General features: G+C 40.8%; 3 protein-coding genes, 1 long non-coding RNA gene and 1 other non-coding gene across 11 annotated transcripts; 3 read left to right on the top strand and 2 right to left on the bottom strand.

Annotated features, from left to right (window-relative positions):
- The first annotated feature begins 13845 nt into the window (after positions 1–13845).
- On the top strand, positions 13846–15835 carry LOC139435799 (uncharacterized). The gene is made up of 5 exons (XR_011644993.1): positions 13846–14314; positions 14563–14711; positions 14982–15074; positions 15274–15378; positions 15693–15835. It is a non-coding gene; the product is annotated as an uncharacterized lncRNA (long non-coding RNA).
- Positions 15836–24059: 8224 nt separating this feature from the next.
- Positions 24060–29185, top strand: LOC117464476 (uncharacterized). 3 transcript variants are annotated; one of them, XM_034106929.2, is made up of 3 exons: positions 24060–24644; positions 28468–28823; positions 28957–29185. In XM_034106929.2, exons 1-3 carry the CDS (start codon positions 24117–24119, stop codon positions 29027–29029), a joined length of 957 nt encoding a protein of 318 aa, XP_033962820.1. In that variant the 5' UTR covers positions 24060–24116; the 3' UTR covers positions 29030–29185. The 3 variants fall into 3 exon arrangements, with proteins under 3 accessions (XP_033962820.1, XP_033962817.1, XP_033962819.1); XM_034106926.2 differs by lacking the exon at positions 24060–24644 and adding an exon at positions 24991–25571; XM_034106928.2 differs by lacking the exon at positions 24060–24644 and adding an exon at positions 24994–25559.
- A 6982-nt stretch (positions 29186–36167) lies between these two features.
- On the bottom strand, positions 36168–60771 carry eef2k (eukaryotic elongation factor 2 kinase). 5 transcript variants are annotated; one of them, XM_034107887.2, is made up of 20 exons: positions 60520–60771; positions 53842–54131; positions 53233–53292; positions 51828–51928; positions 48142–48202; positions 48022–48059; positions 45759–45930; positions 44776–44925; positions 43675–43807; positions 43447–43574; positions 42541–42760; positions 42396–42460; positions 41461–41538; positions 40960–41016; positions 40703–40768; positions 39710–39841; positions 38726–38914; positions 38532–38656; positions 37329–37507; positions 36168–36781 (listed from the first exon to the last, which is right to left on the bottom strand). In XM_034107887.2, the coding sequence occupies exons 2-20, from the start codon at positions 54094–54096 to the stop codon at positions 36672–36674; spliced, it is 2319 nt and encodes a 772-aa protein (XP_033963778.1). In that variant the 5' UTR covers positions 54097–54131; positions 60520–60771; the 3' UTR covers positions 36168–36671. The 5 variants fall into 5 exon arrangements, with proteins under 5 accessions (XP_033963778.1, XP_033963777.1, XP_033963779.1 ...); XM_034107886.2 differs by having other exon boundaries at positions 53842–54107; XM_034107888.2 differs by having other exon boundaries at positions 42541–42757; positions 53842–54107.
- A 601-nt stretch (positions 60772–61372) lies between these two features.
- Positions 61373–61454, top strand: trnal-uag (transfer RNA leucine (anticodon UAG)). The gene has a single exon. It is a non-coding gene; the product is annotated as a tRNA-Leu (tRNA).
- Positions 61455–65346: 3892 nt separating this feature from the next.
- Positions 65347–68128, bottom strand: tha1 (threonine aldolase 1). Its single transcript, XM_034107521.1, has 7 exons — positions 67709–68128; positions 67319–67402; positions 67160–67248; positions 66889–67074; positions 66345–66482; positions 65929–66121; positions 65347–65846 (listed from the first exon to the last, which is right to left on the bottom strand). Exons 1-7 carry the CDS (start codon positions 68004–68006, stop codon positions 65539–65541), a joined length of 1296 nt encoding a protein of 431 aa, XP_033963412.1. The 5' UTR covers positions 68007–68128; the 3' UTR covers positions 65347–65538.
- Between the last annotated feature and the right edge of the window lie 3608 nt (positions 68129–71736).

The following is a 71736-nucleotide window of genomic DNA, read 5'->3' as shown; positions in this document are numbered from 1 at the left end:
GCTAACCGGAGATGAAGGATTTTCAGAATAAAAGCTTAACAACTGCGCACGAGAACTTCTGGTTTTTCAGTATAAAACAGCATTTAAACTGACGGTATGTTTAAGGTACTTTATGTCATCAAAAACATTGATTTTAATTTATAACACTGTGCGCATGTGCAGAGCTGCAGATCGGGTAGTCACATAGCCTACTGCAATCACATTCACCGCTTCACCGACAGATGTACCATAAAAATGTCCACGAACACAGATGAAGAACTCATTCCTAAAAAAGGTGCTACTTCAGTTGTATGGAAGTGGTTCGGGTACAAGCGGTCATACATAGAACAAACAACTGTTCTGTGTAAGGTCTGTAGAAAGACAACTTCCTAGAAAGTTAAAGGGATGTTATTTTTGTTTGAGGGTATTTTTTTATTATTCATTTCATTATCATTATTTATTATTTGTTGTATTTCATTTTACAAGTTTCTTCAGGGATGGCCTACAAGAGATTTTTTTTTCAGTTTGATTTAAAAAAAATCTTTGCACATTAATGACAGCCAAGTGCTGTTTTTATTTAATTTTTTTTATTCTTGAACAACTGATTTGTTCACATAGGCCTAGACTACTTGGTAATCTCATTTATTTTTATTGTGTTAAATTTTGCCTTGGAAAAAATCGAGGTTTAAATCGAAAATTGTCCATTAGTTAGGAAAAAAAAATCGAGATTTTATTTTTAGGCCAAATCGCCCAGCCCTATCTCGAGCACATGAACACAGTGTTGATCCAGATGTCGCCAGCCATGTTGAGTTTGAACCTGGAGCTTCTGTTGGAGCTTCTGTTTCACAGTCAGTTAATGTGGATTCTCCTGTGATGGTCACTACACACATCCCGATGGAGAAAAAGAAATTACTAGACATGTGCAGCTCAGTTATTGCTCAAGTCCAAGCATCAGGAGTTCCTGAAAGTACTGTGCAATGTTTAGTTGGTTCGATGGAGGAACTGGTTAAGGACATCCATGCCCATGCAAAAGAAGCTGTTGTTGAATGTTTGTCATCTGAAGCATCTAAAGAAACCCTAGAAAAAGTTGAGAATTGTTTTGATCAGCTTGGGAATCCTTTTTCATGTCTTAACACAGAATCTAAACGGATGAGGCATTTTGAGGAGAAATGGAAAATAGTTCAACCTGTCGAGTATATTCTTGGTGTGCGTTTTGATACACGCAGAGATAAAACAACAGGACTATACAGGCAAGTTCCTGTCAATGATAAGTTCATGTATGTACCCATCATGGGGTCTCTTTCATCCATGTTTAAGAACACGGAACTTTGTAACAGTTTTCAAAGAGCTAAACAACACCAGGAGGGCTTTTACAGAGATGTAAACGATGGCGCGTACTTCAGGAACCACTGTTTATTCTCACAACAAGAGCATGCTATGCAGATACAGCTCTACTATGATGATTTTGAGACCGCTAATCCATTAGGCTCAAAAAAGGGTGTGCACAAACTTGGCTGTGTTTATTTTATTTTGAGAAATTTCCCTCCAAAGCTTAATTCTGTGTTGATGAACATTCATCTTGTATCTCTCTTTCACTCAGAAGACTTAAAGAAATATGGGTTTGACGCTATTCTAAAGCCACTTCTCGACGATTTAAAGATTTTAGAAGTTGGAGGAATGCAGGTGCCTTTTTCAACCACACCTGTGAAAGGTTCAGTGTTTCAGGTTACAGGTGACAACTTGGCTATACATGGCCTTTTTGGTTTTGTTGAATCATTTAGTGCAAAGTACTGTTGTCGTTTTTGTTTAACTGAAAAGGGAGAGATGCAATCAGTTTTCAGTGAAGATCATCCAGGTTTAACTTTACGTTCTAAAGCCCTTCATTCAGAACACTGTGCTGCCATTCAACAAAATCCTGCTTTGGCCTCAACATTTGGTGTTAAAAAAACCTGTCCACTCAATTCCCTACGGCTGTTCCATACTACAGACAACTACGCAGTAGATATAATGCATGATTTACTGGAAGGAGTGGTGCAGTATGAGTTGAAGCTTGTGTTTCAGTACCTGATAAGGAACTTTATATCCAGAAGTTCATTGTCAGAGAGAATCACGAGCTTCAATTATGGATTTACACAGAGGAAAAACAGGCCAAGTGGGCTACAACTGGATGATGATGGCAACAATCTTGGCCTTAATGCTGTTCAGTCCTGGTGTCTTTTGCGCAATACCCCATTGATGTTTGGAGATTTAGTTAGCAGGAATGATAGCTGCTGGAACTTGCTGCTCCTCTTAGTACAGATTGTGAACATTGTCTTTTCACCCATTGTAACCCATGGTATGACCTGCTATCTGAAACATCTTATTTTTGATCATCATACACTTTTTAAATGTCTGTTTCCAGAACGAAATTTGATTCCCAAGCACCACCATATGATACATTACCCAAGCTGTATTAGGAAGATTGGGCCACTAATACACATGTGGTGCATGAGGTTTGAAGGCAAGCACACATTTTTCAAAACGTCTGTAAAGAACTTTAAAAATATCACAAAAACACTGGCAAAGAGACATCAGAATCAGTTGGCTTTTCATTCTGATAACTTTTATTTTAAAAGATTCCAATTTGGCCCCATTACTGAAGTCTTGGTCAGCAGTTTGGAGGGCAGTGAGGAGCTGCATGAAACTTGTGATATGTCTTGTATTGTTCCCACAACTTCCTGGGTCAAAAGCTATGGCACAGAGTACCAGCCTGGGATGTATGTATGTTCTGGTGTTGAAAATGAGATGCCTTTGTTCAACAGGATTGTCAGTGTGATTTTTAAAGAGGACAATGCTTATCTTCTAACTTGTAAAGTCTCAACAACATATTTTGATGATCACTTAAATGCATTTAGTATCGAGGAGAAAAGCGATGTATTCACACTGATCTGTGTAGATGACCTGCCATACTACAGACCATATGATAGGCAATTTTCAAATGACACTGATGGCCAAATGTTTATTGTCCCATACTGTAATTTTGTGTCACTCCATGATGAACTGTTGTAGGTTTATGAATGTAATTGTGGTGTACTTGCCTTGTAATACAAACTATTTTGTTAAATTTGTTGTCTTGTATTTTTTGTAAAGTGGGTTATGGGGTTTTGGCTGGGAGGGATTGGATCTTCACAACATTCTACACTCTCAAGTGTTACATTTTGTAACACCCAATAGTGTTACTAAATTGAGATCCAGTGTAGTCTGGTAGTGTTGATTCTTTAACACTGACACTAGTGTAGAGTAATATTAACACTACTGCGTGTTGGCCAGTGTTGATTTTCAACTTGTTTCAGTGTTCCATTAACTACAAGTGAGTGTTAAAATATTAACACTTTCGAAAGTGTTTATTTTACACTGACGAGTGGACGCATATACACACTTTTCTGGTGTTAAATTCAACACTGTGTTAATTTAACACTGGCATTTTTGCTGTGTAGCTTTGATTGGTTTACATTTCTGTCTGTTAAAGACACGTTCGTAATCAGCCAATAGATATTCGAGTTGAGGAGAGAATGGGCGGGCCTAGTTGTATAAATCCGAGGTAGGAGCCGATGAGCTGCACTGATGCCCCGCGGTGGATTTAGCAACATGTACTAGTTCATGTAATTCTCCATGTCCACTTGTTGCTGGTGGTTGTGGTAGAGGAGCTGTAGATTGTTCACTAACATCGGTAGCACGGTCGAGCTGTAGATGGTGTACTAACATCTGTAGAATGGTCAGTAGCGTAGCATTAGCAGTAGCACTGACAGTAGCTCTCGTGTAAACGGAGTCTCAGAGCTCACAGCTCCTCAGATATGTTCAGAAACTAGACAAAAGTGAAACAAGTACAAACCACAGACTTGTCAAAGCATTAATTCATGGTTTTTACTAACCGGTATCAGTATGTTGTTACGGGCCGGGACAAACCAAACTGCGCTACGTGCTGCACTGGAAAAGCGCCAACAGTGAATCCATGGAGGCAAACACACACCTTTTTAAATCGCGCTGTTCATATGTCATTGCAAATATAATATTCCTTGACCACTTTGTCTGCTCTAGGCTGCAGTGAAACTGACCGCATCACGTAGCGTCGCACATACTGTTGAGTATTTCTTTTGTTGAGCTGGAGCCATGAACACCCCCCTCTCCCGAAATAAAAAACTATTCAAATTGTTAAGAAGTGCGCCAGTGCCACTGCCATAGTTTCCATTATAAACGGCGAATGTTGTCGGAGTCGAGAACTTTGAAGTTTCAAAGCCTTAAAAAAATATATATTACATCTGATGTGTGGAACTTGCATGACACCGGGCTAAGTTTGCTAGCACGATAACGAGCTAGTTAGCCAGCTATTCTGTCGGCTAATGTTAGCTAACTTGGCCTTACATTTCTAATAACCAAATACTGACTTCAGCTGACAAGCTAATAGGAATGTAACAAGTTAACCAAGCACATAAACATACTCACATGACTCCACATCGATGAATATTCAAATGAAATGGTCGACCAAGCAGTCTTCAAGTTCCACTCAAATGTCAACCTTCTGAGTGGACTGTCCGTGCTTGACTGCGGGGACAATGTGCCCGGAAATACTCTCCCCTGACGTCACCCACAGTTAACTCGCATTTCCCCTGTACATTTCAATAGCTTTAACAGGTTGTACAGTAATACAATAATTTAGGTAATATTTACTTAGTGCTATTGTTAAAATTCACTTATGAAAATGAAGATTCAAAATTACTTAGAAACACAAGTAACACATTAAATAAAAGGAGACATTTTGAGTAAAATTACTGAAATAGTAATGTATTGTAGAATTTAAACATATAATCAAAGTAATATTTACAAAGCCAAAAAGTCCTTTTTTTCAGTGCAGTATGATTGTATGAACTATGAAAATATCTTAAAATCAATACAAATGTATTTATTATAAACGTGAGTCTTTAACACCTATCACGGTGTACATCACCATTCAAACATTTTTTAAAAGTTGAACAAACCCCACACAGCTCAGTGAAATGTTGACTTTATTTGATCATTTCAGTAAAAACTAACGTTCATATTTGTCTTTTTGATTATAATACTGATGAACGTTCAAAACAAAGCACTTTGGCAACTTACCACATACGTTTTAAAAAGCTTAATAAGCACCGTAACTTTCATGATATAATTTCTCCGTCATAATCGATTGTTTCCGTGAACGGCCGACTGTTGTGTGACGTCAAATGCTGCGGCTGCAAGGCATTGTGGGGCAGCATTTTCTCTCTCCTTTCGGTTAGGGAGGTCCAGTGGTTCCTACGCTAAAGGAGGTTATAAAGGAAGTTTGAAACCTCCTTTCCTATCATTCTAGAGAATTCGAACGGCACTTATCATGGCTGCCACTGAGGGACTTCAGGGTCATTTCACTCCGTTAGGAAGGTTCCTAAGCTAAATGGACTATTCGACTGCAGCCCTCCTCTCCTCTGAGCGGTCATTTTAAAGAGACGTCCATTAATGATGACAGGAGGCACAGCAGCCCTCTGTCTGATGGACAGATGTGTTCATGATGACTTATATATTTACTTTTAATTCATTGACAGTGCGGTATAATGCGACAATAACAGGCTACAGATGCGGTACATATACACAAACACATATATTTATATAAATAATATATACAATTTCAGAATCAAACAAGTATGAGAGCACTCTCATAATAACGTAACCCAATCAGAGACTGGATATACCCCCCCCCCCCCCCTCTCTCTGGTCGCTGAAATGGGGAATTGAAATGATACGGGCCAAAAGTTGTACAAGTATTAAAAGTAAGCATAGGACACCAAACCAACTGAGACCCGTCTGTCCGCCGCATCTACGCAATGTACAACACACACCTACACACTGTACCACACACACACACACACACCTACACTTGTTAACCTGTTAGATAAATGCATGCACGTTTTGTTCAGCCTGATAATATCCACATGTCTACCCTACTTTTATTATTTTCGAATCATAAATCTAATCGATAGATTTATGATCGATAGATTTATAATTAGCATAAGTTCGTTCATGATGGTTCACTTCAGTGATAGTGATGACATCGTTGCGAAATTATTAACCGAGTCATTTTCAAGATTGAGTTACAATGATAAACTGGAATGGCAAAGTATCAGCTGCATGACCCGCCATCAAGTGCTTCATCCAAAAGGACAGGAGGATGGACTTTGTGTTCAAGTGATTTGATCATCAAAGGTAGGCCTAAGTCATTTTCAATGTGGGCCGCCGTGCCGACTTAATTCATTTGTAATTGTTACTTGGCTGTGGGTGCCCTATCATGATAGGTGTTTATATAAATGGTGCTGTTTTGTGTGGTAGAGGGTCACTGCCATTGATGCGTTTTGCACCCCGGGCCGTGTTTTGATATTCCGCTGAAGTATATGCTGAGACGTAATAACTCTTCTTTTTTTTCGAGGGGGGGGGGTCAGAGGGCCTAGGTATAAAAGTCACGACTCGCCACTGGATCTGGTAGTAGTGAGTGTTGAAGACAGATATGTATTTAAAAAAAAAACACATAAACAAATATATAAGTAACTAAATACTAATTGATAGAAGGTCCGCCGTCTAGCTCACCCTTTAGAGCGGCGGTCCAGTAGGGTTAGATAGCTAGCAGAAGAGTTCCAAGATCCAGGTTCGAGCCCAGCCCTTTACTATGTCTCCCTCTAGTGGCGCTAAAGAAAAACCCATAAATGCATTAATAGTATAAATGCATTATTTTCACATCTAAACTTTAATGGAATGTTCTTGTGTTTTTTATACAGTGTTAGAATATATATTGGAGTGTAAAATATGAACACAAAATTGATAAACACCATTAGAATACAATAAACAACTCCAGGAGTTAAAGTATATACTTTACGAGGTCAATTTGAAATAAATAATATTAACATGAAAGCCTGTACATGTTCTACAAAGGATGTCTCTTAAACTCTTAACACTACCGTATACTTAAACAGCGTTAACATACATTCTCTATTTGTAATTGGATGAGTGGTGAAGTGTTTTTGTTGCATAAATTCATTTTCAGATTACTGTTATGCAGAGTAGCTTATTTTTTATAAGAAATGTGTGAATGTGTTTTTAAATTGACAAATGCTTATGACTGTTTGTTTGTATTGTAAAGTGAGGTCCAAAGCTCTCGTCCACGGGAGAGAAAGAACAGGAAAGAATAATGACAAGTGTTTAGTTTACCCATAAAAAGTGAACTTTATTCATCAGTTTGAAACTCCAATCTTTTTTATTTATTTACATGCATTATTGCATAACATTTGGGTCAAAATAAGTCAACCATTTTCTTTATTTTGACACTCCAGACCTTCTCTTTCATACAACCACATACATTTAGGCAATGAGAGATGGGAAATTGAAGAACACAGGATTCAGGAACACTCACAGGAACAGAAACATAAGACGTAACATAAGAAGCTTCTCAATACTCAAATTTCCCCTCCTCGACTCCTCGGTCCTCCGGTAGTGACCCGGAAATGAATTTCAGCGCGCCATGTTGAAGGACATCTCATTTCTCTAAATGCACACCGAGGATCAAGCGTCGAGGAGTATGGGCATAGATTATATCATAGATAGATCATAATTATTTGTGTGAACATAAAAATAATTTGTGTGTAAATATGTGATTTGTAAATGTAAAACAACATCCACAAATGCATTTAAAAGATTTTCAAACTCACAAATACATTTGCAAGTGTAAAACGGATCTGCAAATACGCTAAATATGTTCACAAATAAAAAAAAGATCAGTGAATATCTCTTTAACATTTACAACTTTCGATCAGGCATTTGTGAATCCATTTTGTATTTGTGGACCAAAAATGCGCTCGCGGATCTTAACTCTGTTCACGGATCTCAAATCTCTGTTCGCGGATCGTCTTTTTACACACACGGAATTTTGAGACATATTTTCCGCCGGTCTCGGCTAAAATCTACTCGTGTCACTCGGCTATTTTCGGAAACCACGTGATGGCCCGCCGATGACTACATTTCCGCATGATTTCAAAGTAAGAGCATCATGGTTTGTTTAATGCTCTGTTTTTGTATTATAATAAACAGCGGAACGTTAGATGCATTCTTCATCACCATCACCCTCATCATCATGTTATAGTGATACAGTTAGTTTGTGTTATTGGTTAAATATAGCATATCTCGAGCACCTTCGTTGATGTTGAAGTGCAGGCTATACGCCACTTCCGGGTCCCGGGGGAGCAGCTGGCAGCGAAGCAGCCCAGATAAAACTCTTTCTTCATTGTTTGTTGTGTATTCAGTCAAGCGGGTCAAAGTTACAAAGCACTTCACATCTTATTAATCGGCCTAATTTTACTTTACCAGTGCAGTAATAAAGTAATCTGTCGAAAAGCACCGTATTTAGGTCAGCCTTCATAGTAAGGCTACATTACATGTTATAATATTCATCGTGTCCTTTCTACTGATATATTCCTGTCTATTGCTTTCATTTGTATTTAATGTTATTGTGTTTATACTTGTTTCCACACATTTCACAATTTGGGATGAATGAAGTATCTATCTATATATGATATCCATCTATCTATAGGCTATCTGTCTGTCTATCTGATCTATTATTTTATTTTTCACATAGGCCTACACATTAATGCAACTATATAATCAAAAGTTTTAACACATACAGAGAACCTTTTAAAGCACAATGAGTACTTCAAATGTAAGTCCATTTGGCTAGTACTTACATACCTTTACTTAAGTAAGACTATAAAGGCAAGACTTTTACTTCAGTCAAGTATCTGAATACTTTGTCTGCTACTGGTAGTCCATGGATCCATTGCTCTTAATTTCCAGTCGTAAAGAGAACCTACTGTAATGTGTTCAAGTAGATGTCCTTTCCAAATGAATCTGATGGTAACATTGGGTCAATATTAGCATTAAGGTGTTCCATCTGTTGATCACTCAGAGGACTCCGGGTGACAGGAACAACTATTCCCAGTGTTCCTCACGCAGATGACCACTGGCCTCCCAGTCAATGGGGATCTGTAATCTCTGTCACAAAAAACAAAACCGTTTTTAAAAATATGTATACTTTTCTTCCGCTGTTATGTACCGTTATAATTGTATACAAAAGAAGAATAAAGAAGTATCACTACATTCCTATGCATTAATATAATTACTTATATTGACTGTGCGTGGGCCTGGCAGTGGGAGATTAATTTCAGGCAAAAGTGTGCACAATCAACGGTAGGGCATGTATTTTAATTGTTTTAATAATTTATATGGTTATAAAATATAACATTGAAACACTGACGCAAAGAACAAGTATGTGGAATGTGTTATTAAGTACGTTTGCTTGACTACAGTCCAGTTCTGTATCCTACATAATAAAATATGACAATCGTTAATTTCTTTGTCAATTACTTTTATCAAATGAATATCCCACATTTGTTTTAAGCACTTTAAATGTTAGAAACAAATATTATAGGATTGATATAATATGTACAATATTTAAGTCCTGTACTCTGCAGGTACAGATAGATATATATATATATAGATAGATAGATAGATATATGGATAGATGGATATCATATATAATAATAATAATAATAATACATTACATTTATAAAGCGCTTTTCCTGGTGCTCAAAGCGCTTACGAGCAAGTAAAACAAAATAACAACAAAAGTAGAAAGTGCTAAGCTCGGAGGAATAAGGGCAAGGGGTTATATAGATACTTCATTCATCCCAAATTGTGAAATGTGTGGAAACAAGTATAAACACAATAACATTAAATACAAATGAAAGCAATAGACAGGAATATATCAGTGGAAAGGACACGATGAATATTATAACATTTAATGTAGCCTTACTATGAAGGCTGTGTATGTTAAAAATAAAATAAACATTGATTGATGTGTCATTTCACTAATGTAAATGTTTATGGTTAATATTGACAAAACTTTTGTAGTGCTTTGTATACTGTTGGCTAGTTTAATATACACCAATGCATTATATTCTCATAAGTGGTTATCTACGTCTCTCAGAGAAACAGCCCTGTTTCCAGCATTGTGACTATGTATTTGAAAAGGATGATACAAGCAAAACAATCTAATCATAACATTAAATAAAGTTGTTGCATAAATGAAGTGGAGTAAAAAGTAAGAATAATTCCAGTCCTGTATCCTACATAATAAAATATGACAATCATGAATGTCTTTCTTTTTATGAAATCAGGATCCCACATTTGTTTTAAACACTTGCAAATGATATATGCTAGAAACCAATGGATTGATATAATATTTACAAAGTAAAGTCCTGTACTCTGCAGGTGCTGGTAAAGAGCAATACAATGACAAAACCTTTCCAACCAAAACAACTAGTTGGTAGGTAGGTACGTAGGTAGGTAGGCAGACAGATAGACGGATAGATAGACGGACAGATATAGATAGATGGATATCATATATAGATAGATACTTCATTCATCCCAAATTGTGAAATGTGTGGAAACAAGTATAAACACAATAACATTAAATACAAATGAAAGCAATAGACAGGAATATATCAGTAGAAAGGACACGATGAATATTATAACATGTAATGGAGCCTTACTATGAAGGCTGACCTAAATACGGTGCTTTTCTACAGATTACTTTATTACTGCACTGGTAAAGTAAAATTAGGCCGATTAATAAGATGTGAAGTGCTTTGTAACTTTGACCCGCTTGACTGAATACACAACAAACAATGAAGAAAGAGTTTTATCTGGGCTGCTTCGCTGCCAGCTGCTCCCCCGGGACCCGGAAGTGGCGTATAGCCTGCACTTCAACATCAACGAAGGTGCTCGAGATATGCTGCATTGAACCAATAACACAAACTAACTGTATCACTATAACATGATGATGAGGGTGATGGTGATGAAGAATGCATCTAACGTTCCGCTGTTCATTATAATACAAAAACAGAGCATTAAACAAACCATCATGCTCTTACTTTGAAATCATGCGGAAATGTAGTCATCAGCGGGCCATCACGTGGTTTCCGAAAATAACCGAGTGACACGAGTAGATTTTAGCCGAGACCGGCGGAAAATATGTCTCAAAATTCCGTGTGTGTAAAAAGACGATCCGCGAACAGAGATTTGAGATCCGTGAACAGAGAGTTAAGATCCGCGAGCGCATTTTTGGTCCACAAATACAAAATGGATTCACAAATGCCTGATCGAAAGTTGTAAATGTTAAAGAGATATTCACAGATCTTTTTTTTAATTTGTGAACATATTTAGCGTATTTGCAGATCCGTTTTACACTTGCAAATGTATTTGTGAGTTTGAAAATCTTTTAAATGCATTTGTAGATGTTGTTTTACATTTACAAATCACATATTTACACACAAATTATTTTTATGTTCACACAAATAATTATGAGACATATCTATGCCCATAAGGAGGCTCTCTGGAGGAGCTCTAACCGAGGATACACTGATGGTTCCTCCACGGCTCCTCCGCGGATGCATTTCCGGGAACGGTGGATGCGTGACGCACGGCCGGACTTATCTCAGCCAATGACAGCTCTGCATGCATCCCCTGGATATTATTTTAGAAACTGCTTTCATCAGAGGTTTCTCAATACTCAAATGTCCCCTCCTCGACTCCCCTCCTCGAGACTTGGTGCCGCCCACAGGAGATGCGAGCGGAGGACTGAGGAGGGGAACCGAGGAGAGAGGAGGGGAAGCAGCAGGCGGTGAGAGAAATGAGAACTCGGTTGCGTTCGGATAGTTTAAAAATCAGCTCCTAAGTTCTAACCCTATCTCCTATTCCTTGACCTTTGAGTGAAACGTCACGGGGTTAAGGGATAGTGGATAGGAGAATTCAAAAGGATTTAGGAGAAGAGACTGCGGTGCATTAGAGAATCCGACTGCACTTTCACTATTCAACGTGTTTATGATGCGCCAGCGGACGTCATTTTGTGCGTCTGCTGCTGTGGGGAAATATGGAAACTACAGTTTTCTATACAGCGGACTACAACATGGATGTTTAATAAGAACGAGGGACTACTGTAAACTCATCTAGAGACTCTGCACCGTGCTCTGATGCTGTTGTGTTATGCTTTATGAACGTGGACAACAGAGAAACATATTCTTCATGACCAAAGTTGGAATGGAAATAAAAAAGGAAAGTGAAACTCATGCTCGTCACCCTCTCCCTCCGGTCTACATTAATACAAAAAATGATCCCAGTATGATTGTATGAACTATGAAAATATCTTAAAATCAATACAAATGTATTTATTATAAACGTGAGTCTTTAACACCTATCACTGTGTACATCACCATTCAAACATCTTTTAAAAGTTGAACAAACCCCACACAGCTCAATGAAATGTTGACTTTATTTGATCATTTCAGTAAAAACTAACGTTCATATTTGTCTTTTTGATTATAATACTGATGAACGTTCAAAACAAAGCACTTTGGCAACTTACCACATACGTTTTAAAAAGCTTAATAAGCACCGTAACTTTCATGATATAATTTCTCCGTCATAATCGATTGTTTCCGTGAACGGCCGACTGTGTACACTCACATAAATGAATCATGGTAGAGTTTATTTTTAAGCATATAAATCTATTTGATTTTATTTAAATACTCATATTTTTTAAATGTATGTATTGAAATTAATTATAATCTGTATAATTCTGTCAATTCTAAAATATATTAAATGTAATTACTTAATACATATAAACAAACAAGATTATTTTATTTAAAATGTATGTGATTGGTTTACGTACAACTCGGGGGAAGTGAAATCAGGAAGCAGGAAATGACATCCTTATTTTCCGTTGGACTTCATGTGCTACCTCAGGCTTAATGGTGAGTAATCCGAGTCATCCTTTGTCTACTTACATCCATCTGTGTATTATTCGTGCAGTTTTTATCATATTACATTAATATCAATTCATTGATGATCAAATCTACGTAGTTTGTGATGATTGTAAGCAGTTTTATGATCTTTAGTCCTTCTACGTGTTGTGTACCGGCGCTCACTAGCTAACGCTAGCTAACGTTAGCTAACGTTAGCTAGCAATTCACTAAACGTTGTGCTCTATGCTGAGTAGGAAAATAATCAATGATTGACGAATTTAAATGCATTTCATTCAAAGCTTTTCGGGTAGGGGTGCATTTTTTTTTAAGACACTTTTTTAGATTTAGACAAAAAGTCTAAAGTTTTACATATCTGTGAATATCTCTGAAACGGTTTATTATAGAGAGATGTGTTTGTCCGTTTGTTTACATAGAAATGTTTGAATCTAACTTGTGTCAGTGCATCAATTTTCTATATATACATTTATTTTTTTGAACTTCTAGAATGCACTTTTTCAGTTTGTAAACCTCGTTGCATCAGTTCAAGTGGCCTTTTTTTTGGCGCTGAGAAGCGGAGCCATTTTCCTTTCGGCGCCCATGTTGACCGATTATGTCGTTCGTTAAATGTATTAAAGACATGGCGTTTAGGACAAAACCAAAATAGAGCCCATTGTGTTTAAATTGTGAAGCAATTTGTGATCCTGGTCCGTTAAAGGTGCTGATAAAATATAATTCTTCTCCTCAGCCGAGCTGGACACCCCGAGGTTGCCATCAACTCTCTGAAAAACAAGCGAAGTGGCCAGCAGCCAACATCAGGAAGCCCAGGAAGGGAGATGTACATTTCTGTCCAAACATCCCTAGTGGTGAAACAAGAGACGGGTTGGAGGTGGAAAGGGTGGCTCTACTGACTGAGGTATAATGTGAAATACATTGTATCTTACCTATCCATGATTACACTATGTTCATGGCATGACCAGTATGTACATGATCACAGCTTTTCACCTGTCATGTTTTCTGCATTATACTCCCTGTCCAGCTCAGCTCAAGCAGCCCAACAGTTCATTTTGCACAGCACTGGACACTTCAGCTGTTTTCTGGTTACTTTGCACAGTTCATTTTTCTTTATCTATTACACTCAGTTTGTATAATATTCTTACTCCCAAATCATATTGTCTAGCATCTAGCTTAGCGTTTCCCTTTCTATTATCTGTTTCTCAATTGTATTGTGTACCCTTGCGGAGAGTTTCTAACCAAATCTCGTTTTACAAGAATATGTATTGTATAATGACAATGAAGTTTCATTCCATTTCAGGTAAAAAAGAAGAAAAAGGACGAGGCCGTGATTAAGGAGAAGATGCAGCGTACCTTCTCGCTTAGGAGACAGGAGATTCTCCAGGAGCCAAAGGTTCCTAAACAAATGGCCAGCACTATTTGACGTCAATGAGGTAAGTGTGAATCTGAAGTTTAGTAACTCATGTATTCAATGTCACACATCGGGTAAATGTTCTACACTTAAATAGCGCTTTTGTGCACCCAACTGTGCAGTGTGCTAGCCTTGCTCAAGGACACTTTGACATGACAGTCAGAGCCGGGATTCGAACCACTGACCTTCGGTCTATGAATGACCCCTCTACCAACTGAGCTACAGCTGCCCCTGTTTAAGTCTGTATCCTGTCTGTGTTGTCTTTTACAGATCAACTTGGAGTTTATGCGGCTGTACCTCTGACCTCCAAATTCCTTGGAGAACTGGACCGCCTGACCGACGACCTGATTCGAGTTTTCCATACCAAAGGTGGAGCTGCAGGAAGAAAGACCAGAGCCGTGATGGCAAAGACGGATAATGTAAGTATTTTTTGGTCTAACCTAATACACATATGGTTTGTTTGACTCAGCCATATGGGAAAGCTCCTTTTGTTAACGGTTTGGAAAAGGATAGGCACTTTCAAAATTACTGTGTAGTGAACGGGCTCAGACCTGTGTGAGTTTTAACTGAGTGGGGTGAAACTAGGTGAGTTCAGGATGGTCAAGGAGGGAAATGTCAGTGGCTTGGCTGGCCTCAGCACATGCGTCTCTGACACTGACCAGCATGGAATCATGTAATGTTTGTTTCAGAGTGAAGACATCAACGTGAGGCGTGATTGTGTGCTGAGCTGTCTGAGCATCTACCTCAATGAAGACCTGGACACACTAGTCAAAGAATATGTGGTAAGTTTGTCATCCTTCTGTCCTTTGTGCCAGATGTAATTAATTTCCCTCCAGGTGTGCCTGATAACATGTGGCGTTCATGAGAATGGGATGGACATTAGGTCACATTGACCTTGAACACCAATAGTTCGTCATTGAGTCCAATGGGTTGTTTGTTTTGAGTAAGAAATTCCCTCAAGGCAATGGTGGTTACTTGTAGGAAGTAAATCCACATGGTCCGGAGGAGCTTGAGGTTAAGGGTCGGGTCCTGGCACCTAAGCGCCTCCAATATGCCAGTGATGACAATTCTGCCCCAAACAAGAAGGTGAGGACACAGAAACTTGATAGTTCTCATAAAGCAGCAGTTATGTAATTGACACCTGTTTTGGAAATGTTATTTAGTAAGAAAGGCCTTTCAGATTATGTCAGGTCGGTTTTGATTCTTGATTCTGATCAGCTTGATTCTCGTGTGTGTGTGTGTGTGTGTGTGTGTGTGTGTGTGTGTGTGTGTGTGTGTGTGTGTGTGTGTGTGTGTGTGTGTGTGTGTGTGTGTGTGTGTGTGTGTGTGTGTGTGTGTGTGTGTGTGTGTGTGTGTGTGTGTGTGTGTGTGTGTGTGTGTGTGTGTGTGTGTGAGACTAGGATGCATGTTGTGGACTATCTGTTTATGAACTCAAACGCCTTGAGAACATCAGAGAGAGGGAAGCCTTCTTGTCTTCCTTGAAGTTATTGCCAGTAAGTGGACATGTTGACTGGAACTCTAACCAACACAAGACTGATCAACTGGTCTCTCTCTCCCTCTCTATCCTATCACACTTTGTCTGTCTCACCCAACTCTCTCCTTTCTGTCTCTCTCCCTCCCTCTTTCTGTGTCTGGCCATCTCCCTCTTCTCTCTGTCTCTCCATCCTGCTTTTTCTCTCTTCCTCTAGATCTTCTCCCTCTCTGTCTGTCTGTGTCTCTCTCTTGCTCTCACACATATAGCTTTATTGTGTGTTACCTCCTACCACAGTGTAACTTCACTCATACATAAAGCATAAGATTTTAAAAGGTGTAAAAGTAGGGCTAAATGGGTTAATTCTCGATTTTTTTCGACAATGTAGTTTACAAAGATAATGCCATTCCTGTCTTCCTCCTTTAAGGAACCTCCTGTATACCTTGTAGTGTATTTAGGGTTGATATCCATGGAGAGAAATAATGGGATAATTATTGTTTTCTCTGTCAAAAGGCAGCTGAGGATCTGAGGCAGTCAGTAAAGCCAAAGCCGGATGTCAAGAGGTAAGTCATAAAACAGTGTAGTAGTAAGGATACTTTGTTTTGTTTTGGCTGTTGGGACTGATTCTATTTAGTAGAAGGGGGCATTTTCAAGGGTTGATGGGTTAGGGGAGAGAAGGTCAGGATAGGGAAAGGTTAGTTCCTTCTATTTCCTAACAGGAAACAGAATTAGGTTAGGAGAGAGGGAGGACAGCACAAGAGAGGTTTGGAGAGGGTTGGATAGGAGGGAGGAGTAAACCTTACCCTATGAGAGGAGATTAGGAGAGAGGAGGTGAGAAGAGATGGCGGAGGGTAGGAGTGAGGGAGCGGGGGGTGGACAGAAGAGGTTTGCCTCTTTCCTACTGTCCTTTCTCCCCTACATTGTATCAAAGAACAGTTTCTTATTTGGCTCTTTCAGATATTGATTACTGATGAGAATGTTTTCATTTACTTCACAGATCTCTGAATAAAATGGGTTCCTGGTGCTGTATTTTTTCTTTTTTTACATTTCAAGTTGGGATGTTTTGTTGACTCAATTGTTATTGTGGCAGGTCAAAGGCTTCATTGGATACAGTGCAGTCTCTTCTGTCTCCCCGGAAATCCTTACATCTTAAAGAAGCTCGGAACCTTACCCTCAGAGGAGGACTAACCTATGAACATGTAAGTTACTATCTTATGTTTCATGTGCACCATTACAAATTCACTAAATTAAAGGATTAAAAGTAGTACTTTTAAGCAATGAGACACAACATGCTGTTCTTTATGGCACGTACCCACAAACACGGTAAAAAATGGTATCGAGATTCTTTAATTCGACCCTCATTGTGATCAACAATGCTCAAACACCACTTTGTATCATATTTAAATAGTTGATGATCATTGAATGTACAATTCCATTTATACATAATGTAACTTTTTGACTTTTTGTTTTGTTTTCCAGGCTTTTAGGGAGTCAAAGATCTTGAGGTCATTGTGACCTTGAACTTGTGTCCATCTCATTTTCATGAACGCTATATCTACAGTGCCTTAAGGGAATTTCTTCAAATTAACACGCACTTGGCCTCAATGATAAGCTGCTCAGAATTTGGTGGTCAAGGTTAGTGACACAGCTCATTGTTCTCTGTTCCCTCCATCTTTCAGGACATCGAATGCCGTGAGGCCGAGGCAGACGTCGCAGGGACGACCATGGGAATCTACACTGTTCGAGCTGAGAGTGATGATCCTGATGGTCCTGGTGGACGCTTTGCAGATGTCGGTGTGGTCCTGGAAGGGGTCGAAGTTCTCCACAACCCCCAGAGTATCAACCGTGCATGCATGATGCTTTATAGGTTGATCTACGCACTTAATCTAAGCTATCCAAAAAGCTTGAAGAATACATTCGAAGTTTACCAGAAGATCCTGATGGACCTGGAATCGTCCAAGCTTTCCCCCAAAGTACAAGCACTGAAACTCAAATTGCTCAGGTGATTCACAGAAAGCTAGAAACGGCAGGTGCTCAGTCAACACTTTGTTTAACGTTCTTAACTTGCCTCTGTTCTATTAAAGTTATCCTTTTACATGTTCCATCTACAGCAGTAGATGACTTGGTTGAAGAGCTACACTACCTGCTGAGTACTGTGTCTGTGTGAAGAGAAGAGGTTTGCTTTAATGTTAATACATTTGTTGAATCACCAAGCTGGTCTGATTGTATGAATCATTGAGATATTGTTGAACGGAAAATAAAAAACTTAATTGGATATTAATCACAAAAATACATAAATCTAATGCATTTTGATTGAATTTAAGATTAATTGTTATTTATTTCAAACGCATACACATTATTCATCTTGAATAGGTAACCTAATTACTATGTAATTCAAAGAAATATACTTAATGTATTCTGAATACATAATCTGATTAATATGCATTTAAATGAGTAGGTTTTATTACACTGATGTATATGCATCATGTAAAGTTTATTAGTTAGGTTTATGTTCAAAATATTAAAAAAGTTAAATGGAACTTTGTCATGTAATTATTTTACATAAATCTTAAAAGTTAGGGTTAAATATTTCTGTGAGTGTACAACACACACACCTACACTTGTTAACCTGTTAGATAAATGCATGCACGTTTTGTTCAGCCTGATAATATCCACATGTCTACCCTACTTTTATTATTTTCGAATCATAAATCTAATCGATAGATTTATGATCGATAGATTTATAATTAGCATAAGTTCGTTCATGATGGTTCACTTCAGTGATAGTGATGACATCGTTGCGAAATTTTTAACCGAGTCATTTTCAAGATTGAGTTACAATGATAAACTGGAGTGGCAAAGTATCAGCTGCATGACCCGCCATCAAGTGCTTCATCCAAAAGGACAGGAGGATGGACTTTGTGTTCAAGTGATTTGATCATCAAAGGTAGGCCTAAGTCATTTTCAATGTGGGCCGCCGTGCCGACTTAATTCATGTGTAATTGTTACTTGGCTGTGGGTGCCCTATCATGATAGGTGTTTATATAAATTGTGCTGTTTTGTGTGGTAGAGGGTCACTGCCATTGATGAGTTTTGCACCCCGGGCCGTGTTTTGATATTCCGCTGAAGTATATGCTGAGACGTAATAACTCTTCTTTTTTTTCGAGGGGGGGGTCAGAGGGCCTAGGTATAAAAGTCACGGCTCGCCACTGGATCTGGTAGTAGTGAGTGTTGAAGACAGATATGTATTTAAAAAAAACCACATAAACAAATATATAAGTAACTAAATACTAATTGATAGAAGGTCCGCCGTCTAGCTCACCCCTTAGAGCGGCGGTCCAGTAGGTTTAGATAGCAAGCAGAAGAGTTCCAAGATCCAGGTTCGAGCCCAGCCCTTTACTATGTCTTCCTCTAGTGGCGCTAAAGAAAAACCCATAAATGCATTAATAGTATAAATGCATTATTTTCACATCTAAACTTTAATGGAATGTTCTTGTGTTTTTTATACAGTGTTAGAATATATATTGGAGTGTAAAATATGAACACAAAATTGATAAACACCATTAGAATACAATAAACAACTCCAGGAGTTAAAGTATATACTTTACGAGGTCAATTTGAAATAAATAATATTAACATGAAAGCATGTACATGTTCTACAAAGGATGTCTCTTAAACTCTTAACACTACCGTATACTTAAACAGCGTTAACATACATTCTCTATTTGTAATTGGATGAGTGGTGAAGTGTTTTTGTTGCATAAATTCATTTTCAGATTACTGTTATGCAGAGTAGCTTATTTTTTATAAGAAATGTGTGAATGTGTTTTTAAATTGACAAATGCTTATGACTGTTTGTTTGTATTGTAAAGTGAGGTCCAAAGCTCTCGTCCACGGGAGAGAAAGAACAGGAAAGAATAATGACAAGTGTTGAAACATATTCTTCATGACCAAAGTTGGAATTGAAATAAAAAAGGAAAGTGAAACTCATGCTCGTCAGTGTCACCCTCTCCCTCCGGTCTACATTAATACAAAAAATGATCCCAGTATGATTGTTTGAACTATGAAAATATCTTAAAATCAATACAAATGTATTTATTATAAACGTGAGTCTTTAACACCTATCACGGTGTACATCACCATTCAAACATCTTTTAAAAGTTGAACAAACCCCACACAGCTCAGTGAAATGTTGACTTTATTTGATCATTTCAGTAAAAACTAACGTTCATATTTGTCTTTTTGATTATAATACTGATGAACGTTCAAAACAAAGCACTTTGGCAACTTACCACATACGTTTTAAAAAGCTTAATAAGCACCGTAACTTTCATGATATAATTTTTCCGTCATAATCGATTGTTTCCGTGAACGGCCGACTGTTGTGTGACGTCAAATGCTGCGGCTGCAAGGCATTGTGGGGCACAGAGGCGGCGCTAGGGGGTGGCTACTTGGGCTCAAGCCCCGGATGTTTTCTGAAAAGCCCCGGATGTTTTTTTTTTTTAAATGTCTCGGGAGTAATGTGCAGTACCGGAGTCGACCAGAGAGGCAGCCGCTGCGGGACATTAGCCTGCGTACTGCGTAGCCTTCCCTGCCCTGAAGAAGAAGAAGTGATCCTTCCTAGTGCCTGACGAGTTTTAAGCCAATAGCCTATAAAGTTATGGATATTAGAAAGTTATTTTCATCGAAGCAGGCGCCACAAGCTGCAGCAGCAGCAGTATCAGCAGCTGACAACAATGTCATCACCAGCAGTGAAGAAATGGATGATGTTTCAGGTTTGTGAATCTAATGGTGATATCTGCATTCTGGCTGACTGAGTAAGAAGTGAAAAAAAGTGATGTACTGTAACGTTAATCTTATAGCTAGTAAACATGGAGTAACCAAGGCAAGGCAAGTTTATTTATATAGCACCTTTCAACACAAGGCAATTCAAGGTGCTTTACAAAAATGAAAGACATTCAAACAAAGGCATTTAAAAACAGTAAAAGATAATAAAAGAAACATTAAAAGAAAAAATACATGAATAAAAAGTTACAGTGCAGTTTAAGATATGAATAGTTCACACAGAAGTTCCACTTTACTGATGAACACAACAGCTCAGTTTAAATTAAAAGCAGCGACAAAAAGATAAACCACACTAAGTCAATACCATTATATGTTGGTATGTATACAGAACATGACTAAAAATTATTCTAAGATGTAACGTTAACCCTTCATACCTCAGTCTACTTTTAAGACACTAAAATAACGTATTCCAATTTTTATTTTGTTTTCGCTCGTGGAATTATACCGGCTCTCGTTTCAGTACACATAACAACGGAACCATAGCAACGGAACTGACAGGCAACGGAACTGACAGGCAACACTCTGAATCCGATTGGCTGTGACTGCATCCACTCAGAGTGCCCGATTTAGAAACGTGACTCTTACACTCTTTACGTCACAAACAAAGATGGTGGATGAGAATAGATCTATAAAACGATAAGCAATGCGCAGTGGATCGGAAGAGGACGGTGTGTCGGCGTTGTTCGATAGCAGTGCGGTATGCTAATGGAAACACACGCCAAACATGCTAAATCACATCAGAAGGCATCACCCAGATTTGCCAATCACCGGAGCCCGGGAAAGACAACAGCAGTTCAACAGCTGATCCCCGCTGTTTTTAAGAAGCCAATAGACATGAAAGCGGAGAGACCAACATAAATAACGGAAGCTTTTGGCATATTTTTTCAACGACTTTGCGTTCTTGAAACACTTTCTTATTATTTATGATGTAATATTTTCAAGACATTCTTTTTAGTTTTACAGCTTGATGAAACCTTTTTGTTTGACATCAGCCATTATAGATACTATGGCCATCTGAGTGTGTGGTGCTGTTTGTGGTTTGTTTTTAACTGTTTAATACAGTTAATTATTCAAAATGTCAGAGTTCCTTATTTTTAAACTGAAACTTGCACTACTGTTCAAAAGTAAATAACAACAAACCTGGAATTATGCATTTGGGACTTTTTTTTGCTTTTTCTTGTTGTACCGAACCGTGACCCCCAAACCGAGGTACGAACCGAACCGTGACTTCTGTGAACCGTTACACCCCTAGTCCCAGGGAACTCACCAAGTGTCAGAAAACACAACCCTCTCTCTTTTCCTCCATACCCAAATCTCTAAAAACGGGGCTGCAACGGATCTGATACAGACTGATCTTGAATTATTTTGTACGTCACAGAAGTGTTGCTCCGCTTATTGGTCAATTCTCCACCTATCAGGGGAATGTGGGGTTGGGCCACGGCCGGCCATTGCGCTGGAGACGCTGTAGTACATATGCCAGGCCTGTAAGTGGCGCTGTAGTCTGCCACAAAAGCAGCGAAGAAGACTTCCCGCGCATGGTTGCCCTTCTGTTTATACTCTGCTCTGGCTCTTTTTCTCCCTCCCCGAGGCAAGCGTTTGCTCCCGCTGCTGTAATTCAATGCAATCCCTCTCTCGCTGTAATTCTCTCCGGTAGTCCACCAGCTGATGACAAACACCCTCCTCTCCGGCTCTTCCAAGGAACGAGGGGACCGTGCTGCAGAGTTTCAGTTAGATTTTTATTTCGCCGGTCAACATGTCCGTTAAAGTTTAAATCTTCCGGACAAAATTAGAAAAGTGCCGGTCAGAGGTCTTCTTTGTTATTTATTGAGCTTTAAAACAAATGAATAACGACTCTATATAATAATATAAGAATAAAACACGGAGGACGGAGATTTCTTTTTCTCCCGCTCTTCTCCCCGCTGCAGCCCAGCAGCTGATCTCAGAGCACGCTCCCCTCTCCTGCAGGGGGCGTGGTCAGCTGCAGCTCACAGAATCAGCCCCCTGCAAAAACAGGGCTGGAAAGAGCAAATAGAGCGAAATGAGGCATGGCTAAAATGCAGGATCTGTTTGGTATTTTGAAAGAAAAACTATTTATATACTTTATATAGGTATGGCCCTACAATATATTGTTCAAATATAGCATGATATGTCCCCTTTAAGGTATTATTAAGGTAGGGTTAATGTTGCTCTCAAAGTGCACCAGATTGATGCTTTTAACTTCAATATTTAAAAAAAAAATCTTCCCGGGGGGAGCCTGCTCCCCCCCGGACCCCCCTAGAGGAGGCGACGACCCCCTTAAGGATGTTTGGTCCACCCCCTACTTGTAAAAAAAATAGCACTTTACCCCTGCACCCCCCCCCCCCCAACAACTCCTGGGCTAAGCCCCGGATCTCCTACAATCCTAAATCCGCCTCATTTTCTCTCTCCTTTCGGTTAGGGAGGTCCAGTGGTTCCTAAGCTAAAGGAGGTTATAAAGGAAGTTTGAAACCTCCTTTCCTATCATTCTAGAGAATTCGAACGGCACTTATCATGGCTGCCACTGAGGGACTTCCGGGTCATTTCACTCCGTTAGGAAGGTTCCTAAGCTAAATGGACTATTCGACTGCAGCCCTCCTCTCCTCTGAGCTGTCATTTTAAAGAGACGTCCATTAATGATGACAGGAGGCACAGCAGCCCTCTGTCTGATGGACAGATGTGTTCATGATTGTTACGTGCCGTAGTGTGTGTTTTCCTCTCTCTCCCTCTGATTGTCCCCAGGTGCAGCCTCTTCCCAGGTGCAGCCTCTTCCCAGGTGCTCCTACTTTGCAATCAAGGATTCCATATAGGAACGGAAGAGGACGGCAGTGAGGGCCCTTCTTTCTCTCCTTCTCGTCTGGCTGCATGTGTGCAGCCTGTCTCTGTGTACAACCCAGCCTAGTTGTGTTGTTTATTGTACCATTGTGTTGTAATGTGGCTGGTGAGCCGCCTTACGTATTGACGGATTAAAAACCTCACTTAAACTCCTTCAGCCTTCCGTTTCCTCTCCTTTTTCTCTCGTCCGGCTATCTGGTGTGTCGCTACTTCCCTTGGTATCCCTAGCTCTACAAGGGAACGTAACATGGGGGCTCGTCCAATCTTTGAGACAAAGAGTGAGTATGTGGTTGTTGGTTAGAGTTATTGTGTTTGGTGGTGAGCAGTAGTGTATATAGGTGTAGAATTGGCTGTGATATTATTTACTGTTGAACAGCTTCCTCAGTTTAGACAGGGGAGTGTCTAGCTGGACTGAATCAGTCCTTCCTTCGGATACTCATTTTTTATTTTGCCTTTTTTATTTTCGGGGTAATCCTGGGTGGGGATTTATTCCCTGTTGGGGGCAGGCGATTTAGGGTTTCGGCCGCTGATGTTTGCCTTTAAAGTCACCTCGAGCCCGGCACGCTCCAGAAGATAGTTAGGTAAAGTTTGGTAGGCAGGATCTGGGGAAGTTTGTAAATAAATATATAATAATATTTGTAAGTAGCCGTTGCTAAAGATGGCTTTTGTGTTGGAGCAGTTTGTGGCCAGTCCTACTGTGGGTCAGCTAGACGGGTGCAGGAAGGTTGATTTGCGGTTAGTTGCTGACCATTATCATGTTTCTGTCTCCTCGGCTCTGGTAAAAAGTGAACTCAAGGCTACTTTGATAACTGGACTAGTTGAACAGGGGGTTTTGAGGCGGCCTGTTTTAGTGGAATCTCCTGGCACGGTGGTTCAGAGTGCTACGAAACAGGCAAACATTTTCACCACACCTCAGTTTGACTCGTTTTCGGCAGGATCCTCACCTACGGGGTCTAAAGTAGATGCCAGGGTAAAAGTACGTATGGCTCGTCTCCAGTGTGAGAGGGAGGAGCGTGAGCGTGAGCGAGAGTTTCAGCTCAGGAGGGAGCTGGAGAGCAGGAAGCATGAGCTGGAGATCAGGAAGCTGGAGGCAGACACTGCTGTCCGGATGCGTCAGCTAGAGCTCCAAGCAGCTGTGGGGGGTGATTCTGCAGTTACACCTTCTGGTCCTGCTGCCTCCTTTGATGTGAGCAGGCATATTAATTTGGTCCCTGTGTTTCGGGAATCAGAGGTGGAAGTCTATTTTGGTGCCTTTGAGCGCATTGCTGCGGCCCTGCACTGGCCAGAAGACGTGTGGGCTATTCTATTACAGTGCAAGCTAGTCGGCAAGGCTCAAGCGGCTTGCTCTTCTCTTTCTGTCGAGAATAGTTTGGAGTATGACAAGGTGAAAGGTGCTATTCTCAGGGCATATGAGCTTGTGCCTGAGGCCTACAGGCAGCGTTTTCGCGGCATAAAGAAAGCTGCTGGCCAAACATACGTGGACTTCGCGAGGGAGAAGAAAGTCCTCTTTGACAGGTGGTGTAGAACGTGTAAAGCGGATGACATCGCTTCCGTATGTGAGCTGATGCTGTTGGAGGAGTTCAAAAACTGTGTACCGGAGCGTACGGTAGTCTACCTGAATGAGCAGAAAGTGACTACTCTTCAGCAGGCTGCCACTCTGGCAGACGAGTTTTCGCTGATACACAGGAGCGGTTTTTTTCAGCGGGATCCTCCTCAGCGGGACACTTATCGGAGAGCTCCTGATAATTATGTTCCCTGTGCCAGTGTTCCATTGTTAGGTCCCAGGATAGACAGAGCGTGCTATTTTTGTCTTGACCCAGGTCACATGATAGCAGATTGTGCAGCTTGGAAGCGAGAGCGAGCAGCAGGTGGCAAGCACCCAAAAGGGGTGGGCTTGATTAAAACAGTGTGTCCTAGTAGGCAGGTCACTGTTAAAATGGGCCCTGATGAGTGTTTTAAGCCATTCATCTCTACTGCTTTTGTCTCTCTGTCAGGGAAGGTGGAGGATCAGCGACAGGTTACTATGTTACGAGACAGTGGCGGCTCACAGTCGTTCATTCTTGCGAGTGCCCTGCCCTTGAGTAATGAGTCCGCCTGTGATGTAAGTGCCGTGGTAAGAGGTATTGAAATGGGTTTTGTGGCTGCACCGCTCCACAATGTCCATGTCCAGTCCAAACTGGCTTCTGGTTTCTTCACGGTTGCCGTACTCCCCAGGTTTCCAATCGACGGTGTGGATTTTATAATGGGAAACGATATAGCTGGAGGTAAAGTGTACCCTACTCCAGAGGTTGTTGACATTCCAGTTCCTGGTGCTGTAGATGATAACCTAGCTCTGACTCATCCGGAGGTATTTGCAGTTAGTGTTTTGACCAGAGCTCAGGCCTGTAAGCAGGCTCAGGATGTGGATTTGTCTGATTCTTGGCTTGTCTCTGCCCTATCTAACGACAGGTTGACCTCTGTTGATGGATTAGTGGAGGGCCCTCCAACGGTGTGTGATGGTGAAATAGAACCTGTCGCTATTGCTCCAGAGGTGGCTATGCCTTTGACCCGTGAGGCGCTCATCACGGCACAAAGGGATGATCCTACCTTGATCAAGTGTTTTAACGCTGCTGAGAACCCTAACGAAGGCAATAAGAAACAATTGTTTTGTGTGGATGACGGGGTGCTGATGCGCCGGTGGGCTGACCAATCAAGTGATGCAGATGTTGGTTCAGGTGGTGATTGGAACAGCGTTTATCAAGTAGTGGTTCCTGTGAGTTGTCGGCAGCAGGTTCTGGTGTTAGCCCATGAGCACCTGTGGTCTGGCCACTTAGGTGTGACTAAGACTTATGACCGGATCCTTCAACATTTTTTTTGGCCAGGATTGAAAGATGACGTAGTGTGTTTCTGTAGAACTTGTAGCACATGCCAGGTGGTGGGTAAACCAAATCAAGTAGTTCCTCCAGCGCCGCTGTGTCCTGTTCCGGCTATTGGTGAGCCTTTTGACCATATCATTGCTGACTGTGTCGGTCCGTTGCCGAAGACCAAGGCAGGTAACCAGTTTCTGTTGACTGTGATGTGTGTATCGACACGTTTCCCTGAGGCCATCCCTTTGCGTAAAATCACTGCACCCGCCATCATTAAAGCACTGACCAAGTTTTTTACCACCTTTGGGTTGCCGAAGGTTGTGCAGACTGATCAGGGAACTAATTTCCTTTCCAAGGTTTTTAGAAAAACCTTGCAGTCATTGGGTGTTTCCCATTCAGTGTCTAGTGCCTACCACCCAGAGTCACAAGGGGCACTTGAGCGTTGGCATCAGACATTGAAATCGATGCTTGGTAAATACTGCCATGACACAGGCAGGGACTGGGATGAGGGTGTTCCCTTCGTGTTATTTGCTATTCGTGACGCAAAGCAGGAGTCTACTGGGTTTAGCCCAGCTGAACTAGTGTTTGGGCACAATGTGCGTGGCCCATTAAAGATGCTGAAGGATAAATTGGTGTCTGAGTCCCTTCCGAAAACTGATGTGAAGAAGTTTGTGTCCCAGTGTCGTGAGCATTTACGACAGGCGACGAAGCTAGCAAGGGAAGCTCTTGCCTCTTCGCAGGAAAACATGAAGGGCAGGTACGATAGGAGAGCAGTTAAGCGGCAGTTTCAGCCTGGTGAGCAGGTGTTGGTGTTGCTGCCTACACCCGGATCTGCTCTCAACGCGCGTTTCTCAGGTCCGTATGTGGTTGTAAGGCAAGAGTCTGACACCAACTATATCATTGACACACCTGAGCGTAGGAGAAAAACAAGGTTGTGCCATGTTAACATGCTTAAGTCCTATCATGCCAGGGAAGCTTCCCAGGGAGACCAGCAAGGTACTGTGGTGACTGCTGTTCCCAGCGTGGCCACTTCCCTGGCCTGTGCAATGTCGGTGGTTGAGGATGACTTGATAGTGCCCTCTGGTGGTCAGCAGTGTGGTAGGTTATCGAACTCTGAGTTTATGCTGAGCTTAGAGTCTAACCTGGCGTATCTTCCAGAAAGCCAGCGAGGCGACGTAGTCGGTTTGGTTCATGCTCACCCGACCCTATTTGGTGATGTGCCATCGAGCACTAATGTGTTAAAGCATGACATTGATGTTGGAAATGCTCATCCAGTTAAGCAGCATGCGTATCGTTGCCACATAGAGAAGAGGGAGAACATGAAAAAGGAAGTGTGTTATCTGCTGGAAAATGGCTTAGCCAAGCCTAGCTGCAGCCCCTGTAGCAGTCCATGTTTGCTTGCTCCTAAATCTGACGGAACACCGCGTTTCTGCACCGATTTTCGCAAGGTGAACGCCCTAACTGTTCCAGACTCTTTTCCTTTACCCCGTATGGACGATTGCATCGATAGTATTGGTCCTAGTGTGTTTATCACGAAGTTGGATCTCCTTAAAGGATATTGGCAGGTCCCTCTCACTTCTAGGGCCTCAGACATCTCTGCATTCGTAACGCCGGACCACTTTATGCAATACACTGTGATGGCTTTTGGCATGAGGAATGCCCCAGCCACATTTCAGCGGTTAATGCAATTAGTGTTGGGGGATGTGCCCAACTGTAATGTGTATCTTGATGATGTGGTGGTTTTTTCCGATAACTGGACTGACCATATGGCTATTCTCGCATGTGTGTTCCAGCGACTCGCAGGAGCCTCGCTAACAGTGAATCTGGCAAAGTGTGAGTTTGGCAAGGCCACTGTCACCTATCTAGGCAAACAGGTGGGTCATGGGCATGTGAGGCCCGTGGATGCTAAAGTGGAAGCCATCCTTTCCTACCCAGCTCCAGCCACCCGACGTGAACTCCGGCGGTTCCTCGGTATGGCTGGGTACTACCGATGTTTTTGCAAGAACTTTTCGGTAGTTGTGGCACCGCTAACTCAACTGTGTAGCCCTAATGTTCCATTTCTATGGACTGAGGAGTGTTGCCGCTCCTTTAGCTCTGCCAAGTCTCTCCTCTGTAGTGCTCCAGTGTTGTGTGCCTAACTTCATCCTTCCCTTCCAACTCGAGGTGGATGCTAGTGGTTCTGGGGCTGGTGCTGTTCTGCTGCAGGAGGGTGATGGGGGTGTGAGCCATCCTGTATGCTACTTCTCGACCAAGTTCAAGCGACATCAGCTGAATTATTCCACCATTGAGAAGGAAACTCTGGCCATGCTCCTTGCCCTGCAGCATTTTCAAGTGTATGTTGGGTCCAGTTCAACGCCAGTGGTGGTGTACACCGACCACAACCCACTCGTATTTTTGTCCCAGATGTTCAACCACAACCAGCGGTTGATGCGCTGGGCCCTGTCGGCACAAGACTTCAACATCGTCATCAACTACAAGAAAGGAGCAGATAATGTTGTGGCCGATGTACTGTCCCGCGGGTGAGACTTAACGATCTGTCCAACCGTTGGAGTGTTGTTGGTAACTGTGGCCAAACACTGGTTTGGTTTTATGGGGGGAAGTGTTACGTGCCGTAGTGTGTGTTTTCCTCTCTCTCCCTCTGATTGTCCCCAGGTGCAGCCTCTTCCCAGGTGCTCCTACTTTGCAATCAAGGATTCCATATAGGAACGGAAGAGGACGGCAGTGAGGGCCCTTCTTTCTCTCCTTCTCGTCTGGCTGCATGTGTGCAGCCTGTCTCTGTGTACAACCCAGCCTAGTTGTGTTGTTTATTGTACCATTGTGTTGTAATGTGGCTGGTGAGCCGCCTTACGTATTGACGGATTAAAAACCTCACTTAAACTCCTTCAGCCTTCCGTTTCCTCTCCTTTTTCTCTCGTCCGGCTATCTGGTGTGTCGCTACTTCCCTTGGTATCCCTAGCTCTACAAGGGAACGTAACAATGATGACTTATATATTTACTTTTAATTCATTCACAGTGCGGTATAATGCGACAATAACAGGCTACAGATGCGGTACATATACACAAACACATATATTTATATAAATAATATATACAATTTCAGAATCAAACAAGTATGAGAGCACTCTCATAATAACGTAACCCAATCAGAGACTGGATATACCCCCCCCCCCCACCCCTCTCTCTGGTCGCTGAAATGGGGAATTGAAATGATACGGGCCAAAAGTTGTACAAGTATTAAAAGTAAGCCTAGGACACCAAACCAACTGAGACCCGTCTGTCCGCCGCATCTACGCACTGTACAACACACACACACACACACACACACACACACACACACACACACACACACACACACACACACACACACACACACACACACACACACACACACACACACACACACACACACATACACTTGTTAACCTGTTAGATAAATGCATGCACGTTTTGTTCAGCCTGATAATATCCACATGTCTACCCTACTTTTATTATTTTCGAATCATAAATCTAATCGATAGATTTATGATCGATAGATTTATAATTAGCATAAGTTCGTTCATGATGGTTCACTTCAGTGATAGTGATGACATCGTTGCGAAATTATTAACCGAGTCATTTCAAGATTGAGTTACAATGATAAACTGGAGTGGCAAAGTATCAGCTGCATGACCCGCCATCAAGTGCTTCATCCAAAAGGACAGGAGGATGGATTTTGTGTTCAAGTGATTTGATCATCAAAGGTAGGCCTAAGTCATTTTCAATGTGGGCCGCCGTGCCGACTTAATTCATGTGTAATTGTTACTTGGCTGTGGGTGCCCTATCATGATAGGTGTTTATATAAATGGTGCTGTTTTGTGTGCTAGAGGGTCACTGCCATTGATGCGTTTTGCACCCCGGGCCGTGTTTTGATATTCCGCTGAAGTATATGCTGAGACGTAATAACTCTTCTTTTTTTTCGAGGGGGGGGGTCAGAGGGCCTAGGTATAAAAGTCACGGCTCGCCACTGGATCTGGTAGTAGTGAGTGTTGAAGACAGATATGTATTTAAAAAAAAACACATAAACAAATATATAAGTAACTAAATACTACTTGATAGAAGGTCCGCCGTCTAGCTCACCCTTTAGAGCGGCGGTCCAGTAGGGTTAGATAGCTAGCAGAAGAGTTCCAAGATCCAGGTTCGAGCCCAGCCCTTTACTATGTCTCCCTCTAGTGGCGCTAAAGAAAAACCCATAAATGCATTAATAGTATAAATGCATTATTTTCACATCTAAACTTTAATGGAATGTTCTTGTGTTTTTTACACAGTGTTAGAATATATATTGGAGTGTAAAATATGAACACAAAATTGATAAACACCATTAGAATACAATAAACAACTCCAGGAGTTAAAGTATATACTTTACGAGGTCAATTGGAAATAAATAATATTAACATGAAAGCATGTACATGTTCTACAAAGGATGTCTCTTAAACTCTTAACACTACCGTATACTTAAACAGCATTAACATACATTCTCTATTTGTAATTGGATGAGTGGTGAAGTGTTTTTGTTGCATAAATTCATTTTCAGATTACTGTTATGCAGAGTAGCTTATTTTTTATAAGAAATGTGTGAATGTGTTTTTAAATTGACAAATGCTTATGACTGTTTGTTTGTATTGTAAAGTGAGGTCCAAAGCTCTCGTCCACTGGAGAGAAAGAACAGGAAAGAATAATGGCAAGTCTTTAGTTTATAAAAAGTGAACTTTATTCATCAGTTTGAAACTCCAATCTTTTTTTTTTATTTACATGCATTATTGCATAACATTTGGGTCAAAATAAGTCAACCATTTTCTTTATTTTGACACTCCAGACCTTCTCTTTCATACAACCACATACATTTAGGCAATGAGAGATGGGAAATTGAAGAACACAGGATTCAGGAACACTCACAGGAACAGAAACATAAGACATAACATAAGAAGCTTCTCAATACTCAAATTTCCCCTCCTCGACTCCTCGGTCCTCCGGTAGTGACCCGGAAATGAATTTCAGCGCGCCATGTTGAAGGACATCTCATTTCTCTAAATGCACACCGAGGATCAAGCGTCGAGGAGGCTCTCTGGAGGAGCTCTAACCGAGGATACACTGATGGTTCCTCCACGGCTCCTCCGCGGATGCATTTCCGGGAACGGTGGAGGCGTGACGCACGGCCGGACTTATCTCAGCCAATGACAGCTCTGCATGCATCCCCTGGATATTATTTTAGAAACTGCTTTCATCAGAGGTTTCTCAATACTCAAATTTCCCCTCCTCGACTCCCCTCCTCGAGACTTGGTGCCGCCCACAGGAGATGCGAGCGGACGACTGAGGAGGGGAACCGAGGAGAGAGGAGGGGAAGCAGCAGGCGGTGAGAGAAATGAGAACTCGGTTGCGTTCGGATAGTTTAAAAATCAGCTCCTAAGTTCTAACCCTATCTCCTATTCCTTGACCTCTGAGTGAAACGTCACGGGGTTAAGGGATAGTGGATAGGAGAATTCAAAAGGATTTAGGAGAAGAGACTGCGGTGCATTAGAGAATCCGACTGCACTTTCACTATTCGAGTGTTTATGATGCGCCAGCGGACGTCATTTTGTGCGTCTGCTGCTGTGGGGAAATATGGAAACTACAGTTTTCTATACAGCGGACTACAACATGGATGTTTAATAAGAACGAGGGACTACTGTAAACTCATCTAGAGACTCTGCACCGTGCTCTGATGCTGTTGTGTTATGCTTTATGAACGTGGACAACAGAGAAACATATTCTTCATGACCAAAGTTGGAATTGAAATAAAAAAGGAAAGTGAAACTCATGCTCGTCACCCTCTCCCTCCGGTCTACATTAATACAAAAAATGATCCCAGTATGATTGTATGAACTATGAAAATATCTTAAAATCAATACAAATGTATTTATTATAAACGTGAGTCTTTAACACCTATCACTGTGTACATCACCATTCAAACATCTTTTAAAAGTTGAACAAACCCCACACAGCTCAGTGAAATGTTGACTTTATTTGATCATTTCAGTAAAAACTAACGTTCATATTTGTATTTTTGATTATAATACTGATGAACGTTCAAAACAAAGCACTTTGGCAACTTACCACATACGTTTTAAAAAGCTTAATAAGCACCGTAACTTTCATGATATAATTTCTGCACCGTAACTTTCATGATATAATTTCTCCGTCATAATCGATTGTTTCCGTGAACGGCCGACTGTTGTGTGACGTCAAATGCTGCGGCTGCAAGGCATTGTGGGGCAGCATTTTCTCTCTCCTTTCGGTTAGGGAGGTCCAGTGGTTCCTAAGCTAAAGGAGGTTATAAAGGAAGTTTGAAACCTCCTTTCCTATCATTCTAGAGAATTCGAACGGCACTTATCATGGCTGCCACTGAGGGACTTCCGGGTCATTTCACTCCGTTAGGAAGGTTCCTAAGCTAAATGGACTATTCGACTGCAGCCCTCCTCTCCTCTGAGCGGTCATTTTAAAGAGACGTCCATTAATGATGACAGGAGGCACAGCAGCCCTCTGTCTGATGGACAGATGTGTTCATGATGACTTATATATTTACTTTTAATTAATTCACAGTGCGGTATAATGCGACAATAACAGGCTACAGATGCGGTACATATACACAAACACATATATTTATATATATTTATTACATGGCTTAGTTGAATACTCGATTCTGATTGGTCAATTCAGAACACGTGACACGTTGTTAATACCGAACAGACAGACCGCTGTCAAGGACTTATTGACCGTTGTTAAGGACGCTCACATCTTCAGAAAGAAGTCCGGTCGATTTAACTGTATACAGTTGGGCCGAAAAGCAAACTGCATGCAGTTTGCTTTTCGAACTGGGACAAGAAAAACAGCGGAGAAGTAACGGGGCAGAAACCCTCCTTTTTAAGCAGCGGTCCAGACATAGACATCAAACGGCGACACATATTCACTTGCCAGTTACTTTGTCATTAGGGCAGGGATATCTAGATACTTTCCAAGGTTTGACATCATGAATTGTGCTACTTTTAAAGCAAGGAGCGATGTTTTCAAATCTGTAATCAAAAAGCTCCTCAAAAACGCAAGCAGGTCCTACCGTTGGCTTTTCAAACTGACAAGAGACGCTCTCACTGTTTTTCAAATGTAACAGTTTGAAAAGCAAGCAAACTGTCTGATTGTCTTTAGTTTTCCGCTGTCGTGTGATAGCAACATGGAGGATTTTAACATTCATTTTAATATATTTGGAGAGCACAGTAATTTGGAGTAATAGTTAGTGGCTGATGAGCAGAGATGGGGTCGTTACTAAAAATAAGTAATATATTACATATTACTTTAAAAAAAAGTAATATATTACACTACTTCGTTACTATCTACATAAAGTAATTCGTAACTTTACTCGTTACTTTACTCGCAGGGCCGGCCCGCCCCTCCCTACAGGCAGATCACGCAGACTGCTAAAGTTTCAAATGTTCTCTTTAGTTCAGTTTCCATTGTCGCATAAGACTGATCCAGATAGCTCCTGAATGTTTTCCTATCTGACCATGGCTGTCCTCTGTCTCCTGCTATCTGACCGTGGCTGTCCTCTGTCTCTTGCTATCTGTATATTTTGCGCAGTCTATCTCTGCTCACGCTGTTGCGTCAGCGTGTTCTCCTGCGTGTTGGCCATGTGTTGCACTGGAGCCAGACTTCAGCCGAGCACGTACGAACTGCGCATGCGTGAGTGGCAATAACTCTCCTTACCAGCAGGCAGCGGTAGTGTGTATTCGTCATTCAAAACAAGCAACAACCGGAAAACAGAGAAGAAGAACTACGTGTGTGTGTGTGTGATATAAATAAACAACAGCTATGTGCGTTAGCTTCACCTAGCATGTGTTCTTTGCAGGTGTTTGTTGAGGTTTGATTATGACTGATTTTAGAAAGTAACGAAGTAACGCGTGTCGGGGAAATGTTAGTAACTGTAGTGTGATTACTGGATTATAAAAGTAGCGCGTTACACTACTCCGTTACCGACAAAGTAATATTATTACAGTAACGCGTTACTCCCAACTCTGCTGATGAGTCCCCAGTGAAGAAAAGAAAAAGACAAGAGGGACAAGAAAACAGCGGAGAAGTAACGGGCAGAAACCCTCATTTTTACGCAGCGGTCCAGACATATACATCAAATGGCAAAACATACAGTGTGTTGTATGCATAAAGTGCAGTTACTTTGGCATCAGGGCAGGGATATCGAGATACTTTCCAAGGTTTGACATAATGAATTGTGCTACTTTTAAAGCAAGCAGCGATGTTTTCAAATCTGTAATCAGAAAGCTCCTCAAAAACGCTATCGAAGCAGTTCCTGCCGTTGCTACGTTAGTTCAAACAGTAACATCGGACTATTTTTCTTCGCGGATGCATGTCAATTTAAATCAATACATACAACTATTTTTTAAATCAATAAAATCATTTTCTAAATCCATAAAAGCATTTCAATTAATATTGGGAGTCATAACGTTACTTTGTTGAGAATGTGGCCATGTAATAAGCGGGATAATGTGCAGCGACTTGGTCATTATGGGGAAAAGAACACCTTCATGCCGATCTAGATCCCTCCGCTTCGCGTCGGGCTCCTGATCAGCCTGTCGGTGTTCTTTTCCCCATAATGACCGCGTCGCAGCACATTATCCCTTACATATACAATTTCAGAATCAAACAAGTATGAGAGCACTCTCATAACGTAACACAATTAGAGACTGGATATATCCCCCCCCCACCCCTCTCTCTGGTCGCTGAAATGGGTAATTGAAATGATACGGGCCAAAAGTTGTACAAGTATTAAAAGTAAGCATAGGACACCAAACCAACTGAGACCCGTCTGTCCGCCGCATCTACGCACTGTACAACACACACCTACACACACCTACAGCTCCTAAAGCATAATCAGGCTACAGGCTAGCCGTTGTGTATTTTATTATGTGAAGCACTAAATGGTCTTAGAAAAATATCGACTCTTTGTTTTTAGATATCTACTAAACTACAGCATACAAATACAGAAAGTAATGTAGGCCTGTTATACTGAGTGATATATATTTTACACACTGCTCTGCTTTCTGCACGGACCTCACAGCTGTTCTCACTGTAAACATCGCGTTGCGATGAGAGCAGTTACTAATATAATATCCATAAGTCCGGCCGTGAGTCACGCCTCCACCGTTCCCGGAAATGCATCCGTGGAGGATGCATCAGTGTCTCCTCGGTTAGAGCTCCTCCAGAGAGCATCCTCGATGCTCGGTCCTCGAAGTGCATTTAGAGAAATGAGATGTCCTTCAACATGGCGCGCTGAAATTCATTTCCGGGTCACTACCGGAGGACCGAGGAGTTGAGGAGTCGAGGAGGGGAAATTTGAGTATTGAGAAACCTCTATCGCGTCGTGATGTTTCCAGAGAGAACAGCTGTGAGGTCCGTGCATAAAGCAGAACAGTGTGTATAATATGTATCACTCAGTATAACAGGCCTACTGTCTTTATTTGCTTTAGTTTAGTAGATATCTACAAACAAAGAGTTGATATTTTTCTAAAACCATTTAGTGCTTCACATAATAAAGTAGCTGGATTATGCTTTAGGAGCTGTAGGTGTGTGTGTGGTACAGTGTGTAGGTTTGTGTGTGGTACAGTGTGTAGGTGTGTGTGTGTGGTAGTGTGTAGGTAATAGGTATGTGTGTGGTACAGTGTGTAGGTGTGTGTGGTACAGTGCGTATATGCAGCGGACAGACGGGTCTTAGTTGGTTTGGTATCCTCTGCTTACTTTTAATACTTGTAAATACAACTTTTGGCCCGTAATATCAATTCCCCATTTCAGCGACCAGAGAGAGGGGGGGGGGGGGGGTTATTATGAGAGTGCTCTCATACTTTAAATTGTATATATTTATATAAATATATTTGTGTGTGTGTGTCCGCATCTGTAGCTACAGCGCTATGACAAAACACTCGACAGCTGATGCAGCTGTTGCCACGTAATAATGAACGGAGGTCTCTTTAAAATGACCGCTCAGAGGAGAGGAGTTCTCATTTCTTTAAACGTCTGCTGCTTCCCCTCCTCTCTCCTCCGCGGTCCTCCGCTCGCATCTCCTGTGGGCGGGACTAAGTCTCGAGGAGGGGAGTCGAGGAGGGGAAATTTAAGAATTGAGAAGCTTCTCTGGACCTGAAATCCTCAAAGGCTGAACACATGCGCACACAAACAAATATTTTTAAAAATATTGTAATAAAAACATGTAAACTGTAGCCAATCAGTTAATATCCTTCTGAATTTGAAAACATTATCTCCTGTAGCCTTTTCTGTTAAAGAATGTGTGTCCAGAATTATTCCTCCATTAACGCCCATGCTTCTTCAGCTTTCATGTAATACTGGTTAGCCAATCGACCCTTCATGGCCTCCATGGCAGCCTCTGCTGCTTCTGTGAACAGATCACCTGCAGGGAGAGATGGGTGGAGAGGTTAGGAGGAGGTCACATCATCAGATTTCACTTCATGATTATCAGTGCCAAGAGAACTCACAATGCCGATATCATAATGGTATCTTTAAAAAAACAAACATTAAAATGATATCATTCAAATGTATTGTGCACTTTGTTTCTTTTTTCATAGTGTAGAGGTGTGGAGGGAGAGTCTGTAACCATACCAGCAGAAATGATTTAAGAGGAGCTGGATTATTTATATGATATCGATATTTCATTCTTTTTAAATATCAAGGATATAATCAATAACGGTATATCGCGACGACCCAAGTTGAAGGCAAACATGTGCAACATTGGCAGAATGAATGGCTTTTAATGTGATAGTCTTGACTTTTCTCACTGTCAATGAATCCCATGAAAAGACCAACAATTGCATGATAATAAAAAGCCTCATCTATTTAACACATTTGCCCATTAGCAGCAAACTGTTCTCAAGGCACATTGCACATGAAATCTATCTTTTGAGTATCATCTACATTGGAGGATCAGCATGGATTCAAACCTGCTCTCTGGGGGTCTGGGGTGAGGCTGCAGGCTCCCTCGTGGTACATCTCTGCCACTCTGGCCAGCAGCAGGTAACGAGGCTCGTCCTGAATCCCATCGAACTCTCCGCCCTCGTCATAGTCCGTCATGTTCAAGGCATTTTCATACCAGTGAACGGCTTCTGCCCAGTCCTGCTTTCTATACAATTCGGGAAAAAACATCACCATTTGCATCAAAAACAGTAAACCGCAGAGGTGGGAAGTAACGGAGTACAAATACTTTGTTACTGTACATAAGTTCATTTTTCTGGTACTTTACTCCACTGGTTATTTTTTGACGACTTTTTACTTCTTAAATTTTTAACACAAATACCTGTACTTTATACTTCTTACATTTTCAAAACAGGCTCGTTACTTTAGTTTTAATCTGCGTTTGGAGGCGAGATCATTATTTAGAGTCATTGCGTGCCTATTGATTTGAACACGATCCGTGTATCCATCATTTCCTGGTCTTCTCTAAAGAAGAGGGACCAATGAAAACTGTCATTTAGCATCAAAACATTCATTAGCTAACAATGACATTATTGTTCTATTTATATAAAGTGAGGTCAGTTACTCTTAAAAACAGATGGTAGTTAAGATAAGATAAGATGGACTTTTATTAATCCCTCGTAGGGAAATTGTTTCTCTGCATTTGACCCATCCTAGTGTTAGGAGCAGTGTGCTGCCATTTTGAACGGCACCCGGGGAGCAGTGTGGAGAACGGTGCCTTGCTCAGGGACACCTCGGTAGCACTTGGTCTTGCCGGGATTTGAACTGGTGACCTTCCAGTTGCCAAGCCAAGTCTCTATCGACTTCGCCACCACCGCCCACCACCATGGGTACTTTTTATTTAAGTACATTTCGAAGCCCATACTTCTTTACTTTTACTTGAGTAAAGAAGTTTAGTCAGTACTTCTACTTTTACCAGAGTATTTTTAAACACGAGTATCTGTACTTCTACTTGAGTAAAGGATGTGTGTACTTGTTGCAGCTACTTTATCCATCTCTGGTAAAACGCTGCTCTCTTTGATAATAAAAATTAAACTTAGGCATCCCTCTAGGGGGCAGTATAACCATGACTGTTGGACCAGGTTCTATGTGTGTCTTCTTTACCCACAAATCCATACACAATCCAAGTCCAGATTTTGACAGTTTAAACTCAAACAGGTTGCTTCACTGACCTGTCAGCTGACAGATTGATCCCAGAATCGAAGGCTCGGGCCACTGTGATCATAGAAGACCTGTCACCGGACTCAGCAGCCAGCAGCAGATACTTAAAGCCTTTCATCCTGTTTCCGGCATTATCCTGCCAACAACACAGACTTATAAGAACACATATTTGTACGTTGTAAAAAGTCTAATTGAACTGAGGTACCTCCAGCTGCATGTCTGGCAGGATGTGATGCGGCAGCTGCATGCAGAACTGTCCCAGAGCCACGATGGCCTCCAGCTCCCCGCACTGCGCCGCTCTCTCCAGGTGCATCATGGCCGAGTCCTGGTCCCACTGCTCATCCTTCTCACAGAACCGACCCGCTTCATGGTACCGCACCATCCCCAGGTGCACCTGGGCAGAGGGGAGAGAGCAGAAACACGTTCAGGAACACACAGAATGGATGATCAGATTAGTTTCCAACTGAAAATGTGTTTTAGGTAATGATTCAACCTTGGTGCCTCTTGATCGACTGCTGCCCTCATTTTAGTCTAACCAAGTTTTCAGGGACAATTGATACTTATTGTTTTGTTTATTTCAGAGGTGGTTTAGTTTTAGTAAATCTTTGATAAAGCCAGGTATAATGTCTCGGAAGTATCTGGCTTCATATAAATACAGAATTCATGGTTGGAAAATTGTGTAGGATTTGCCATAAAGTGAAACCCTTTTGGGAATCCACTTGAGCACTTGACAATGAAGCTTTTTTTCCGATATGGTTGTTAGATGGTTTTTAATCTGATATCAATAGCATTTTGTTTGTTTGTTTTTTACTTAAAAAGGATTTTTTATTTAGTTTCATTTTACAGCTACACTTTTCACTGCATATGTTTGTTTTAACTAAAAACAATCTGTGTCTTCTAATGTCAGACATTCTTCCTTATTGTAAGATGTTCTATGCATGTTGCAAGCTAACTAAAAACAGTTGGATAAAAAGTTAATAATATTAAATAATGTTGAGACTTGTCTTAAAATATGAAGATACAATAGCACGGCCTTTAATATGTGTTGCTTTTTGACTGCCATGATTAAAAAGTCTATGTGTGAGGTGTCTAGTTTAGATAGGATGCAATCATGTGTGAGTATATTCGAATCCTTTTTCCTGCCACTAATATCATCTGAATTAATAAAAAATGAACATGAATGCGATACCTTTCCGAGGATGGACTGGCCTATTTTCTTCTGCATCAGAGCTTCGAGTCGATCCATCTCCGTGGCCACACAGGAGGACCGGTGGACGTGAGAGCGGGACGAATGGTAGAAGCTCCACTTCTCCTCTGTCATCTACAAGAAGAAAAGTCAAGATTTACAGGAGGAGCAGGAATGATCACAACATCCTAAAACAAGTCAATGTTGAGGGCAAATCAAGTGCAAAATCACACTGCTCACACACTCAGGAGTGTACCCGTCCAGATTTTCTTATTTGCTCTGATCAATGACAGAGCTGGAGGAGTACATCCCTGATGGGTTTAGTGACTGACAACATCAGGTAACGAATGGGAACAGGGGCACACACACAAGATGGCGGAGCTGCTGACACAGAGGTAGATGGTGATTCGGTTCCAAATGTCATGTTGGAATTCTTTGTATTTAGCTTTTTCCTTCACTCTGAAAATAAAGCTAGATTGGATCTGGTAAGAGGGGCTTCTTGAGGAATCTTATAAAATCTTAAAAGGGACAGTTTGCCCCAAAATAAAGAAATGATATTTTTGAGCAAACTACCAACCAATTTTATCACCATGCAGACGGAAGCATGCATGGTTTGGTGCCGGATTTCTTTTGGTGGACATAAAATAGTTCCTAAAAGTCTCTGATCACAACAAGGTATTTGGATTATCTTGAGTAACTAACCAGGATATAATTTCAACAAAAAAAAGCTACATTTCTGTTGAGTTTTAAATGTATTTTTTGCTGCTTTGACCACCACAGGCCAGTGCCGTCTACTTCCATTTTATACGAGATATATCTACGGTAAGATCCCCAACACTCACTAACTCACACCAAAACAATCTAGATTGATAAATAGAACCACAAGTAAGGAATAATGTGCATTTAGATTTCAAGTTGGTCCTTTAGCCAGAGATTTATGCTTGATAAAGCCACAAGCAGTGAAACGTCTAAATGAGCCTCCATGCAGATAATCACCGAGTCGTCGTCAGCATTGTCAAAATGTAAGTTTGAAGAGACTCTTGGAGAAGCTACCATCTTCCTCTAATGAGGGAACACACAGATTAAGAGGAGCTAAACATAGAGGAAGGTGAGGAAAGACTTCTGTTGTTGAATTAATGTGTGAGAAACAAAAGGGGGGAAAGTAAGAAAGGGTGAGAAAAGTTAAGAGGATTATGTGATTATGTTGATGATTATTATGACATGTAAACACTGTTGACACTACGTTTGTTTACCCGTCTGACACTGTCGTCATCCGACTCAGAGTAATGTCTTTGGATGCGATGATGGACCTACGGGATGATAATACGATATACATTTATAAAACCTACAGCAGGAAAGCCTGAGTCATGTTGACAACAGAAACATTGTGAATTACATACAGAAATAAGAAAAGTCTAACTTGTCAGGTTATAATAATGTTTGAAATAAATAAATAAAGTTTGTTTGCGAAAATATGTCAAAGTATGTGTGTCTAAAAATATACTAAAACAAGATGTAAAACATATTTGTACTTCTAATCTTATTTGGACACTATAAATAACTTTAATTCAAACTAAAACGTTGAAAATATGTTAAACGTCTATTTTTTATATGCCGGACACACACAAAAATATATATTTGCATTGTTTATCTGTTTGTAAACTGATTTTCCCTGACACATTACTACACATACATCCTGGACTTTGTCTTTTCACTGAAGTTAAATCGAATGAAGGTGAAATGAAAGTGTTTACCCCGTCTACGTGGTCATATGGATCACCATCACTCCTTCTCTCGCTGGGACAGCCACTGTCCCCTCCACTCTCAGAATCCTGTAGACAAAAAATGTATTACAAATAATCAGTATAGAGACTGGTGAGATGTTTGGCAGCAGTCTGTTAAATACAGCTCTAAGTTCAATCTGTATGTTTCCTCGGTTCCTAACCTTTTCCAACTCAGGGCCCACTTAAGAATCAAACATTTGTTCGCGGCCCACATTCAACCATAAACAATACGGAGGCTAAGTAAAGTTCTGATTGGTCAATTCAGAACATGTGACACGTTGTAAATCCAGTAGAACAGACCGCTGTCAAGGACTGTAATGACCGTTGCTAAGGAGGATCAAGAAAGAGAAAGGAAAAGGTTAAAATAAAAAAAGATCTTAGTGAAAATGTTTCCACATAAATCATAATGTTTTGCAAATTATTTGGTTGACACAGTTAATAAATACAACTATTCTTCTGGCTAAAATACATATTTTTTAAAGTCAATCAAGGAGTAATCTTAATATAAGGTGTTTGAAGAGTAGATTCAAAATACAATTTATTTTGGAAAAAATTATTGCCACAAAAAATTAAAGGGTGGCTCAACACGTCATGAGATGGGAAATAATGAGCTCTAACGAAGAGTGGGATTAAATGAACAATAAATATGCTATATGGTGTTTTTGTTTGTCAACCTATTTTTGTTTGTGAAATGTTGAAGTGATCCTACTGACTGTATCTTTATTTCTTCTGTTTTTGTTTTGTTGTTGTCTGAGATGGGAATGTCATCTCCTATATGTTTTTGTTATGTCCATGTTTGTGTCTTTAGCCTGTACAAAAAAAAAAAATAATAATAATTTGGCGGCCCACTTGCAATGTCTTCGCGGCCCACAGGTTGGGAACCGCTGCTCAAGAGTCAAGCTCACCTTCCGTTCTCCTGTGGTGTTGTTATTCTTTCTTTCACGTTCATACATGCCAGTAAAAGATGAGCCTGCAAGTGGAAATAAAAAAAACATATTAACAGTGGGGACATGCAGAAGCTTAATGTTAAAATATTGTTTGGAAACGTACAGATGGGGGACCTTCCCAGGTATCCATGAGCAGCCAGTGGGGAGTAGGGCAGAATGAGAGGGGAGCAGGGGACAGAGTCTGCGTCGCTCATGCTCTCGTCTGTGGAGGACGTCTCAGACAGGCGGGATAACAGCGAGGGGGCCCGGCCTACTGACAGGGTGCGGACTCGAGGGGATCCACAGGGCTCCTCGCAGCCTCGCAGCACCGTCTTGGCTGACTTCTGAAATAAAACGAGATCAATCACTCTTAAGGAAATAGCAACAGCACTGACACACTACACTGAAGGTAACCGTAAAATATCCTATCTGTGGAAAGGCATCAGTTAATGGAAACTATTATATTTCTGCAATTATATCAATTAAGATTTATTTTAATGTTTTACTATATTCGGCTACGTATTTAGTAGTTCCCTCTAACAACACATTCTATTTTCACACTTTTTTCTCCAACATTTATATATTATTTCTAATGTACGCATCTAAACGTCTATTTGGCTCTATTCATGATTGTATATCTTATCATATGAGCTCCGATATCCATTTTCCTACTTTTTAGTATTCTTCTAAGTCATGGACTTGAGGCTATTTCTAATATTTGTGCTTTTATCTTTTTATTCTTTATAATTGTTTATTTTATTCAGGCATGGGGATCAAAAAGGGCAGGATTGATTCATGTCCACGGTCCTGATACTGCCCAAAATAATAAAGAAAATATTTTTAAAAATCGTATTTCCTTATATTACAGGAAATAAAATCCCATAGCGGGTAAATATGGCAACAGTGAACAACATGAAATGCAATAAATGCGATTACCATCATGATTTGAAGAACTGTTTTAACCTGACCCACTGCTGATTTCTGTCCTTGTCTGACACTATATTTATTCATGTTAAAATGTTAAAATTACAAGCAGTTTGTTGGTGCAGTCCAGCTGCGACTTCTCTGCAGGGGAAAGGTCAAAGGGTGTCAGGCCCATACTCGTGCAGATCTTGTTACACAGGTGGGAGTGGAAGAACAGCGCCATGCCTCTCACACCTGGAACACAGGCAGGTTCAACATATAGAGCCTCTTGAAATGATTTCTTACCAAACTTCACATATTCAGACGTTTGTCAATATTAAAAAGCAAACTCTACCTAGATTTCCATCTCCAAAGTCCGTCCCTTGCTCTGTGTGGATCTGAGGGTCGGTGTAGAGGTCTCCGACCCCCTGGATGTCCACCACGATCAGCTGGTGGCCCGACCGCTCAAACGTGAAGTGACTGAAGGCCTTTTGGATGCAAAATAGATTAAAAGGATTAAGTAGTGACAAGCTCTATCTATCTATAGTATCTATTTATTTTTTTATCCACCAATACTGCATACACATGTGGTCGAAGAAGACATACTAACAAATACAAAAGGAACGGTAAAGATTACAAAACATTAAAAAGGGTACATACACATTTGTGAGTGAAGAGAGGGGAAGTATGTTTGGATCATTTTCATGAAGTCTTTACAGGGTGGTTCGGTGTAATATTATACATTCCTATTGTGTTGTGTTGTGGCATTAGCGGTCAGTGGTAAGGAGATTCATCTTAAGTACGTTTTGTTAAATTCTTCTTTATAAAAAGGTTTAATTCAATCAATCAATGTTTATTTATATAGCCCAATATCACAAATGTTACATTTGTCTCAGTGGTCTTCACAGTTTGTACAGAATATCAGTATGAAAATACAACACCCTCTGTCCTTAGACCCTCACATCGTACAAGGAAAAACTTCCAGAGAAAACCCACAGTTAAAGGGAACCATGGGAGAAACCTCAGGGAGAGCAACAGAGGAGGGATCCCTCTCCCAGGACGGACAGACGTGCAATAGATGCCGTGTGTAAATGGAAAAGATAATACATTTGCAACATAGGTAGTCCAAATGTTTGGAAATGCATGTGTGTATAATAGGAAGATGAATCCATGAGGATATCCATCCAGGACCTATGATCCAGGACCACAGCCACGACTGAAGATCCAGGGCTCGCGATCCATATTTGATATGTGTTGTGTTAAGAGCTCTAGCCATTGTGTTATGCTGATCTTTTTCCTACTTTTCCAGTTTAGTAATATTGTTTTCTTGGCAATAGTTAGGGCCACAAGTAGTGGGGTTTTGTTGAGCTTGTGTCTAAATTGCAGAGAGGGATAGAGGGATGCTACACTCTACTCTAACTGTATTCATACCAAAGGTGATGAAGATGATGGTTACCTGTGGAGTGAGGCGGATGTTGTCGTCCCTCACAAAGCCAGAGTTGGAGTTGTATTTGATGTAATGGCCCTCGATGTAATGTTCCAGGTGGAAGAGAGGCTTCCCAGGTCTGTCCACCATCTCCATCACACACATCTGCATGATGTCCACCTGAGGATGGAGAGAGGGAAACAACACTTTGTTTATTGTTTATCGGGGTGGGGGGGAATTCATCTATTCATGATTACATTCAGAATGTATAGTTATCATGTACGATTCTGATCCTTTATCATTCATTTAAAAAAGAAAAACTAATATTTCCAATATATTTTTTATAAAAACAACCTAAATATTGCTACTCATGGATAGCAATCCTACACACCAAGTCAAAGACATGTCGAGCATAATGATGATATAGTTTAGTGTTATTTGCTATAAATATTTTTATATACAAAAAAAATTGGTCAAAGTTTAGTTTAAAATACATTTAAACTTTTGTCTTGTGTTTGCCTTTGTGTGTTCACATGAATGCAACCATCAAATATATGTTTTTTTAAATGATAACTTTATAATTGTATACACACACACACTTCTATAATCGATTCTAAATTCTAAATGAAAAAAAAAAGGAATTGTTTTGATTCAAAATATCAGATTCACAAATGTACACAACATGTGACATCACAACTTGTCACATGCTACATTTTATCCACCAAAAATACATCTAAACATTCTTAAGTCAATTAACAGACAAATGATTGGCTTGGCTATATTCTGATTTCAGAATAATAGCTTTTGCATTCTTCATGTCTTTTCACCATTTTCTTTTATTAAAAAACCAATAAATAAGTAATAGAATCATAAATCTAAGCTTAAACTACTTCCCATTATAAAGATAACATGGGTTAAGGATTGTGTATTTGAGGTTGTATCACCGGTTTCGTCAGTATTGTCTGTCTTGTTAAATAGTGGAACATCAGTGAGTTGTAATGTCTCTCTTGTACCTGTTTGGGGGGCCGGTGGCGGTTGTACTCCTCTCCCCACAGTTTGGCCTCCATTTGCAGCCTGACGTCCTCAAAGTAAACGTTCCTGTCCACCGTCTCCATGTACTGCTTGGACACATAGTTAGATGCTGACTTCCAGTTGCTGCTGTGTGAGAAATTAGACAACTTCTTCCTGGAGGGAAATAAGAAATAACAGTAGGAAGCATTTCAGTTATGTATTCTCAGTACATACGTAATACATATACACAACTGAAGCAATATTTAACTGCTCCAAACCCACATACTGTATTTAAAGGTCAACAGGAGCAGCATTTCAACATTATGGATGTAGAGATTTTTTAAAACTTGTTTGGGTTTTTATAAGTAGGAGATGTATTTTTCTGGGTTTTGTCACATTTCTGTGGGATACTGGAAATAGCTGAAGTGGGAGGTTGTTGAATGCCTCTTATAACTGAGGATTAAACATGAACAATCTGACTATTCTCTGTCATTCTGCAGTTTCATGCAGAGGCCTAAACACAGCGAGGCAGTGATATGCTTGAATTAAAAAATGCAGGGATTCAATCAAGTAAAATCCCTGTCGCTAGAATAGAATAACTTCTAGAGCAGGGGTGGGGAACCTCCGGCCCCTGGGCCGTATACGGCCCGCGAGACCATTTGGTACGGCCCTCGAGGTCATTTATAAACACACGCAAAAAAGAAAAAAAATTAAGAAATCTCGACCGCAAAATAATTAAACAAGTGAGTGCCTGTTTTTCCTGGCCAAGGTCAGGGTCCATGAACACAACACGAGCCTAACGTGTATAACGTGCCTAACGTGGTATATGTCTCGTCTGACAGGGGTGCAGTTCTGACGGAGAGCACCGGAACGTGGCTCGGCACTTCAGATAAGGAGCCGTACAGATGCTGCAGTTTCTGCGTGGCTGTGTCTTTAGTTGTAACCCCAGTGGCGATCTGTTCATCTGTCATACTGATCATGCAGTCAATAACTTTGTTGTTATTAGCATCTGGTTAGCTAGCTATGCTAACGAATATAAGAAGCCTTTTCTACAACCAGTGAGGTAAAGGCACATCTTTATATAATCATTATAGTTATAAACAAATAAGAGAATAAAGTAAACAGGTATAAAATACTATATGACAGTAAAAAAAAGTTGTTATTAATAAACAAGAATACACTTTGAAAGGGGAGTGATTTGTAAAATATCCATAAAGAAAAAGTAAATCTGTTAACAGTTCTGTTTCATCTGGGTGTTGAGAGATGTTTCCATAGATCTCTTGATGATGCTCTCAAAGTGCACCAGATTGATGCTTTTAACTTCAATATTTAAGAAAAAATCTTCCCGGGATATTATGCCCCCGGACCCCCCTAGAGGAGCTTAGGTCCCCCCCCCCACTTAAATCATGTTCACATGGATAGGAAACTAAATACATTTGCACACATCTTGTGTCCATATCTTTCTGTTTTGGTGGTCATGCCACACCGTGCACGTGCATGCATGAGTCATGGTAAAATATCTGGATTAAGAGGTTGCTTTTTCTTTGCACAGCATGAATGAAAGAAAGAAGAAATAAATGGGTTGTGATTTTAGTATTTTAAGCCGAGGTCAATAATTTGTACGGCCCTCGGAGGATGTTGAAAAAATTGAAATGGCCCTTGAGAGGAAAAAGGTTCCCCACCCCTGTTCTAGAGTGTAATATTTGGCTGCACAACAAGGGGTCAACAATGCAACACATAAATTGATTTTAATGACTGATTGAACCACAGCAATATTGTTTTAGACTACTACTACTACTACTACTACTACATAAAGTACAGTACATAAAATATACACTGTTTTCACAATAACTTTTTACCAGCACACATACATTTAATATGTATATATATGACTCAAATATGTATGTTTATTTAATTCATTTGATTTTTTAACAGTTACAAACCCGTATATAATTGTATTAATCTTTAATCTTGTGTGAATCTGTGCTGTCCTGTTTATCAATCTCACCCTGTTGCTGTTTAAACTACTGAATTTCCCCACGGGGATTAATAAAAGTCCATCTTTTCTTATCTTATCTTTCGTACCATGTTTGGCTCTGAAACTAATCCTATCCTCCCGAGTCGGAGCCACAAATGTGAGGAATGTGGACCTGCACCACTTATAGGCATGCTGTGCTTTGTTTACACTGAGACCACGAGGGCCTCCGTTACTAGAACATGAGGGCAATAACCGCTGGATAACAACTGAGGAATAATTCAACTCACGTCCTGAAGCACTCCCTCATGGCCCCTTTCCCAAACGGCTGTGAGAAACAAGAGAGAGGAAATAAATAAAATAGTTTTCTTTTCTTTTTTAAACAATCCTTCGTCAAAAAACAGGACTACCTGGGAAGCCATCTTAATGTGGACCTGGTCTTGAGCCCACTCTCCTGTGCTGGCATTGTACCTGCAAAGAGGGAAAGAGAATGGAGTCAGAATCAGATGAACGGTCATTTTGATTATGCAGACTCAAATGTGTTTCTTTAAAAATCTTCTTCAAATCCACATAATCAACATTTGTAGCACGGATAGTGATGCTACAGATGTTCTCGCTGCCTGACAAACCATCAGTTTCTCAGAGCTTAGTCTTTTAACCAAACTGGTCTCAGGCTTCCAAAAAAGTGAGATGTTTTAGGTTTTTCATTGCTGTAATCTTTGGTGTTTGGACTGTAACTAATCTGAAGGCATCAGCTTGGACTCTGGGCAAATTACTTTAAATCTGACTTGTTATAGCCTAAAATGTATTGAAGATGAAGAACAGAAAAGTTAAGAGATACCCCACAAACATTATGCATTACATTAATGCACATCATATAACATCTTGTTCTTTTTCCCTTAATACTGTGAGCCATGCTCTGACATTTTTGCACACGTCTGCACAGCCCCCCACTTTAAAAGACAATATGCTATAGTTTGCCATAAATTGTCATATTTTCATTGTCCCAAGTGTTTTAGTTGTTTTAGCTTTTAAGGTTCTTTGTATATTTAAATAAAAATGTGGTGTAATACTACAAATATTATTTGTTTTAATGCTAAATTGATCTTGTTACGGTTGCTGTTAGTCTGTTCATTAATCAGCCTGTGAGTGTTTTCAGCTGTGTGTGTGATTATGTAAATTTGCTGTGTGGTTGCCCCAACATCATTGGCTGCCCATCCTCTGGTCCGCCTCTGAAGATGGTGATTGGATTGACGTCATCCAATCGCAGAGCACAGCCGGCGCACACCTGCTGGGAGGAGTACAAAGGCTGCGGACTATCACCACTCTGGAGGCTCTGTGATGTGGGACAGGCGCCTCTAGCCTCTTGGTGCAGTTACTTGTTTGGTTGACATTTAGTGCTTTTGTGTTATGTGTTAAAGTTGTACTGTTTAGCAGCGTGTTAAACCCAGTGCTTCTGTGTGTGATAAGAGATTACCGTGTAAATAGGTTCCAGGGTAGCTTAACGGTTAGCACCTGTCGACCAGCAGCAGCTGTGGTTTTTTGCACAGCCTTTTCAGTTACATGTACCACGTTTAACGTGAGTTTTTGTTTTCCCGTTTATTTAATTATTACTCTGTATGATCTGTCAAACTCCCTTTTGGAGTCCTCCTTTGTTTGTTCATTAGTTAAGTTGGCGCCCTTTGGCCATTTTGTTTGTTTCAGGCTGCTTGCCTGCCATTTTGTTTCACTCGTTTGTAATAAAACCACTTATAATCTTTACCAATTCCACTCTGCTTTGTGTTGCTTCCCTTTGGTTCCCCTAGCTCAGTAGGGAACGTAATAGATCTAAAAATACTTATTTTGTATTATCCTTCTATATTTCTTTTTTTACCTACTATTGCAACTTGTTTATGTTCACACCACCAGATACCAAAGCAAATCCCTTGTATGTGTAACATGGCAATAAACTTGATTCTGAAGAGATACAATTATCTTAAATTGCAGCTCAACCTCCATTACAACTTTTTGGAACCAAGTGTACTGCAGCTCAGTGAACTAGCGTCTCTTTCAAAGGTCTCGGCTGTGAGACTCTCAGACTGGGTCTGCTCTGTGGAGCTTGTTTTTATTTTCCACCTGTTCCATGAATCACTCACTGGACGGTCTACGACACTGGCTGGATGCCTGGACTCTTATTTCTGTATTGATTCTTCTTCTGTTACTAAAAGAGCTCAAACGTTCCAGTCTCGATCACAATAGCCACGTTACTCTTTGCACACTGAGTTAGTCTGTCAACAGATCAATTATTAACATAGAACATCTAATTTCCTCTTTACGGAGTATCAACAATGAGAGACACAAATGTGTTTCCTCTTTCTTTCTTTCTGTACCCATTTCTTTTGGTATAGCTATTAAGGGTTCATGTATTTGATGTACTCGGGGAAGAAGTCGATATGGTGATAAGAATGTCTGGGTCAGGCTGTCTGTTTGACTTGGCCGGGCGTTGGTCCCGGGTTAATAAGTACAGCATGAGGTGCAGCTGCAAGTCTTCACAGCTGAAAACCTGAAGCGCCTTTATCCAAGAAACTCAGTAAACCTTTCCCTCTCCACTTGAAAAAAAAGAACATTGCTCTATTCCTCATCCAAAAGCTTTTCTGCCAACAAACAGCTTCAGCCTGAGAACAGGGCGTACTACAGCCACAGTCATTCCATCAGGTCCACACACAGAGAGGGAAGGAGGAGTGAGGTTACAGAAGGGTAACATTAGCACATGAAGAGAGAGGGCAAATCCTCCTCACCGCGCAGTCAAGTCCAGTCTGGTTTGTTATGTATCGGACCCAACACACACACATTAGCATAAGAATCCTTTTTCCTGTTTCTCCACCCACACCCATTTATTTCTGTGTCAGCCTTGATGTATAAACCTGCCACGCCTGAGAGCTCTGCAAGGGGTGTGGATGTTTTTGTAGCCGCCATGTTGGCCATTTATATCTGGCTACACTAAGATTAGAAACACTGACCGATATACGAGCCTGCTGTGAAACCTGCAACCGCCTCAATGGCAGCTGGCTGAGAAATGTGCAAGGGTAGCAAATCTTCTCAAAGTCAAGGAGGACAGAATATTATCCCTGCACTGAGTTATTGACCCACATCATAGTAAACATATGCTTACGTGTTTGGGCATGAAGCCTTAGGAGGGTTCCCAATGGGGGTGGGTCTCTCTTTTAGTGTCAACAAATACAAACACAAGTTGTAGCTTTATACTTTTAAGTTATCAATGTTTTTTATTTTGACAATGGGCAGGATGATATTATGTAAATGTGGTCGGTCATAATGAATGTTGAACGAGATTTTAGAAAAACATTACATTTAATTAAGAAGGTGATCTATTGTAAGCAATCATAATTGTTTTATCTTCATCACCCTGTTGTATATTTTTCATGAATTTGCTTCAGGAGGCAGTACTAGCGGCCGCACCATAAAAACCTCTTTTCACCCTCTGTCTGCAACTATAGCCCAGTCTGCCCCGATTGGTTAGCGGGCCAGTTCTGTTTTAATTGGTCAACTGTTTAGAGATGTCCCATGCTGGCCAATAGAAGCGCCAAGTAAACAAAGGAGTCTAATTGAGGTGTTTCAGGCAGGGGAAGGAGTGTGTGGGCGAGAAACTCTATCTGGTGTGACTTTTGGGATTTTAGCCTTTGCAGACCATTTACATTACATGTCACTTGTTAGACGCTTTTATCCAAAGCGACTTACATACTCAATACTGTGGACAATCCCCACAGGAGCAATTTGGGGTGAAGTGTCTTGCCCAGAGACACAACGACATGCTGACTGCAGTGGGGTTTGAACCTGTGACCCCCTGATCCCAACACCAACGCAAAACCCACTGCACCACACGCCTCCCCATTTACATGCAGTAAAAACTATATAAAGACACTACAGGAAAGGGAAAACCATAACAGGGCCTCTTTAAGGTGAATTCAGGGTCAGGGTGTTGTGCATTGCTGGCTCACGGTCCTAGCTTACTGGGACACTTGATGGGAATGACCCATCTTTTAGGTGCTTGCCCTAAGATATATTTAACATTGATTGACAGCCACAGAGTTATCCATACCTGTAACGAATACAGGGTTCAGTCACTTTTTCCTCCAGATGGAACTCTGCCCAGGGGTCGGGCATAGCTTTGGCCTTTTCAATGGCATGTTTCCATCTAGCCTGTAGCAATAAACAAAGACAATGTATGAGCTGCTAGTATTTATTTTTAGGCAAAAACAATGTATAAATGGGAAGATTAGATGGTAAGTCATTCAATGTGAAGAAATGTGAAATGTAATCTGCACAAGAAAAGGCAGTTCAAATCCTTTCTTGTGCTCTTCCTGCCCTGTATTGTGCAGACTAATTGGGAACATATTAATTTCATAGGTTGCACTAATAATGCTCAGTAAATCAGGTTAAGGCGAAGGAAACCTACGAAGCAGAGCATTTATCAACACAACTGGGTAAACTAAAACTAAAGCCTGCTCACACTTTAGTTTTTGTTGCAAACCAGGAGGAAAGAAAGGTTAAGGAAGAAAGGAAAAATATCTTCAGTAAATCATTTAAATGAAATGAAAATTATTTGAATTAATAATGAATACATATGTTTTATGGGTTTATTCATTGGTGGTCCACCAAGTTGTAATATTCCATAATGACCTAAATAATGTACTGCTACCTTACTACCAATGCGTACCATGTGATGTTTCACAGCGATCCGAATGCCATTATCAAAAAATTACTTTCTTGGTAAGACCCATGAATCAAGCATTCCTGGTAACCCAAACCTGCACCAGTAACCCAAACCCAGAACTGCATGGCAGTCCTGGTCCCTGTGCAGTTTATATTTAGAGCCACGGAATGTGAAGGGTTGGAGTGTCTCGTCTGTTTGTGACGAAGAGCAGATGTCAGAACTCACATGTTCAACTGTAGGGGTGTTCAAGTTCGCCATCCTGTCAGATATACTACACAAAACAAGGTCACAAGACTTAAGGGTCATATGGGGCAGCCAGTTTTCTAAAAATAGTTTTTGAAGTATAATTAATTTGGGGTTTTTTAGTCATTTTCTGAAACCTTTTTTTTTAATGCTTATAATTAAAAGAGAAATCTAAAAGAAAAATCTGAAAGAAAAATGTGCACATTTGGTCGTAAAAATCTGTAATTTTTTCAGGGTATTTCTTTGAAATAACAGTCAAACAGTCCTTGTGTTTGTTAGAGTTAAATAACTCTAATTGCTGAGAGTTATATAACTAACAAACTCAAATTAAATAAAGTATGAGAATACAGTGTGGAGGAAGGGAGGATGCATTGATTAGAATGCACAGAACACTAAGGGATTGAAATTAAGAGTTGCTACAAAAGGAAAAAACAAAGCAGTGAAGGGAAAGGACGGTTAATGACAGAGTGGAGTGGGGAAAAGGAGTGTGCAGATAGTCACTGGTGAAGAGTTAGAGGAGGGAGATATCATTTCATCTGTAACATACCCGTGCTTTCTCAGACGAAACCTTGTATGGCCGTGTTTCTGCCACTGTTTCTGTTTCATTCTATGTAGAAAGTTAAAGAAAATGGGCGGCTTTTGGTCAGCAAACAAGAAAAAGCATGAAATTCACATAGCATCCTGAAACAAAACAGCATTAACTGTCTTGATACTTTACACAACAACACTACACATCCCGGCAGTTGGCTGGTGCACAGTGGCTCTGATAAGACTGAATGAAGCCCTTGTGTATCTCACTGCTGATGCACAAAAGGCCACAATATGAGCATTGAAAGACATGAAGCTTGATCACATTTTGGTGTAAACCGCTCTCTGGGGCTTCCTGTTGGAGAGAGTGCAGTTAAGAGGGGTCTGACCAGCTTCAATAAACAGATACACACTACTGGTACATGTGTGCAGGCAGATGATCTCTCCTTATAAGGCAAAGGGCTGTTCTCACAGAGAATTGCAGAACTAATTGTTTACCATGATGCATGAACACAAAAGGCTAAATACACACTGTTTTTTATGCTTCTTTCACTATTCCCCAACACTTGTTTGAACATTTTCTTTCTTTCTTTTTCTTCTGATACTTTCCATTGTTGCAGAGGCTCACCTTGAACATAAAGGTGGTCTTAGGGGAGTTTGACAGCTGCTTGGAGTAAACCAGATTCTTAAGGTAGTGACAGATTTCCACGGAGGAGTCTTCCAAGATTGGGCAAATGAAGTGCTTGTCGTACTCGCCGTCATCATCATCACTGGCGTTGGCGTCACTGAGAGAGTAGGTCCGCTGGTTGGGGGTTCTTTGTTGGACAGGGGGTCTCTTGGCACTGCCCTCCTCCTCCATAGTGAACATCATGTCATCCTCCATGGTTTCTGCTGCTGTTGTGTTGACAAAAGACAAGGCTGCACCATGACATCTCAATTAAATGCTAGAGTCAATATAAATATATACTTATAACTTTAAGCACCAGTATGTTATCAAAAGCGATTGTATTTGCAGAATGTGGTGTAACAGCTGGCTGCTGCAGAGCGATGAGGACCCAAACAAGATAAAGTTCCGGTGTTACCGTTTAACTGGTGTCACTGGGAACTGGTGATATTCTTTAACGGTAGGAATGTGTCAGGGGCGTGTACTTTGAGGAGCCATTGTCGAATAACCATGAAATACACATTTCGATCGCTTCTTCTGTTGTTTACATTCATCTTTAGGTATATTTGGCTGGATAGGAACACTTTGATGCACATTCAGTACCAGTGTGTGAGGTTGTGGTTGCGATGCCGATATCCGGACGCGTACAGCGAGGACTACAAAAGGACAATGAGGTTACTGGGGATGTCTGTTCAAAACATTGCACACTTGAATAAATCAGTTAGTGTTAGTTAGTTAGTTATATTAAAGACTACACACATGTATCCCTTATCAAAAGGGTATTCTGCACTTATCCAGATAAGATGTGACTGTTTACTTGGTTAACTTTCGTTATGCATCGATACAGCGACACAAACCGAATGACGAGGATACTCACATACGCTGAGAACTACAAACACATATATTCATAATTTTTACTCGGCTGTGAACCGGTTTTCGTTTCTATCTTAACGTTTATGCTTTTATCTTTGTGGTCTTTTTTCTTATATTTTGTATCTTTCTGTGTAACTTGGTAATATTAATATGAATTCCTTGTTATTGTTGTCTTTCCATCTGTCGGTGATGATTAATATACTACATAACGAAACACATTTTCTGAATCTTTTAACATTGTTAATGTGTGAAATTCAGCTGTGATAAACAAATATGTTTCACTGATTATTGGTTCACTCACAACGCGCAGGACTTTAGTGATTTGTGCTGTTGGGACTCGGGTTTGAGTCCAGCATGAACTTTTTAGTTATTTTCATGTCGATGGACACTAAATATCCCTGCACATGCAGCAATGACATTTCTGCTGCTATCTTTGCAAAATGAGTAAACAATCACATCTTATCTGGATAAGTGCTGCAAAGTGCAGAATACCGTTTTGATAAGGGATACATGTGTGTAGTCTTTAATATTAAACATGATCGCTGGTAGATAGCCACAGAACAGAAGTCGTATCACAATTTAACTTGGGCAGATCACAGCTCCACAGCTGAAGACTTCTCCATGCTGCTTTCAAACTGAGTAAACTACGTGTGCTTCGCTTGTAGGCTGTCTGAAGGTGTACACAGGCAGGGCCGGCCCTAGTGTACACAGGCAGGGGAATTATAAATTATTATTTTTGGGGGGGAATTATAATTTAATGCAAAAATCTGTCACAAAAAGAGGTTGCACATTTAAATTCAGGTGTTGTTATGGCAACGTCAGTGGCCAAACAGCCACATTTACTGCTGCAAATACTTTCAAACATGCTGTCGACACGTAAAGCAGTGGCAACTATGCCACCATTGCAGCTGACTTTTTCTCAGAAATACTGTCACATAACATCCATTTATTTCAGTGCTAGGTTGATGCTAAGCTAACTATGAAACACTTTAACTGACAGGACTCAGGATCAACAACTGTGTACTGTAAGGTAGCTTCTAGTTTCATGTCGAACAGTGTTAGTCACCATTTCCCAGAGAGCTTTCTTTGAAATCACCAGGTAACGCTAAAAAAACACAACATTTAGATTGTATGACAAAGTGTTTATTTAATATCTCTGGCTAGCTATAGCTACTTGCTAACGGTTTAGCTTATCCCCGCGATTCAAAGTAACATCACAACGTAGCTGTAATGTATGCTTTGCTTACATGTTCGCATAACTTGGAAGTTTACTGACATTTACATACATACATACATACCTGGCTCAAGTGGTGGCTCTGGGGTTGTTGTGTGAGCCACCACTGGAGAATTGTCGTCTTTTTTAAGAAATGTGTTTCTAATGTCCATCTTCAAAAACTCAGGATAGGTACCTGTCAGCCAATAAGACAGATGTTTATTTCCATTCAACTCTCTGGTTGGTCTGGTGTCTTGCCTCTGTTGCATTCACTGAACACGGGAAATTACATTCCTACCGTCCTCTAGTTTCATGATGAGGTTCAGGTAAAGCACTGTTAATGTATTATAGTATTGACTCAATGATATTGTTGGAGCTATATATATATATCTTTATATTATTTAATAGTTTAACATTTATTTTTTTGCTGTTAGTGTTTATTATTATCATGTATATGTATTCTTAGTTAGCGTCATAAGTTAAAGTAGTTTCTATGCTTTTATTTTGGGCACTGGGTGATTAGAGCACCTGGTGTAATTGTATATATTGGAGAGAGGTGGGTGGTGGGAGCCAGAGCACTAGTAGGCAAACGTTTTTTTTTTTACCAGGGTGTTTCAAGCAACACAAAGGAAAGCCATAGGGACGGCTTAAGGAAAATAGGTATAGGAAACCTGCTCATTGTACTATATTATTGGAATAAAATGCACACATGGAGGTTCTTGTCTGGACCTGGATCATTGCCCTGCGTAAGATCCGCTAACTAGTGCCTCAGCGGCTAAGATAACTATCTGTTTTAGTTCTATTATATGATTTTGGCCGCTACAAAGTAAAAAACCGTGCTGTCAAAGCGGACTTGTTTTTGAAGTTCTTTTTTGTGGATTTTTGGATTGCCCGCGTTTGAAGTGGAGTATTGGATTTCACTTTAAAAAGACACACCGGGCCCTGGACGGACTTCAACAACGGCACAGGAACATGGGCGGTATGTGAACATTTTCTCCAGTGGCTGTATAGGAAAACGGCCTCACTATTGGAGTGCTGGGGTCATTGTTTCGCCGCATATGAATGAACAGTGGAACACGTTTAAAGAATAGTCAGACCGTGGGAACAGGTGCACACAGTGATTACGCACTCTGACGCGCAGGCATGCGCACGCATTAGCGTTTTCTCCTGTGGATTAAAATAACATATTTGGATATTTAAATAACGCCAATCAAAGAAAAACGATGCAAGACGCCACATCACAGGACAGAAGTAGATCTTCTGACGAGGTAAATCCTAAGGACATTGCACCTCCCATGTTATGTTTAAAGGACAATAATTCCAGACCACAGAAAGTAGTCCGATTATCATACAGATCATCTGCAATAATCAAAGCTGAAGCTGATTTAGCAGTCCTTAAAGAACGCATGGCTGCATTGAAGAGGAAGCATGCATTGGAAGCCCAAGAGGAGGAGCTTAGAAAAGAAAAGACAAAACTTGCTTTTGACCTAAAACTGACTGCACTCAATGCCAAACTTGACATACTGAAAATCCACTCGAGGCGTGGATCGAAAGGATCTGTGGAAAATTGTAACAAACAGAAATCTGAAAAGATAAAGTTTCCTTCTGCCCCAAACTACAACTGTTTTTCTCTCCAACACAATCACTCACAGGATACATGTTCAAGCTTCAATATGAAAATAGAAAATGAGGAAACAAATTCCATAAAGGTGGATGGATCTAGTTTTGTTTTCCCTGCTGGTCACATAATTAAAGACTATTGGAGATATTTGAAGTGCAGTGTGTGTCACCAGAAGCAACTGTCAGCCCTTCACATTGAAGATGAGGATACAGGCACATCCTTCAACAAAGCACATGTTTCACCTGGACAGTCAGAGACAAGTGTTCATACTGGGGCCGGTGGACGACAGGACAATGGATTCAGCTCTGGCTGCCCTGTTGTATTAACCTCCCAGCTTGCAGTGGAACAACAAGAGAAGATGCTTATCAAACTTCACATTCATCATGATTCAAAAGAAAAAACATCAGCAGTGCAATGGGAAAAGCACTGCTTTCCTGCTCAATAGAGTGGCCCCTACACACGGCGGCGTGCGTTGCCGCTTCAACGCTTCTGCCCATTCACTTTGAATGGGGTGACGTCACAATTCGCCGAACTGCATTGTGGGAGCAAAGTGTAGCTTCTCTCGCGGTGCTCGCTGCAAAAGTAGAGCAATGTTCTACTTTTGCCGCCTCGACGGAGGCGTCAGCCAATCAAATCCTGCGTATGCAAATCTGACCGTACAAGCGCTAGCCAATCAAACCGGGTGTATGTTGGGAGAGCCAGACCGCAGTTATTTCCCACATGTCAAAAAATGGAGGAGAAAATGATCGTGGCGGTAGGGAATCACCCAGTACTATATGACCAGTCCCTCTTTACATAAGGGATACAAACCGCAGGAGCAAGGCATGGGGGGAGGTGGCAGAGACAGTGGGTGAAACTGGTAGGTTTTCGCCTGTTTGGGGAGTTATATCCAGTGTACTTCGTTTGAATGGACAGCTAGCAAGCAGACAGTATATTTAGCCAGCATGGATGTAGCATGAATGCTTTGCTTTGTATGTCCGGGGCGGGACATTCATGTGATTGGTTGTTGCTCGCGTTGACTCCTCAAGCTCAAGACACGCCCACCGCCAAGCGGCAACGCACGCCGCAAACCCTAACCACAAAGAGGAGACCAGCTCCAAGACATCAGAGAGTCAACCCAGTCATAAACATCAGACCGAAACACAGGTTGACGAAATGCTTTCCAACCTCAAGATAGATTGTGTGAACAGTGGAGACACAGAGGAGCCTCCTTATGAAGAGGATTTGGATGACACAGCGAGTGGAAAAGGCTCAGAAATAATTTCCAACGGGAGATATGTTCTTCATTGCAAATACAAGTGGACCCTGGATGAAGGGAAGGACGGAAAAGGATTGATCAGCTCTGTGAGCCCCAAATGAAGACCAGTGTCATGGAGAGACCCGTTTGAAGATCCGCCTGCTCCTGGATACAGCAGCATAGCATCATGAACATGTATTCTTTCGGTTTCTCTATACTATTTTTCTTTCTCTCCATTTCTATTCCAGGAAGCTGTTGCCTGAAGACTATAGACGATTATTTGTATGGTTAGGATAAAGATAGAGTAGCTCCATTGATATATAATTTAAGTAATTATATATATATATATATATATATATATATAGCTCCAACATTCCGGCCCCTAATTGTGAACTGTGTAAACACACAATTACTTAAATTATATATCAATGGAGCTACTCTATCTTTATCCTAACCATACAAATAATCACAATTAGGGGCCGGAATGTTGGAGCTATAGCTCCAACATTCCGGCCCCTAATTGTGAACTGTGTAAACCGTTGTTGTACCGAACCGTGACCTCCAAACCGAGGTACGAACCGAACCGTGACTTCTGTGAACCGGGTATATGTATGTATGTATGTATGTATGTATGTATGTATGTATGTATGTATGTATATATATATATATATATATATATATATATATATATATATATATATATATATATAGGGGTGTAACGGTTCACAGAAGTCACGGTTCGGTACAACAACAAAAAAGCAAAAAAAAATCCCAAATGCATAATTCCAGGTTTGTTGTTATTTATGTTTGAACAGTAGTGCAAGTTTCAGTTTAAAAATAAAGAACTCTGACATTTTGAATAATTAACTGTATTAAACAGTTACAAACAAACCATACGCAGTACACTCAGATGGCCATATTATCTATAATGGCTGATGTCAAACAAAAAGGTTTATAATATAATACATGACTTTCAGAGTAGGCAATCTAGGCATATTAACAAAATGAATTAAACATACTTATCACGGCGACGGTGTACTGAGATTTGTTTTGTTTTCCTTTTGTTTTTCCCCCATTTTTTTGTTGTTGTTTTTTGCTAGGGGGCCTTTAGTGGCTACTTATGTCGCTTAATAATAATAGATTTAATTTGTTAGCGCTTTTACAGGTGCTCAAAGACGTTAGGGTTAGGGTCGGACAGGCTCTGTACACATGTCTCAGATGGACTTGGTATCACATTAAGAACGATATTCAGTAATACAAATAACTGGTTTAAATGATGTATTCAAGCGTGCAATGTTTTGAACAGACATCCACAGTAACCTCATTGTCCTTACGCGTCCGGATATCGGCATCGCAACCACAACCTCACACACTGGTACTGAATGTGCATCAAAGTGTTCCTATTCAGCCAAATATACCTAAAGATGAATGTAAACAACAGAAGAAGCGATCGAAATGTGTATTTCATGGTTATTCGACAATGGCAAGTACACGCCCCTGACACATTCCTACCGTTATAGAATATCACAAATTCGCAGTGACACCAGTTAAACGGTAACACCTGCATTCATGCTGATGGTGCAATGTGCTCCCATGCGAGGCAACTGTTGATATTGTCAAGCTAATGTATGCTGCAATACAATTTCACCAAAGGCATTTTGATTTACATTAGATGCACGTATTAAATAAACAACCTACCTTATAACCGGAAACAAATACACCTTTATTCACTCAATCTTGACGGACTGAGGGACAGTGTAGCCTGTTCTTCTGGTGCCTCGAAGTTTCAAAAAGAATGTACAGCTGCAGTAAAACTCTCCTCCCAGACTGGGTCGGGCCTGCTTCTCCAATGTATCCTGTAGGTCCGGGGACGTGTCTGGCATCGGCGATTAAGTTCTTGTTACCGTCCTCCACGGCGACGTGAGCTCTCGGCACGTACACTACTACACTACTGCTCTCTGACAGACACGCCCCAACGTCCTGCTGCGTTCATGGTTATCGGAAATACAAAATATCAACAGATGATATTAAAGTCTTTTAAAATGTAAATTACTTCCAAGAATGTGTTATTTGAAAACTTAAAGTTAATTGTAATTTGAAAGCAGCACCAGATTAATTACATATTACAGCTAACTGTAAAGTGGGTTTAGATATGCACACTGAAGTACACATAAACAAGTATCATTGACGGTTTAGACACCCGAGACCGAGTATTCAACCTACATAAAATAGCTTAGTCAGGGGTTTCTGACTACACATATAAGATGTCTATAAGAAAAGTCCAACAGGTGACATGTGACACAAACTAATGTAAATGCAAACAACCAGCTCAATGTTAATTTGCACCACAAGTTAGCAATGATTTCAAAGTAGTTTCTCCCTTTAGCTGTCGTTGTTATTATTAGGATACGTTTACTTAACCTTGCCCTTAAATAAAGACCCAGCTGATTACGTCTATGTGTCTAAAAGCACGAACAGAATGGTTTAAATAAGTAAAACCACGACCCGAACATTAGGATTAAATATTTTGGTCATCTCATTGACACAATGTGGTAGCGTGGCCGAGTGGTCTAAGGCGCTGGATTTAGGCTCCAGTCATTTCGATGGCGTGGGTTCGAATCCCACCGCTGCCAAAATCTTTTAATCTACTTGATATTTTATTAAAATACAGGTTGTAAATTAACGAAACCCATGGATTGAGTTATTTATAAAATAGAGAAAACATAAATAGGATATTCTCTTGTTATGAACTACCTAAATGCACTACAATCACTCCCACATCATGCTCTTCAACCAACTGAACTTCTTGGGCATGTGGCCTACCTAATATGTTATAAGGAAGTAAAAACGTTATTTCAGCAGTTTCACTCCCAATTAAACAATTGACAACCCACAAAATATTCGGGTATCCATCAGAATGAAAAGTATTGGCTTGATTACAAAATTCGTTTTTTATATCCACCTTTATAAATAAATTAACCGTAACGGCTAACGAAGTGTAAACAGAGCATCAGATAACGGAGTATTTAGAACGCTAATAGCTGAGTTAATCTTAATGACAACTCGATACAAAAGTTTAAATGAATCCTACACTGATGGTTATATCACATACAGACCTGTAGTAAGACTCACCGTGTTAATATCGACTTTTAAACTTTGATGGCGTCCGTTGTTTTCACTTTGTACGCCCCCTACGAAAACAAAAACTAGCTAACACTGCCTTATGCTTCAACATTTCTCCTTCGTGATTGGTCAAATGCTGGGTGAATGTTGGAGCCACGAACATAATTAGCCAACAAATGTTGGGGTTCGCCCTCTCATTGGCCAACGAATATTGGAGCTCGCACTCTCATTGGTTAACGAATGTTAAGGCTGCAGTCATTTCGATGGCGTGAGTTCGAAACCGACCGCTCCAAAAATATTTTCATGTGCTTAATATTATATCTCTGTCTACCGGGCCATTTTCGTTCCTACCCTCACCTATGGTCATGAAGGATGGGTCATGAACGAGATCGCGGATACAAGCGGCCGAGATGGGTTTCCTCCGCCGGGTGGCTGGTGTCTCCCTTAGAGATAAGGTGAGAAGTTCGGTCATCAGGGAGGCACTCGGAGTTGAGCCGCTCCTCCTTCGCGTCGAAAGAAGCCAGTTGAGGTGGTTCGGGCACCTAGTTAGGATGCCACCTGGGCGCCTCCCTAGGGAGGTGTTCCAGGCACGTCCAGCTGGGAAGAGACCAAGGGGTAGACCTAGGACCAGGTGGAGGGATTATATCTCTTCGCTGGCCTGGGAGCGCCTTGGGATCCCCCAGTCAGAGCTGGTTGATGTCGCCAGGGAAAAGAAAGTTTGGGGCTCTCTGCTGGAACTGCTACCCCCGCGACCCGACCACGGATAAGCGGGAGAAGATGGATGGATGGATGAATATTATATCTAAATAACGGTTGTTAATACATGAAACCCATTGATGGACATATTTATAAGCAGAGGTGGAAAAGTATTCAGATTTTGTACTTAAGAAAAAGTACAAGAGTAGCCTGGAATACACTATTACAAGTAAAAGTCCTGCAATCCAAATGCTACTCAAATAAAAGTAGAAGAACTTGGCACAAAATATACTTAAAGTACCAAAGGTAAAAGTATTCATTATGAAGATATATCACATGTTTTGATAAACAAATATTGATGCATTAGTGTGTTATGAGAGCTGGTAAAGGTGTCTCTAATTTGATTTACTTTGTATACTGCAGCGTAGCTTGTGAATTTTACTCCAGGTGTAATTCATGTCTTTAAGTGGTGTTTCAATTTGACATTATTAATCGAAATCTGCAATGTTATTTAAAGTATTACATACATGTATAGTCACAGTGGAGTAAAAGTACACTTTTTACCTCCGAATTGTTTTGGAGTAAAAGTACAAAGTAGCATAAAATGGAAGGCACAAGTAGACCTACGTCAAAATTGTACTGTACTGAAGTAAATCTACTTAGTTACTTTACACCACTGTTTATAAAATAGAGAAAACAGAAAGATACTTTTCTCTTGTTATGCACTTCCTAAAATCACTGCCATCTTGTGGCTGTTCAGTTACTGTGTTCTTGAACTCATTCTCACTAACAATACATTTGTATGACTAAAAAGCAATAACGTAAGATGAAACGTCTGTCAACAGATGCATATACAGTGGGGCAAAAAAGTATTTAGTCAGCCACCAATTGTGCAAGTTTTCCCACTTAAAAAGATGAGAGAGGCCTGTAATTTTCATCCTAGGTATACCTCAACTATGAGAGACAAAATGAGAAGAAAAAAAATCAAGAAAATCACATTGTCTGATTTTTAAAGAATTTATTTTCAAATTATGGTGGAAAATAAGTATTTGGTCAATAACAAAAGTTAATCTCAATACTTTGTTATATACCCTTTGTTGGCAATGGCAGAGGTCAAACGTTTTCTGTAAATCTTCACAAGGTTTTCACACACTGTTGCTGGTATTTTGGCCCATTCCTCCATGCAGATCTCCTCTAGAGCAGTGATGTTTTGGGGCTGTCGCTGGGCAACACGGACTTTCAACTCCCTCCAAAGATTTTCTATGGGGTTGAAATCTGGAGACTGGCTAGGCCACTCTAGGACCTTGAAATGCTTCTTACGAAGCCACTCCTTCGTTGCCCGGGCGGTGTGTTTGGGATCATTGTCATGCTGAAAGACCCAGCCACGTTTCATCGTCAATGCCCTTGCTGATGGAAGGAGGTTGTCACTCAAAATCTCACGATACATGGCCCCATTCATTCTTTTCTTTACACGGATCAGTAGTCGTGGTCCTTTTGCATAAAAACAGCCCCAAAGCATGATGTTTCCACCCCCATGTTTCACAGTAGGTATGGTGTTCTTTGGATGCAACTCAGCATTCTTTCTCCTCCAAACACGTCTAGTTGAGTTTTTACCAAAAAGTTCTATTTTGGTTTCATCTGACCATATGACATTCTCCCAATCCTCTTCTGGATCATCTAAATGCTCTCTAGCAAACTTCAGACGGGCCTGGACATGTACTGGCTTAAGCAGGGGGACATGTCTGGCACTGCAGGATTTGAGTCCCTGGCGGCGTAGTGTGTTACTGATGGTAGCCTTTGTTACTTTGGTCCCAGCTCTCTGCGGGTCATTGACTAGGTCCCCCCGTGTGGTTCTGGGATGTTTGCTCACCGTTCTTGTGATCATTTTGACCCCACGGGGTGAGATCTTGCGTGGAGCCCCAGATCGAGGGAGATTATCAGTGGTCTTGTATGTCTTCCATTTTCTAATAATTGCTCCCACAGTTGATTTCTTCACACCAAGCTGCTTACCTATTGCAGATTCAGTCTTCCCAGCCTGGTGCAGGTCTACAATTTTGTTTCTGGTGTCCTTTGACAGCTCTTTGGTCTTGGCCATAGTGGAGTGTGACTGTTTGAGGTTGTGGACAGGTGTCTTTTATACTGATAACGAGTTCAAACAGGTGCCATTAATACAGTTAACGAGTGGAGGACAGAGGAGGCTCTTAAAGAAGAAGTTACAGGTCTGTGAGAGCCAGAAATCTTGTTTGTTTGTAGGTGACCAAATACTTATTTTACCGAGGAATTTACCAATTAATTCATTAAAAATCCTACAATGTGATTTCCTGGATTCTTTCCCCCCATTCTGTCTCTCATATTGAAGTGTACCTAGGATGAAAATTACAGGCCTCTCATCTTTTTAAGTGGGAGAACTTGTACAATTGGTGGCTGACTAAATACTTTTTTCCCCCACTGTATGTCTACTGAGCCCTGCCACTTCTAACCAGAATATGATGTACACAACACAAAAAAACTCTCAATTTAAATATCTGCAACCAAACTCTTCTATCTTGGCCTAACTAACAAGAAATCCTTAAGACGGCCGTTTTTATGTTGTAATATTGTTATTGCACACAATGGACCAGGTGTACCCAATATCCTGTTGGCTTTACACTGTGTCACTTCACAGAAAATATAACAGACATTATAAATAAAAAAGGAAACAGACTGTTCCTCGAGAGAGCAGTTCATCACATTTAATAAGAATCACAGAAAACATATTGAATTGTGATCAATAATGATATAAAGATTCAAAAAGTGACTCCAAGTATACAGTAATTGTGGCGTGTTTGACATCCTGACGTCGCTATCATTTTCTACGATCAGTCCTGGTGATAATACATATCTTGGAATTATCAGGTTTTACTGGGCCCCGACTTTTTCCTTTATATGCTGCGAAGCCACAAGTTGCATTTTCTGGATGGCTAGCTGCGTATCTTCAGGAGAAATCCCAAGATGCCATACAGCCCGTACTGTATTAGAAAAATGGGGGTACATGAGAACTTGTATCCCCTGTCCCAGTGCTGCCTCCTCTCCTTCGCCAACCTCAGCCATGCGAGCACAGAACTCAGAGGGGCTTAAAGTGGGCTCCTGTATACGGAAACGCAGGATGTTTGTCTCCACGGTGGCCATGTCTACAGCGAATACAGCAGGGTCACATTCAAGCAGAGCTGGGAGGAGAAAATAAACGAGAAGAAGTTACAAGCAGTGAGCTAATGATTGATCTTTTATAGACTTTATTATGAGCTTTACCTTGAGCAAAGGTTTTTGCATTGTGGTGATCTTCCTCCAGTCTTCCTACCATCTCTAGTAAAGACAGTTTTCCAGCTGCTGCAAGGATACCAGCCTGCCGCATCCCCCCACCCAGGGCTTTACGGCACCGCACTGCCCGGGTTATGAAGTCTTTGGGTCCAGCCAGCATGGTTCCCACCGGGGAACCCAGACCCTGTGACACAAGTAATGTAAAGTTGTATTACATGTTTGTTTGCCTACAAGTTCTTTGTTGGTTCTGACTCTGTTCACATATAACATTTCTCCCAAAAAACTCATGTTTAGGTCCATTCTACTCAATGTTATACTTAATTATCACCTGAATTTCTCTCTGGGGATTAATAAACAAAATGTAGGTTTATGTGTCCGCTGTGTGTGTTTGTGTTTTGCAGTCCCACCTTGGAGAGGCACACACTGATGGTGTGTGTGTGCTGCAGTATGGTGGATGGAGGCAGCCCCATGGCCACAGCAGCATTCATCACCCGGGCTCCATCCATGTGAACTGACAGACCATATCTATCTGCAAGAGCACGGACCTTGGAGATGGAAACAAACCTGTGAGCGATGCAGCATCTTCCATTCTGTTGTGTTAAGGCAAGTATCATGGCTGCTTTCACATGTTGACACACAAAGGTTTTATCTACCAGAGTACCATGGACAGATAATGAAAGAATGGTACATAAATAGTTTTTAGCAATATACTTCATATACCTATTCTACTTTATTTGATTTAATCATGTAATGTCGAGTATTCATTATAAGCGTATTTGATCTTAATTTATCTTATTCTCATATTGGGTTTGGTGTTTATTGTGGATTGTCAAGAATGTGATGTTTGTGTTAGATGTATATCCCTCGGTCAATGTCAAGTGGATCCATTCAGTAATCCATCCTTAAAAATAACTCAACATATTGTGCTCCTGACTGTCCACACACACACACCTCCTGCAGGAAGGTCAGAGGCAGCACTCGCCCTCCCTGTATGTTGTGTGTGTTCTCCACACATATGAGGCGTGAGCGGGGGTAGTGGGGGTCTGGGTACCCATGGCGGATCTTCGATTCTAGCTGCTCCAAGTCAAATGATCCATCGGGCAGATTGTCCACTGTGGTGGAGTGGACACCAGCAAGCTGTGGTCGACACACAAACATGCAATTATTTAATGCAATGCAGATGATAAGGAAACATGCCAACAGGTGTCTGCTGCTCACTCACCTGTGCACTCCCTCCCTGCTCATAGATGTGTAAATGTGACAGATTGCCCACAATCATCTCATCGCCCCGCTCCCTGCAGTGCACCATCACTGCATGATGATACGTTTTTTATTATCATCCAGACCTTTTGAAAACCAACTCAGACTCAATAAAACTCACCTGCTATGAGATTACTCATGGTCCCAGTGGGAACAAACAGAGCGGCCTCCATTTGAAACATCTCAGCTGCAATTTCCTGCAACTCTGCACAGATCAGAGAATTATATAACAGACCCAATTACACACTAACTATTAGATTACTTATACATTTCTAATGTAAGTTCAGCCGACTTAATTGTTTTTGTAATTGTTCTTTATTTTGTTTAAAAAAAAATTGGTAGGCTATTACTTTTTTTTAAACTATTATTTATACCATAACATTATAGCTTAATTATTATTATTTAATATTATTATTATTATAAAACGGTCCTTAAAATTCAATCAAACTTACAAAAGAAAGAGCGTTTAAAAAAAATGCATGAATCATTGTGTTCATGGTTCGGTTCTTACCGTTAACACACGGGTCTTCTCTCATCACGTCATCTCCCACCTCGGCAGCCGCCATGGCCTGCCGCATCGCCGGCCCGGGTTTGGTCACAGTGTCGCTGCGGAGGTCCACAACCCGGACATGGGCCGCCTTGCCCGGGCCTGGTTGGCTGGCCTTGCCGCTGTTGTAGTAGCCGCGCGCGGAGCTCCGTCCCGGAAAGCCAGCTGCTGCATCTCGTGCACTGAGCGTTTTTTTGGAGGCGACAACCTCGTGGTTTACAAGTTTACACAAAACTCTGCATGAAAACGTTTTCAAAGACATGATGATACTTCTATAACCATGTTCACTTCAAGTTTGTATTGAACTTTGGATCGTTCAGTCGTTATCGATAATCATTGACTGCAAGGAAAACTAACAGATCAGCTCATCAGCATGCACAGAGCAGCAAGAGCCTCAAGGTGGCGTCACGATCACAACAAAGCTAATTATAGCCCTGCTGCTTTATTAACTCTTGACGGTATGTTCCGAAATCTCCATACTTCATTCAAGAATTGCCATTCAAAGCTGTAGCCGTAGTATAATCCAGGCAGGGAACTAAATTATGGAGTGACAGTCGTATCCATAACAGACCAGCAAACAATTCAAATGTGTTGTTTTTCATATTGTTTGAAAAGTTGTTAAATGATGAGGCTTACGTTTCTGATGTTATTGTTACTCCGGACTGAGTAACATTTAAAAAGGTAGGCCGACCAGAATATTAATGCTTTATATTTTGATACTGTAAATTTGTATTTCAACATGTATATTTTCTACTTTTTTATTGCTATTTTATTTCTATTTGAGATGTTTACATTTTGGATTGCTTATTTTAGTATTTTAATTTCTCTAATGTACAATGCCTTGTCTTTTTATGCTGCTGCTTGTTTAACCTCTAAGTAATTACATTCAATATATTTTAGAATTGACAGGAATTATACAGATTATAATTAATTTCAATACATACATTTAAAAAATATGAGTACTTAAATCAAATCAAATAGATGTAAATGCTTAAAAATAAACTCTACCATGATTCATTTCTGTGAGTGTGCAATGCAAACATTTCCAAAATTGAGATCAATAAAGTATTTCTTATCTTAATCATTTTCTTGTGGACACAGATTTAAAAAATCTGAATGAGGGCTATTACAAAAATGTCAAAGTAGGAATAAAATGTGAAGCGACATTGTGAGATTACATTACTTCACCACCTCATTATAAGGCTATGGGCTCGGACCCAAACAAAATCGGTTCTATCCTCTATATTCACTCACAATCAGAGGTGGGAGAAGTACTGTACTGTACTGTACAAGTAAAAGTCCTCTATTCAAAATGTTACTCACGTAAAATTACAAAAGTATTAGCATCAAAATATACTGAAAGTACCAAAAGTAAGAGTACTTATTATGCAAATTGGTCAATTTCAGAATAGTATATATTATATGTTCTGATTATAATCATTGATGCATCAAGTAAAGTGCAAGTATCTCAAAATTGTATTTAAGTACAGTACTTGAGTAAATGTACTTAGTTACTTAAAAACCACTGCTTACAATAAAAGCCCCATCTACCTCATGCCTCCTGGAATAAGTCAGTATTTGGAGGGTAAGGCTTGTGGGAATGTATCTGCCATGGACTGAGATTAGGCAATGAGGGAGGTGCACCCATAACAAAACATCTCCCTCCTCCCTCTGACACTCACTTTCTTCCCCTGACCCACAGATCTACATCCACACACCCCTCCCCTCACACACAGTTCCCACTCACATCATGCTAAATGCTGTCTTGTCTGATGTTAATCACTCGATAAAAGTCCCAGTGTGTGTTATCAGGACCGCACCGCTGTAGTTAAAGTTCATATTGCCAGTAACAGAGCCAGGCTTTTATGAGCCATAACAAGTCGTCATTAAAAGTCATTAGCAAACATCAGCCCCGTAAAAAGGCCACAGTGGGTCTCGGGAGCCCCACAAGAGCCGTGAACGGAGAGAGATAAAGATGTAAGCAACACAGGGCAGCGATGAGGAGCTGACGAGAGGAAGAAAGTGAGGAGACGTGAAGGACCTTTTTCCGGGATCACGGCTGGCTCCTGTAACCTCACACTTTCACCATGCGAGTGTGTGTGTGTTTTGTTTCTCTCAAATGCCTTCCAGCATTCCTCGCCGAGCGTGGAGAGGAGAGAGTGGTGTTTTGGAGAAAATATTGAATTAGAGAAAAAAAGAGGCAGAGGGAGAAATGAAGGAGAGGGAGAAATATTGACTCCTTCTGGGAAGGAGCGAGACGGCAACGCCTTTCCAATAACCATAAACCCACTGGGCTGAAAATAGACGGGCCGAATGAATAAACGAATGTGTTCATCCCACATGAGCTCTTCTCTTTCGAAGAAGGAGGGGATTGGAGGTGACCCCCCCCCCATCCTCCTCCTCCTTCCCTTCTCTCTATCTCTATCACTCCTCTTTCACTGAGGCCATCATTTCTTCACCATGACGAGAGATATTAACCGGAACAAAACAGGTGTTTATGGGAAGCCTTCCCTCAAATGAGGTTTCTCATACGCACACAAAGACACACACACACACACACACACACACACACACACACACACACACACACACCACACACACACACACACACACACACACACACACACACACACACACACACACACACACACACACACACACACACACACACTCTGCAGTGTAAAGGTGTCGACATCACTGCCATGCCAAACAAGAGTAACATCTGTTTCACATTTCACAGCCCCCCCCCCCTTCATATGTCATTGGCCATGAGGACATGCTTTACTTTATACACACACACACACACACACACACACACACACACACACACACACACACACACACACACACACACACACACACACACACACACACACACACACACACACACACACACCACACACACACACCTAACCCTACAGTAACGGTCCTCAGACTTCTAATACTTTGAATAATGTCTGTTTGAACGTTACATATTTCTTTGATGCATCACATGTCCTATAAGGAAGAAAATAAATTATCTATAGAAAGAATATTCCACCTTAACTTACAAACAACATTTCTGGCATATTGGCTGCAAATAGCGTAAAAAAAACACATCGTTTTTAACAAAGATTTGAGATATTTATCTTTCTCCATTCAAATTCTACGGCAGTGAATGGATTTTCTTTAGTGGTCCTCTGAGTATTGAAAAATGACATTTGAAAAATCACTTCTTGCTTGCACTGAGCTCGCACTGAACTGAAATAGTCCAAATGAAAATGGATGGATTATAGTAATCAGAAAATTGCCTCTAGAAAGACACAAAGGAGTGCTCCGAGTGAATTTAATCCACTTCCATACAGCACATGAATTATATACCACTTGTGGTAAATGAAAACTTTTGTTTCGTAATTTGGACGAACTGTCCCTTCAAGCATCGTGGTGAAGAGAGGAGTTGTTTGAAAGTATGAGGCAGGGTTAACCAGACCATCAAGATTACCCGCTGTAGTAATCAGCTACAACCACTACTGCTGTGTGCACTCATTCATCTCATCCTTCATTCATCCACTCACTTCTCTTCAATCAGTCATTTCTCATTTGGTTCATTCAGCTGTAATTATATACCATGAACCACATGTACAATTCACTTCCGAGAACAGTCACATCTGTCTTTTTTAGACCTTTTTTCTTCAACATTCATTTACCAGACCTTCAGTTCACCCCTCGCAGCATTCCTGTCTCCCTCCTGACCCTCTTTCCCCCTCCTCTTCTTCATCCTCCATTCCCACATTGCCCACTCCTCTCTCCCTGTCTCTCTCTCACTCTCTGGGAAGTCATGTGACTTCTCTGCAGCTGAGCCCTATAAACCAGCAGTACTTGGGGGGCTCAGTGTCTTTACAGCTCTCTGATTGGCTCTTGCATTCAGATGCTATACACTGCTTGGCGTGCACTGCACACACACAGTGGACCCCCTGTTTTCTTCTTTCAAGAACAAATGTGATCACATTAAA

Source organism: Pseudochaenichthys georgianus, chromosome 19 (assembly GCF_902827115.2).
Source record: "Pseudochaenichthys georgianus chromosome 19, fPseGeo1.2, whole genome shotgun sequence".
Taxonomy (NCBI): domain Eukaryota; kingdom Metazoa; phylum Chordata; class Actinopteri; order Perciformes; family Channichthyidae; genus Pseudochaenichthys; species Pseudochaenichthys georgianus.
The sequence above is the reverse complement of the archived record's forward strand: the minus strand, read 5'-3'. Positions and strand labels throughout refer to the sequence as shown.

What these genes read in the sequence shown, in the direction of transcription:
- tha1 (XM_034107521.1), bottom strand. Translation starts at nt 68,006, where the DNA reads ATGTCTTTGAAAACGTTTTCATGCAGAGTTTTGTGTAAACTTGTAAAC. An exon ending in AGCAGGGAGGGAGTGCACAG is followed by an intron (nt 67,075 to 67,159) that starts GTGAGTGAGCAG and finishes TGTCGACCACAG; the next exon opens with CTTGCTGGTGTCCACTCCAC. An exon ending in CTCTGACCTTCCTGCAGGAG is followed by an intron (nt 66,483 to 66,888) that starts GTGTGTGTGTGT and finishes TCCATCTCCAAG; the next exon opens with GTCCGTGCTCTTGCAGATAG.
- LOC117464476 (XM_034106926.2), top strand. Translation starts at nt 25,023, where the DNA reads ATGCTGTTGGAGGAGTTCAAAAACTGTGTACCGGAGCGTACGGTAGTC. An exon ending in CCTGTGATGTAAGTGCCGTG is followed by an intron (nt 25,572 to 28,467) that starts GTAAGAGGTATT and finishes TTCCAACTCGAG; the next exon opens with GTGGATGCTAGTGGTTCTGG. An exon ending in GCCGATGTACTGTCCCGCGG is followed by an intron (nt 28,824 to 28,956) that starts GTGAGACTTAAC and finishes GATTGTCCCCAG; the next exon opens with GTGCAGCCTCTTCCCAGGTG.
- eef2k (XM_034107887.2), bottom strand. Translation starts at nt 54,096, where the DNA reads ATGGAGGATGACATGATGTTCACTATGGAGGAGGAGGGCAGTGCCAAG. An exon ending in ACATCCGCCTCACTCCACAG is followed by an intron (nt 43,808 to 44,775) that starts GTAACCATCATC and finishes TGCATCCAAAAG; the next exon opens with GCCTTCAGTCACTTCACGTT. An exon ending in ATCAATCTGTCAGCTGACAG is followed by an intron (nt 37,508 to 38,531) that starts GTCAGTGAAGCA and finishes CGAATTGTATAG; the next exon opens with AAAGCAGGACTGGGCAGAAG.